General features: G+C 44.7%; 1 pseudogene; it reads left to right on the top strand.

Moving 5' to 3' along the window:
• The first annotated feature begins 29,020 nt into the window (after positions 1–29,020).
• LOC146531797 (uncharacterized) lies at positions 29,021–39,908 on the top strand (annotated as a pseudogene).
• The last annotated feature ends 32,181 nt before the right edge of the window (positions 39,909–72,089 follow it).

Here is a 72,089-nt window from a genome sequence, read left to right as displayed (position 1 = left end):
GCAGCCTCCTGGCTACAACACGCTCGAAGAGCTTGGCGATCTCGCTCAAGAGCACGATGGGCCTATAGGCGGAGGCTGAATCCGCCGGGCGACCCTCCTTCTTGATGAGGACTAGCCTGCCTGTCTTCCACCGCTGTGGAATTATGGCTTGAGCCAGACAGGCAGAGAATAGCCCTCGCACTCTGGGCCCAAGGATGTTAAGGGCCAGAGTTAGCGCCCGGCCGGGAACGCCATCCAAGCCCGGGGCGGTGCTCTTGAGCCGAGATCGGCATATAGCTTCTTCGAGCTCCTTCTCATCCACCAGTGGTGCGACACTATCGACTTCCTCCTCCTGCACTACAGGGCGGGCCATGGTTGGTGGTGTAAAACTGGCCCGCTGCGGGAACAATGACGTCAGCACTCCTCGGAGGACGTCCGGTTGGAGCGACAGCGTCAAGGGCGGAGCCCACGTCCGGAGTTTACCGCACACCATGCGATACGGCGTTCCGAACGGATCCCCGTCTATCCCCGCGATCAATCGGTCGTTAGATTCTGCCTTCGAACGACCGATTGCTTCCTGTAGCGCCTTCCTCGCCTCAACATACGTGCGGTACCGCCGTTCCTCCTCCTCTTCCTCTCGGCGTACCCGCCTGCGATAGTGCGTGTACTGGCGTCTCGCCTCAATGCAGGTGACGCGCAATTGAGCGATCTCTCCCGACCACCAGTACACTTGTCGCCGCTGAGGGCGGTGCCTAGAACGGGGCATAGACGCGTCGCAGATACGCGTCATAGCCCTCTGCGCCCAGGTGGCAGCGTCTTCCACAGACGCCAAGCTCTGGGGCAGCCAGGCCTGCACTATCGCAGCCTCCTCCAGGAGTTCTCTGTCGAGACACCCAAGTCGCCACCGCGGTCCGAACTCTCCCGAAGTTGGACTGGGGGCTGACTGCGCCGCTGAATGTGTGGAGATCTCATATTGGATGTAGAGATGGTCCGAGAGAGTCTCCACATCATTCAGCACTCGCCAGCCCTGAACACGGCACGCTAGGACAGGACTCGCAAACGTAATGTCTACGACGGACCCGCCCTGCCTTCGCACACACGTGTTTGTAGTCCCTCGGTTGAGAACTGACAAACCGGTGGCGACAATCCACTCCTCCAATGTCGCACCACGTACGTCCGTCTTTGCGGAGCCCCACACGCTGGATTTAGCATTCAGGTCTCCTGCGACCAAGACCTCCGGCGCACGGTGTCTTTCCACCATTTCCCCCAAGCGGATTAGGAATTCCTCGAACTCTGCAAGAGTTCGATTGGGAGAAAAGTAGACGCCTATTACAACTAGATCGCCGACATGTGCCGCGACGCATCCCGCACCCTTCTCTACTCGTGAAAAGGGCGGAGAGCCCGCAGCGATCTGGGTGACCAGAGCTACCACTCCGGTGTTGTCTGCGACCCAGTTGTCACGCGCAGGAATACTATAAGGCTCCGCAACGACCGCCACCTGAATCGACCACTGCACCAGGCTTTGGACCAATAAGTCTTGGGCTCTGGCACAGTGGTTGATGTTCGCCTGGAGCACGTGGAGCGCCATTATTGATGCTCCATGTGCTGCAGCTCCTCGCCCTGCGTCGGGGCTTCAGGTCGGCTTCGGCTTGTTCGCCTCGCCGCACCTCTCCGCTTCTTCGATTGAGCGCACATCTTGGCGCACGCTGCTCCACCTGCCAGATGATCCGCGGGCCTTTTTGCGTCCTCACAAATAGGACAATGCGCCGAAGCGGAGCAGCTACTTTGTTTGTGCCCTGGCTTCCCGCACCTGTAACAGTGTGCACTCCGGTCTTTGTCACTCGTGCAATTAGCCGCGACATGCCCTACTTCGTGGCAGCGGAAGCAGCGCAGCACGCGAGGCTTCAGTAACTGCACGCGTGCCGACACAAAGCCGACCAACAGCCTTCCGCCGCTGACCTTCTTCGCCGCTGCCACTGGACAGCGGAGCCAGGCAGTACCGAGCCCATTTCGATCTTGGCGGATCTCCCCCACTTTAACGGCGCTAGCGTCGCAGCCACCTGCTCGACTCACAGCCGCCGCCACCTCCTCCGATGTCACAGAGTCATCGAGCCCACAAACTCTCAGCTCCGCACACCTGGTGGGCCTCGAGACCTGCACATCGCCAGCGTTAAGGACGCTCCGCAGATGTTGCGCGAGAACGTCCGCCTTCTCCCCGGTATTCAAACCCGGCAGTTCGAGTAGCCTCGCTTCCGTTGAGGCAACTCTGAACCTGACGTCCGTGATGCCCAGATCTTCCAGTACCACCTTCTCCTTGATCTGGGTCAGGACGTCCTTGTAAGTCACCTCCTTAGCACCCGGCTGCAGCTTCAGCGCAACCACAGACGACCTAGGAGGTCGCAGTCTGGGAGCTTTCGGCGCAGACTTTTGTCGCGTCTTCCCGCCCTTCGGCTGCTGCTGGACAGCCTTCTCCTTCTTCTTCTTGCCCTTCCTGGCGACGACGTTCCACCCCTCATTTAGGTCTGCCGGAGCAGGTGGTAGAGGCCGCGGCTCGGGAGCTTTCGCCACAGTGCTCTTCCCCTTACCCTTGCCTTTGCCCTTGCCCTTACCCTTGCCACTCTCCGGCATTGGGCCTCTTTTGGGAGCAGGGTTCGCAGGAGCCATGAGCGTGGTTGTCGTCTCTGCCCTCGCCGATGTTGTGGCAGTCGCTTTATTGGCACCCTTTGACGCCGCCAGCGGAGGGCGCATGCTCTTCTCCGGAAGAAGTCGGCTCTCAAGTCCCTCAATCCTTGCACTGACCATGGTTCCGACCTCCATCATAATGGAGCGCATCAGCTCGTCGGAACGCCCAGGCATAACCTTCTCAGGTGCCACTCCTTGGCCCTTTTGCTTTTGGAGGTCAGCCCGTAAAAGACTGACCTCGTTTCTCAACTCCGACATTTCGTAGCGCAGCTTGTTATTATGAACGCGCAGCTGCGCCACCTCCTCTGTCGCCGTCCGCTGTGCCAACTCGTCTACGGCCATGCCTATGGCTTTGGCAGCCTCCTTTAGGGCCCTGGTAAAGGTGCCCTTCAGGTTACCAGACTTGGTGGCAACCTTCCTTATAATTTCTAGGCTCCCAGCCACCTGATGCTGTAGGTCAGATGCGAGTCTGGCTTCGTCCTGCCGCGGGAGCAAACCTTTTTTTTTTTTTTTTTTTTTTTTTTATCGTGAGGAAATCCTTTTACGGATACCGGCCCGAGTGGGGACTCGAGCGGGTTATGTGGGACTCGTGGACCGGCTGAAGGCCAATCCCAATACCCACTAAAACCTCACGGTGCTCCTCCTCGACCGCCACTGGCCGCGAGACACGGGGACGTGAGTCTTCCGCGAAACGCGGCGGCGGGAGCCTGCAAGGCACGTCGCGGAGTCAAGGGTGTGTGGGCACCCTCGACGGCCTGCTCGGAGTAGCGCGTGGGAGCAACCTGCGCGCGCCTACTCGGGCCAGGTTGGTAGGCGGCCAGCTTCCCCAAGCTGACCGCCCTCTGGCACATTAGGGCGGAAGGCGGCGGTCGTGTGCCGCCCTCCGGCGACCCGGTCTGTTACGGCGGATGGCGACTTCGGCAAAAGCCTCCCTCGCCCGTTCCGCCGACTCCTTCTCGAGCACCACTGCCTCGCAGAAGGATGAGACCGCGTCCCACGACGTCTCGCTACCGGCCATGGCCTTGACCACGGCCGGCAGGGAAAGGTCGTCCCCGATGACGTCGCGCAAAGCGCGACGTTGAGACGCCCAGGCTGTGCACACCTCCAATGTGTGCTGGGCCGTCTCGTCGAGGCAGTCGTCGCAGTGGTGGCAGCGAGCGTCGGGCTCCCTCCCAGCGATCCGACACAGGTAACCCCCGAAGCAGCCATGCCCCGTGAGCACCTGTGTGGTGCGGAAGGTTAGGACGCCGTGACGCCGCGCTAACCACTGGCGGAAAACTGGACGAACCGCCTCGATCGTCAACCGGCCGGCAGATGGTGTCGCCAGCCGGGATTCCCACAATTCAACCGCGGCTTCCCGCGCCTCATCAGTGCGTGCTTGGCTTGCCGGTTCCCCGGACACAAGGCCTCGACGCCGGCAATAGACCGACGCCAGAGAACGAGCATCCAGATCCCACGGCATGACTCCAGCCAGCACGCACGCCACTTCACCGGAGATGGTCCGGTACCCCCGTATCGCCCGGATGGCCATCACCCTCTGCGCACGTCGCAGCAGGGTGATGTTGTGCCGGTCCAGGGCGTCCGCCCATACGGGAGCACCGTAGAGCGCCATCGATTGGACCACTCCGGTGTACAGCCGACGGCTAGAGGCGCTCGGCCCATCCACATTGGGCAAAAGGCGCGCCAGTGCCGCCGCTGTCTTCAATAGTTTCGGGGCCAAGGATGTAAAGTGGCCCCGAAAACTCTACCGACCATCCAGAACAAGTCCGAGGTACTTCATGCTCCGGGCAACGTCAATCTTGACGCCACCGACGATGATGTGGGCATCTGCCGGTGGGCCCTTTCGAGGAGCATGGAAGTAGATTGCCTCGGACTTGTTGAGGGAGACCTCCAAGCCCAGCCGCTTTATGCGGCCGACAACCTCCGCCACTCCAGCCGTCGCGAGGACCGCCGCCTCCCCATAGGTCCTCTGCTGCGCCAAGACCAGCGTGTCATCGGCGTAACAGAGGACCTTTACCCCCCTCAGGGTGCCGCCTCGCAGCACCCAGTCGTACCCGATGTTCCAGAGGATCGGACCCAGCACCGATCCTTGTGGAACACCGGCCGACACCACAAACTCCTCCCAACCTCCTCCAGGAGCCGGAAAGGTCACAGACCTCCCGGACAGGTAAGCCCCGATGACGCGGCGCAGGCATGGAGGCACACGGTGGTATAAAAGTGCCTCCTTAATGCAGGGCCAGGGCAGGGAGTTGAAAGCATTGGCGATGTCTAAAGACACCGCCAAGACTCCATCGCCCCGGGCCACCGCATCCTGCGCATAGGACTTAACCTCTAGTATGGCATCCACCGTCGAGCGCCCCCTGCGGAAGCCATACTGGTGGTCCGAGAGGTCCGGACCTGTCCCCTCCAAATGGTGTTGTAGCCTCCTGGCTACAACACGCTCGAAGAGCTTGGCGATCTCGCTCAAGAGCACGATGGGCCTGTAGGCGGAGGCTGAATCCGCCGGGCGACCCTCCTTCCTGATGAGGACTAACCTGCCTGTCTTCCACCGCTGTGGAATTATGGCTTGAGCCAGACAGGCAGTGAATAGTCCTCGCACTCTGGGCCCTAGGGTGTTGAGGGCCAGAGTTAGCGCCCGGCCGGGAATGCCATCCAAGCCCGGGGCGGTGCTCTTGAGCCGAGATCGGCGTACAGCTTCTTCGAGCTCCTCCTCCTCCACCGGTGGTGTGACGCTGTCCTCGTCGTCCTCCTCTACCTCCTCACGCGCTGCAGGGCGGGCCATACTGGGTGGTGCAAAACTGGCCCGCTGCGGGAATAGCGACGACAGAACCCCTCGGAGAATGTCCGGTTGGAGTGTCTGCGTCAGTGGTGGTGCCCAAGCCCGTAACCTACCGAGCACCATTCGGTAAGGTGTGCCGTACGGGTCTTGGTCTATCCCGCGGGAGCAAACCTTTTTTTTTTTTTTTTTTTTTTTTTTTTTTAACGTGAGGAAATCCTTTTACGGATACCGGCCCGAGTGGGGACTCGAGCGGGTTATGTGGGACTCGTGGACCGGCTGAAGGCCAATCCCAATACCCACTAAAACCTCACGGTGCTCCTCCTCGACCGCCACTGGCCGCGAGACGCGGGGACTAGAATCGTCCACGAAACGCGGCGGCGGGAGCCTGCTAGGCACGTCGCGGAGTCAAGGGTGTGTGGGCACCCTCGACGGCCTGCTCGGAGTAGCGCGCGGGAGCAACCTGCGCGCGCCTACTCGGGCCAGGTTGGTAGGCGGCCAGCTTCCCCAAGCTGACCGCCCTCTGGCACATTAGGGCGGAAGGCGGCGGTCGTGTGCCGCCCTCCGGCGACCCGGTCTCTTACGGCGGATGGCGACTTCGGCAAAAGCCTCCCTCGCCCGTTCCGCCGACTCCTTCTCGAGCACCACTGCCTCGCAGAAGGATGAGACCGCGTCCCACGACGTCTCGCTACCGGCCATGGCCTTGACCACGGCCGGCAGGGAAAGGTCGTCCCCGATGACGTCGCGCAAAGCGCGACGTTGAGACGCCCAGGCTGAGCACACCTCCAACGTGTGCTGGGCCGTCTCATCGAGGCAGTCGTCGCAGTGGTGGCAGCGAGCGTCGGGCTCCCTTCCGGCGATCCGACACAGGTAACCCCCGAAGCAGCCATGCCCCGTGAGCACCTGTGTCATGCGGAAGGTTAGGACGCCGTGACGCCGCGCTAACCACTGGCGGAACACTGGACGAACAGCCTCGATCGTCCTCAGGCCGGCAGATGGTGTTGCCAGCCGAGTTTCCCACATTTTAACCGCGGCTTCCCGCGCCTCCTCAGTGCGTGCTTGGCTTGCCGGTTCCCCGGACACTAGGCCTCGACGCCGGCAATAGACCGACGCCAGAGAACGAGCATCCAGATCCCACGGCATGACTCCAGCCAGCACGCACGCCACTTCACCGGAGATGGTCCGGTACCCCCGTATCGCCCGGATGGCCATCACCCTCTGCGCACGTCGCAGCAGGGTGATGTTGTGCCGATCCAGGGCGTCCGCCCATACGGGAGCACCGTAGAGCGCCATCGATCTGACCACTCCGGTGTACAGCCGACGGCTAGAGGCGCTCGGCCCATCCACATTGGGCAAAAGGCGCGCCAGTGCCGCCGCTGTCTTCAACAGTTTCGGGGCCAAAGATGTAAAGTGGCCCCGAAAACTCCACCGACCATCCAGAACAAGTCCGAGGTACTTCATGCTCCGGGCAACGTCAATCTTGACGCCACCGACGATGATGTGGGCATCTGCCGGTGGGCCCTTTCGAGGAGCATGGAAGTAGATTGCCTCGGACTTGTTGAGGGAGACCTCTAAGCCCAGCCGTTTTATGCGGCCGACAACCTCCGCCACTCCAGCCGTCGCGAGGACCGCCGCCTCCCGGTAGGTCCTCTGCTGTGCCAAGACCAGCGTGTCATCGGCGTAGCAGAGGACCTTTATCCCCCTCAGGGTACCGCCTCGCAGCACCCAGTCGTATCCGATGTTCCAGAGGATCGGACCCAGCACCGATCCTTGTGGAACACCGGCCGACACATCATACTCCTCCCAACCTCCTCCAGGAGCCGGAAAGGTCACAGACCTCCCGGACAGGTAAGCCCCGATGACGCGGCGCAGGTATGGAGGCACACGGTGGTATAAAAGTGCCTCCTTAATGCAGGGCCAGGGCAGGGAGTTGAAGGCGTTGGCGATGTCTAAAGACACCGCCAAAACTCCATCGCCCTTGGCCACCGCATCCTGCGCATGGGACTTCACCTCCAGTATGGCATCCACCGTCGATCGCCCCCTGCGGAAGCCATACTGCTGGTCCGAGAGGTCCGGACCTGTCTCCTCCAAGTGGTGTTGCAGCCTCCTGGCTACAACACGCTCGAAGAGCTTGGCGATCTCGCTCAAGAGCACGATGGGCCTATAGGCGGAGGCTGAATCCGCCGGGCGACCCTCCTTCTTGATGAGGACTAGCCTGCCTGTCTTCCACCGCTGTGGAATTATGGCTTGAGCCAGACAGGCAGAGAATAGCCCTCGCACTCTGGGCCCAAGGATGTTAAGGGCCAGAGTTAGCGCCCGGCCGGGAACGCCATCCAAGCCCGGGGCGGTGCTCTTGAGCCGAGATCGGCGTACAGCTTCTTCGAGCTCCTCCTCCTCCACCGGTGGTGTGACGCTGTCCTCGTCGTCCTCCTCGTCCTCCTCACGCGCTGCAGGGCGGGCCATACTGGGTGGTGCAAAACTGGCCCGCTGCGGGAATAGCGACGACAGAACCCCTCGGAGTATGTCCGGTCGGAGTGTCTGCGTCAGTGGTGGTGCCCAAGCCCGTAACCTACCGAGCACCATTCGGTAAGGTGTGCCGTACGGGTCTTGGTCTATCCCCGCGATCAACCGGTCGTGCGACTCGCCTTTCACACGACCGATCTCCTCCTGCAGCAGCGTTCTCGCCTCGACATAGACGCGGTACAGTCGGTCTTCCTCCTCCTGCACCTTCTGTACCCGTCTGCGATAGTGGCTGTACTGGCGTCTCGCCGCAACGCAGGTGTTACGCAGTTGCGCGATCTCCCACGACCACCAGTACACTTGCCGCCGCTGAGGGCGGCGCCCGGAACGGGGCATTGACGCGTCACAGATACGCGTCAGCGCCCCCTGCGCCCAGGATGCGGCGTCTTCTGCAGACGCCAAGCTCTGGGGCAGCCAGGACTCCACTATCGCGGCCTCCTCCAACAACTGCCTGTCGAGACGACCCAGTTGCCACCGCGGTCCGTACTCTCGCGAGTTTGGACAGGGGGCTGGTTGCACCGCTGAATGTGTGGAGATCTCGTATAAGATGTAAAGGTGATCCGAGAGAGTCTCCACATCATCCAGCACTCGCCAGCCCCGAGCACGACGCGCTAGGGCCGGGCTCGCGAACGAAACGTCCACGACGGATCCGCCCAGCCTTCGCACACACGTGTTCTTGGTCCCTCGGTTGAGCACAGACAAACCGGTGGCAACAACCCACTCCGACAGCGTCACACCACGCACATCCGTCGTTGCGGAGCCCCACACGCTGGACTTCGCGTTGAGATCGCCGGCCACCAACACATCCGCCGGACGAAATCGCTCTACCATTTCCCCCAATCGTATAAGGAACTCTTCAAACTCCGCAAGAGTTCGATTGGGGGAAAAGTAGACCCCAACGACAACTAGGTCGCCGACAAGTGCAGCAACGCATCCCGCACCCCTCTCTACTCGTGAGAAGGGCGGAGAGCCCGCCGCGACCTGGGTGATAATAGTCACCACCCCGGTGTTGTCGGCTACCCAGTTATCTCTGTCGGGAACGCTGTAGGGCTCCGAAACAACCGCCACCTGGATAGACCACTGCGCCAGGCTTTGGACCAATAAGTCCTGGGCCCGGGCACAGTGGTTTATGTTCGCCTGCAACACACGGAGGGCCATTATTGGTCCTCCATGTGTTGCACCTCCCCTTCCCTGGCTAGGTGACTCGTACTAGCCGGCGCTTCCGGCCTCGTACGTCTTCTCATCATTCCCCCCTTTTTATTGGCGCTGGATCTAGCGCAGGTGGCACTGCCCGCCTTGTGGTTTGCCGGCTTGTGTGCCGCCTCGCAAACCGGGCAATGAGCGTCAGCCGAGCACCCACGCTGTTGGTGCCCGGGTTGGCCACACCGGAAGCACTGATTGCTCCGGTCGACATCGCTCCTACAATTTGCCGCCATGTGGCCAACTTCATGGCAGCGGTAGCATCGCTGGATGCGAGGCTGCAGCAACTTGACTCTCGCAGAGACGAAGCCAACGAGTAGCCTTCCTTGGCTAACCTTTTGCGCAGCGCCGACTGGGCAGCGAACCCATGCCGTGCCAAGACCGGCCTGGTCTTGTCGGATTTCGCCGACTTTGACGTCAGCCGTAGCACAGCCACCGACTCGGCTTATTGCAGCCATGACCTCTTCTGAAGTTGCAGAGTCGTCGAGGCCACTTACCCTCAACTCCGCACACTTTACTGGCCTCGACACCTGCACTTCTTCCGGGCGAAGAACCCCGCGCAGCTTCTCTGCTAATGCGTCCGCCTTTTCGCCACTATTAGCCCCGGGCAACTCCAACATTCTAGCACCAGTGGATGCTACCCGGAACCTCACGTCGCTTATACCCAGGTCCTCGAGTTTGATATTCTCTTTGACCTGGGTTAGGACGTCGGTGTAGCTGAGCTTGTCAGCGACAGCTGGCTGCACCTTGAGCACAACGACCTGCGACCTAGGTCGCCGCAACTTCACCTTTTGCGACTTTGGCTTTACGGTTTGCGCCGCCGACTTCGCCTTAGGAGCGGCCTTCTTCTTGGCTCCCTTTCTCGCCACGATGTTCCACCCCTCCGTCATGTCTATTGGAGCTGGGGGAAGTGGGCGAGGCTCAACTGTAGTGGCAGTCTTAGAAGCTGCCTTCGCCGCACCCTTCTTCTTCTTGCCCTTCGGGCCCTTGGGCGCAGGGTTTGCCGGCGCCATCAGCGTGGTCACGACTGGCTCAGCTCTCGCCTGTGTCTGACCCGCCTCTTTCCTCCTGTCGGCCGCTAATGGTGGCCGCAATCTCTCTTCCGGAGGAAGTCTCTCCTTGAAGGCCTCCAGCCTCGTGCTGACCATAGTGCCCACTTCCACCATTACAGTGCGCACTATGTCATCGACTGATAGAGCCTTCGCCGTGGCCTTAGGCGTCTCCACCGGCCTTGAGCGCTCCACGTCCGCTCTTAGTCGGGCAAACTCTCCCCTCAAGTCCGCCAATTCCGCCTGCAGCCGCGTGTTCGTGGCTCTGAGGAGATGTACTTCCTCGGATGCGGTCCTGTTGGCCAGGGTGTTTACGGCCTTGGATATCGCACCGGCAGCCTCCTTCAGGGCCTTCGTAAAGGTACCCTTCAGGTTTCCCGACTTGCTGGCAACCCGGTTTATGACTGCCAGGCTGTCTGACACCTGACAATGCAAGTCCGAGACAAGAGGCTCGTCGAGGCGATATCCAATCGACACGTCCGAGAGCCTGGAACTCGCGCGGCTCTGGATTGTTGCGGTGATAGTTGCAACCTCCTCCTCCGCCCTCAGCCGACTATCCTCGCGATTGGCCTCACTGAGCGACTTATTAGCAACAGCCAACTCGATGTTCTTGCCAGGAATAGATGTTGGGCCCTGGCTTCTTTTGGCTTGCTTTTCCTTCTCTTCATCCTCGTTTGATGACACAGAGTTGCCCTCTTTGTTACGGCGCCTCTTTCTGTCCTTCCGGAATAAGGACCTACTCCCCTCCACCGCGTTGGCACTGGTCGAGCCGACGGACATGACACTGTCCGCGTCCGACTCCGAGCCCGCCCAGAACCGACCCCGCGACGAAATCGACGACCTGGACCTTCCACTAATAATTGACGCAATCTCGTCCAGGTCCAGTCGTTCTACAACGACTTGCGCCTTCTTTAGCGCACCTCCTATCGGCACAGGTGCCGGACTGTCGCCCCTCCTGGGCCTCAATCTTCCCACAATCCTCTCCTCAGGTTCCACACCCAAAACACCGCCCCTATCGGGCACTCCCGCACCCTCAGCGACCTCCTCGGACAACACGACCACTCCTCCCTTCTCATCGTCCACACCAACTCCGCCCAACCCAGGCACAACTCCGTCCTTCTCCTCCTCCACACTCACTCCGCCCATCTCGGGCCCCTCCCCAACAACACATCGGTATGACTGGCCCCCCCCAGATTCGAGGGGCTTGCGTGCCGTAGCACGGAGGGATTCCCCGGCCTCGTAGAGACCGGAACCCTCCTGGGGTAGAGAATTAGAATTCTGCAGTACCGACATGTTTATACTGTTCCACAGTTGGGCTTTTCTGTCGGGGTGTGCTCCCCTAGGCCGTGTCCATAACAATGGACTAAAGACACGCCCATGCCTAGCTGGTTTTGGTCCGCGCCGGGAATAAATTCCCGGTCCACTCGCCCGCAAGTGCGAGTGGTTTCCCCTATCCGCCACCTGGGGACGCGCCCAGTAGGAGACCAGCAACTCCCTTGGGCGCGGGAGCAAACCTTTTTTTTTTTTTTTTTTTTTTTTTTTTTTTTTTTTTTTTTTTTTTTTTTTTTTTTTTTAAACGTGAGGAAATCCTTTTACGGATACCGGCCCGAGTGGGGACTCGAGCGGGTTATGTGGGACTCGTGGACCGGCTGAAGGCCAATCCCAATACCCACTAAAACCTCACGGTGCTCCTCCTCGACCGCCACTGGCCGCGAGACGCGGGGACTAGAATCGTCCACGAATCGCGGCGGCGGGAGCCTGCTAGGCACGTCGCGGAGTCAAGGGTGTGTGGGCACCCTCGACGGCCTGCTCTGAGTAGCGCGCGGGAGCAACCTGCGCGCGCCTACTCGGGCCAGGTTGGTAGGCGGCCAGCTTCCCCAAGCTGACCGCCCTCTGGCACATTAGGGCGGAAGGCGGCGGTCGTGTGCCGCCCTCCGGCGACCCGGCCTCCTACGGCGGATGGCGACTTCGGCAAAAGCCTCCCTCGCCCGTTCCGCCGACTCCTTCTCGAGCACCACTGCCTCGCAGAAGGATGAGACCGCGTCCCACGACGTCTCGCTGCCGGCCATGGCCTTGACCACGGCCGGCAGGGAAAGGTCGTCCCCGATGACGTCGCGCAAAGCGCGACGTTGAGACGCCCAGGCTGTGCACACCTCCAACGTGTGCTGGGCCGTCTCGTCGAGGCAGTCGTCGCAGTGGTGGCAGCGAGCGTCGGGCTCCCTCCCAGCGATCCGACACAGGTAACCCCCGAAGCAACCATGCCCCGTGAGCACCTGTGTGGTGCGGAAGGTTAGGACGCCGTGACGCCGCGCTAACCACTGGCGGAAAACTGGACGAACCGCCTCGATCGTCAACCGGCCGGCAGATGGTGTCGCCAGCCGGGATTCCCACATTCTCACCGCGGTTTCCCGCGCCTCCTCAGTGCGTGCCTGGCTTGCCGGTTCCCCGGACGCTAAGCCTCGACGCCGGCAATAGACCGACGCCAGAGACAGAGCATCCAGATCCCACGGCATGACTCCAGCCAGCACGCACGCCACCTCACCGGAGATGGTCCGGTACCCCCGTATCGCCCGGATGGCCATCACCCTCTGCGCACGTCGCAGCAGAGTGATGTTGTGCCGATCCAGAGCGTCCGCCCATACGGGAGCACCATAGAGCGCCATCGATCGGACCACTCCGGTGTACAGCCGACGGCTAGAGGCGCTCGGCCCATCGACGTTGGGCAAAAGGCGCGCCAATGCCGCCGCTGTCTTCAACAGCTTCGGGGCCAAAGATGTAAAGTGGCCCCGAAAACTCCACCGACCGTCTAGAACAAGTCCGAGGTACTTCATACTCCTCTTGACGTCGATTCGGACGCCACCGACGACGATGTGGGCATCTGCCGGTGGGCCCTTTCGAGGAGCATGGAAGTATAACGCCTCGGACTTGTTCAGGGCAACCTCCAATCCCAACCTTCTAATTCGGCCGACGACTTCGGCCACTCCGGCCGTCGCGAGCAATGCTGCCTCGCGATAAGTCCTCTGCTGCGCCAAGACCAGCGTGTCGTCGGCGTAGCAGAGGACTCCAACTCCTTGTAGGGTGTCGCCTCTCAACACCCAGTCGTACCCGATGTTCCACAGGAGCGGCCCGAGAACCGAGCCCTGTGGAACACCGCACGACACTTCATATTCTTCCCACCCTCCTCCAGGAGCCGGAAACGTCACGGACCTCCCGGACAGGTAAGCCCCGATGACGCGGCGCAGGTATGGAGGCACCCGGTGATAGATAAGTGCCTCCTCAATGCAGGGCCAGGGCAGGGAGTTGAAGGCGTTGGCGATGTCTAAAGACACCGCCAAGACTCCATCGCCCAGGGCCACCGCATCCTGCGCATGGGACTTCACCCTTAGTATGGCCAGACAGGCAGAGAATAGTCCTCTCACTCTGGGCCCGAGGATGTTAAGGGCCAGAGTTAACGCCCTCCCGGGAACGCCATCTAGGCCGGGTGCGGTGCTCCTGCCGCGAGATCGGCGAACTGCTTCCTCCAGCTCCTCCTCCTCCACCTGTGGTGCGACGCTGTCCTCCTCCTCTTGCGGTGCAGGGCGGGCCATTAAAGGTGGTGAAAAATTGGCCCGCTGCGGGAACAGTGACGACAGAACCCCTCGGAGAATGTCCGGTCGGAGTGTCTGCGTCAGTGGCGGAGCCCAAGCCCGTAGCTTGCCAAGTACCATACGGTAAGGCGTGCCAAACGGGTCTTGGTCTATTCCCGCGAGCATCTGGTCGTGTGACTCGCCTTTCACACGACCGATCTCCTCCTGCAACCGCGTTCTCGCCTCGACATACAATTGGTACAGTCGGTCCTCCTCCTCCTGTACCTTCTGTACCCGCCTGCGATAGTGGCTGTACTGGCGTCTCGCCGCAACGCAGATGGTACGCAGTTGCGCGATCTCCCACGACCACCAGTACACCTGCCGCCGATGAGGGCGGCGCCCGGAACGGGGCATTGACGCGTCACAAATACGCGTCAGCGCCCCCTGCGCCCAGGATGCGGCGTCTTCTGCAGACGCCAAGCTCTGGGGCAGCCAGGATTCCACTATCGCGGCCTCCTCCAGCAATTGCCTGTCGAGGCGACCCAATTGCCACCGCGGTCCGCACTCTCGCGAGTTTGGACTGGGGGTTGGTTGCACCGCCGAATGTGTGGAGATCTCGTAAGAGATGTAAAGGTGATCCGAGAGAGTCTCCACATCATCCAGCACTCGCCAACCCCGAACACGACGCGCTAGGGCCGGGCTCGCGAACGAAACGTCCACGACGGATCCGCCCAGCCTTCGCACGCACGTGTTTGTCGTCCCCCGGTTGAGTACTGACAAACCGGTGGCAATCACCCACTCGGACAGCGTCACACCACGCACGTCCGTCGTTGCGGAGCCCCACACGCTGGACTTCGCGTTGAGATCGCCGGCCACCAACACCTCCGCCGGACGAAATCGCTCTACCATTTCCCCCAATCGTATAAGGAACTCTTCAAACTCCGCAAGAGTTCGATTGGGGGAAAAGTAGACCCCTACGACAACTAGGTCGCCGACAAGTGCAGCAACGCATCCCGCACCCCTCTCTACTCGTGAGAAGGGCGGAGAGCCCGCCGCGACCTGGGTGATAATAGTCACCACCCCGGTGTTGTCAGCTACCCAGTTATCTCTGTCGGGAACGCTGTAGGGCTCCGAAACAACCGCCACCTGGATAGACCACTGCGCCAGGCTTTGGACCAATAAGTCCTGGGCCCTGGCACAGTGGTTTATGTTCGCCTGCAGAACTCGCTTAGCCATTATTAATCGAGCATAGGCTCCTCCTCCGCGGCCCTAGATTGGGCGTCAGGTTGGGCTTGACTTGTGGGTCTCGCCGCCTCTCCTCTCGCGCCTTTTCTGCGCTTATGCTGTGCACAGACTTTTGCGCAGGTTGCACTGCCAGCTAAATGGCCCGCAGGTCTCTGTGCATCCTCGCACGCCGGGCAGTGTGGAGCATCCGAGCACGTGGCTTGTTTATGCCCGGTACGTCCACATCTGAAGCAGTTAGAGCTCCGATCTACACCGCTACACTTCGCTGCTACATGTCCTGTTTCGAGGCATCGGTAGCACCGCAGGACTCGCTGTTGCAGCAGTGTCACCTTCGCCGACACAAACCCAACCAAAAGTCGCCCTGCGCTGACCTTCTTGGCAGCTACCACCGGACAGCGGACCCAGGCAGTGCCAAGGCCAGCACGATCACGTCGCACTTCCCCCACCTTGATGGCGTCGATATTACAGCCACCGACTCTGCTGACAGCTGCCGCTACCTCATCTGATGTCACAGAATCATCAAGCCCACTCACACGCAGCTCCGCGCATTTTGTGGGTCTTGTGACCTGGACCTCGCTCTCGTTCAGCACGCTTCGCAGTCTTTGGGCAAGAGCATCGGCTCTCTCACCCGAGTTCACCCCCGGAAGCTCCAGTAACCTCGCGCCAGTCGAGGCCACCCTAAATCTCATATCACTTATACCCATCTCACCGAGGTCCACTTTTTCTTTGAGCTGAGTGAGCACTTGGCTGTAAGTGATGTTACCCTCCACTGCGCACGGTTGGAGCTTTAGCGCCACAACAGCCGACCGTGGCTGTCTAAGCCTTGGCACTTTAGTTGCCTTTGACGGCTTGTCATCCTTCTTTCCCTTGGCCTGCTGAGCAACAGCAACCTTCTTCCTACTGCCCTTTCTGGCAACCACGTTCCATCCCTCCGCCATGTCAGCCGGCGCCGCTGGTAAAGGACGTGGCTGTGGCACCTCTAGGGTCTTTTTGCCCTTCCCCTTTCCCTTACCCTTACTTTTGCCATTCTCCGGCATAGGGCCTCTTTTGGGAGCAGGGTTCGCGGGAGCCATGAGCGTGGTTGTCGTCATGGCCTCTGCCCTCGCCGATGTTGTGGCAACCGCTTTATTGGCACCCTTTGATGCAGCCAAAGGAGGGCGCATGCTCTTCTCCGGAAGAAGTCGGCTCTCAAGACCCTCTATCCTGGCGCTGACCATGGTTCCGACCTCCATCATAATCGAGCGCATCAGCTCGTCGGAACGCCCAGGCACGACCTTCTCAGGTACTTGGCCCTTTTGCTTTTGAAGGTCAGCCCGTAAAAGACTGACCTCATTCCTCAACTCCGTCATTTCGTAGCGCAGCTTGTTATTATGAGCGCGCAGCTGCGCTACCTCCTCTGTCGCCGTGCGCTGCGCCAACTCGTCCACGGCCATGCCTATGGCTTTTGCAGCCTCCTTTAGGGCCCTCGTAAAGGTGCCCTTTAAGTTACCGGACTTGGTGGCAACTTTCCTTATAACTTCTAGGCTATCAGCCACCTGATAACGTAGATCAGATGCGAGTCTGGCTTCGTCCTGCCGCGGGAGCAAACCTTTTTTTTTTTTTTTTTTTTAACGTGAGGAAATCCTTTTACGGATACCGGCCCGAGTGGGGACTCGAGCGGGTTATGTGGGACTCGCGGACTTGGCAGATGTAGGCCGTCCGCATACCCACTAAAACCTCACGGTGCTCCTCCTCGACCGCCACTGGCCGCGAGACGCGGGGACTAGAATCGTCCACGAAACGCGGCGGCGGGAGCCTGCTAGGCACGTCGCGGAGTCAAGGGTGTGTGGGCACCCTCGACGGCCTGCTCGGAGTAGCGCGCGGGAGCAACCTGCGCGCGCCTACTCGGGCCAGGTTGGTAGGCGGCCAGCTTCCCCAAGCTGACCGCCCTCTGGCACATTAGGGCGGAAGGCGGCGATCGTAAGCCGCCCTCCGGCGACCCGGTCTCTTACGGCGGATGGCGACTTCGGCAAAAGCCTCCCTCGCCCGTTCCGCCGACTCCTTCTCGAGCACCACTGCCTCGCAGAAGGACGAAACCGCGTCCCACGACATCTCGCTGCCGGCCATGGCCTTGACCACGGCCGGCAGGGAAAGGTCGTCCCCGATGACGTCGCGCAAAGCGCGACGTTGAGACGCCCAGGCTGTGCACACCTCCAACGTGTGCTGGGCCGTCTCGTCGAGGCAGTCGTCGCAGTGGTGGCAGCGAGCGTCGGGCTCCCTCCCAGCGATCCGACACAGGTAACCCCCGAAGCAACCATGCCCCGTGAGCACCTGTGTGGTGCGGAAGGTTAGGACGCCGTGACGCCGCGCTAACCACTGGCGGAAAACTGGACGAACCGCCTCGATCGTCAACCGGCCGGCAGATGGTGTCGCCAGCCGGGATTCCCACACTTCTAATGCGGCTTCCCGCTCCTCCTCGGCGCGTGCTGGACTGGCCGGTTCCCCGGACGCTAGGCCCCGACGCCGGCAATAGACCGACGCCAGAGACAGAGCATCCAGATCCCACGGCATGACTCCAGCCAGCACGCACGCCACCTCACCGGAGATGGTCCGGTACCCCCGTATCGCCCGGATGGCCATCACCCTCTGCGCACGTCGCAGCAGGGTGATGTTGTGCCGGTCCAGGGCGTCCGCCCATACGGGAGCACCGTAGAGCGCCATCGATCGGACCACTCCGGTGTACAGCCGACGGCTAGAGGCGCTCGGCCCACCAACATTGGGCAAAAGGCGCGCCAGTGCCGCCGCTGTCTTCAATAGTTTCGGGGCCAAGGATGTAAAGTGGCCCCGAAAACTCCACCGACCATCCAGAACAAGTCCGAGGTACTTCATGCTCCGGGCGACGTCAATCTTGACGCCACCGACGACGATGTGGGCATCTGCCGGTGGGCCCTTTCGAGGAGCATGGAAGTAGATTGCCTCGGACTTGTTGAGGGAGACCTCCAAACCCAGCCGCTTTATGCGGCCGACGACCTCCGCCACTCCAGCCGTCGCGAGGACCGCCGCCTCCCGATAGGTCCTCTGCTGCGCCAAGACCAGCGTGTCATCGGCGTAACAGAGGACCTTTATCCCCCTCAGGGTGCCGCCCCGCAGCACCCAGTCGTACCCGATGTTCCAGAGGATCGGACCCAGCACCGATCCTTGTGGAACACCGGCCGACACAACAAACTCCCTCCAACCTCCTCCAGGAGCCGGAAAGGTCACAGACCTCCCGGACAGGTAAGCCCCGATGACGCGGCGCAGGTATGGAGGCACACGATGGTATAACAGTGCCTCCTTTATGCAGGGCCATGGCAGGGAGTTGAAGGCGTTGGCGATGTCTAAAGACACCGCCAAGACTCCATCGCCTCGGGCCACCGCATCCTGCGCATAGGACTTTACCTCCAGTATGGCATCCACCGTCGATCGCCCCCTACGGAAGCCATACTGGTGGTCCGAGAGGTCCGGACCTGTCCCCTCCAAATGGTGTTGTAGCCTCCTGGCTACAACACGCTCGAAGAGCTTGGCGATCTCGCTCAAGAGCACGATGGGCCTGTAGGCGGAGGCTGAATCCGCCGGGCGACCCTCCTTCTTGATGAGGACTAACCTGCCTGTCTTCCACCGCTGTGGAATTATGGCTTGAGCCAGACAGGCAGTGAATAGTCCTCGCACTCTGGGCCCTAAGGTGTTGAGGGCCAGAGTTAGCGCCCGGCCGGGAATGCCATCCAAGCCCGGGGCGGTGCTCTTGAGCCGAGATCGGCGTACAGCTTCTTCGAGCTCCTCCTCCTCCACCGGTGGTGTGACGCTGTCCTCGTCGTCCTCCTCTACCTCCTCACGCGCTGCAGGGCGGGCCATACTGGGTGGTGCAAAACTGGCCCGCTGCGGGAATAGCGACGACAGAACCCCTCGGAGTATGTCCGGTCGGAGTGTCTGCGTCAGTGGCGGTGCCCAGGCCCGTAACCTACCGAGCACCATTCGGTAAGGTGTGCCGTACGGGTCTTGGTCTATCCCCGCGATCAACCGGTCGTGCGACTCGTCTTTCACACGACCGATCTCCTCCTGCAGCTGCGTTCTCGCCTCGACATAGACGCGGTACAGTCGGTCTTCCTCCTCCTGCACCTTCTGTACCCGTCTGCGATAGTGGCTGTACTGGCGTCTCGCCGCAACGCAGGTGTTACGCAGTTGCGCGATCTCCCACGACCACCAGTACACTTGCCGCCGTTGAGGGCGGCGCCCGGAACGAGGCATTGACGCGTCACAGATACGCGTCAGCGCCCCCTGCGCCCAGGATGCGGCGTCTTCTGCAGACGCCAAGCTCTGGGGCAGCCAGGATTCCACTATCGCGGCCTCCTCCAACAACTCCCTGTCGAGACGACCCAGTTGCCACCGCGGTCCGTACTCTCGCGAGTTTGGACTGGGGGCTGGTTGCACCGCTGAATGTGTGGAGATCTCGTACAAGATGTAGAGGTGATCCGAGAGAGTCTCCACATCATCCAGCACTCGCCAGCCCCGAACACGACACGCTAGGGCCGGGCTCGCGAACGAAACGTCCACGACGGATCCGCCCAGCCTTCGCACACACGTGTTCTTGGTCCCTCGGTTGAGCACAGACAAACCGGTGGCAACAACCCACTCCGACAGCGTCACACCACGCACATCCGTCGTTGCGGAGCCCCACACGCTGGACTTCGCGTTGAAATCGCCCGCGACCACCACTTCCGCCGGACGAAATCGCTCTACCATTTCCCCCAATCGTATAAGGAACTCTTCAAACTCCGCAAGAGTTCGATTGGGGGAAAAGTAGACCCCTACGACAACTAGGTCGCCGACAAGTGCTGCGACGCATCCCGCACCCCTCTCTACTCGTGAGAAGGGTGGAGAGCCCGCTGCGACCTGGGTGATAATAGTCACCACCCCGGTGTTGTCGGCTACCCAGTTATCTCTGTCGGGAACGCTGTAGGGCTCCGAAACAACCGCTACCTGGATAGACCACTGCGCCAGGCTTTGGACCAATAAGTCCTGGGCCCGGGCACAGTGGTTAATATTCGCCTGCAGCACACGGAGAGCCATTATTGGTCTTCCATGTGCTGCGCCTCCTCTCGCCCAACTGGGGCGTCTGGCTTGCCCGCTGGTGGCCCATTGTCTCCCTTCCTGCCGCTCCTCCTCTTCCTCGAGGAGCTGGCTTTCGCACATATGGCGCTTCCCACTGTATGGTCTGCGGGATGTTCTGCCGCCACGCAAACCGGGCAGTGAGGTGCCGCCGAGCACTGATTTTGTTTGTGCCCAGCTTGTCCGCACCTGAAACACTGCTGGCTCCTATCATGTGCACTGCTGCACTTCGCCGCCATGTGACCAATTTCGTGGCAGCGATAGCAGCGCAGGGCTCGCTGTTGCAGCAGTTGCACACGCGCCGAAACGAAGCCCACTAGGAGCCTCGACCCGCTGACCTTCTTCGCTGCCATAACAGGGCAGCGAACCCACACTGTGCCCAGACCATTTCTGTCCTGCCGGATCTCCCCTGCCTTCACCGACCCTTCGTCACATCCGCCAACTCGACTTATAGCCTGCACCACCTCCTCCGAAGTGGCAGAGTCATCCAGGCCACTGACCCGCAACTCTGCGCACTTCACTGGTCTTGCGACCAAAACCTCGCTGGAGTCCAGCACCCCACGCAGCCGCTGAGCTAGGGTATCCGCCTTTTCGCTGCTATTGGCGCCAGGTAGCTCCAGAACCCTGGCACCAGTAGAGGCGACTCTAAGACGCAAGTCAGAGATGCCCAGGTCTTCTAACTTTATCGCCTGCTTTACTTGTGACAGCACGTCTTTGTATGTCAACTCCTTGTTGACGGCTGCCGGCTGCAGAGTCAGCGTCACCGCCGCCGATCGCGGGGGGCGCAACTTGGGCTGCTTGGCAGACTTCTTCGCCTTCGTCTGCTTCCCACTAGGGACTACAGCCGCCTTCTTTTTGCCCTTGCGCACCACCACGCTCCAGCCCTCATTCAAATCGGCAGGAGTGGGAGGCAGCGGACGAGGCTCCACAGACGCCGCTTTCTTTCCTCCTGTTTTGCCTTTCCCTTTCTTTGGGCCCTGTTTTTGTTTTGGGCCTGGATTGGCAGGCGCGACTAGGGTCGTCACAGTGGGCTCAGCCACCACCACTGAGACGGCCGCCTGTCGCCTTCTGTCCGCCGCTAAAGGAGGACGAACTGGCTTTGCCGGTAGGAGCCTGTCCTCCAGCGCCGCCAGCCGCGTATTAAGCAATGTGCCCACCTGCACCATTACCGTACGCGCCACGTCGTCCTCCTTTTTCTTCTCTTCGTGTCCCTGTCGCTGTGTCCTTGATCGTTCTAATTCCTCTCTCATCAAGGACATCTCTTTGCGCAGCTCCGACAGCTCATTAGTTAGACGGCTATTGGCCGCCCGCAACTGCGTCACCTCCTCGTTTGCCGTCTTATTGGCCAAAACTTCCACGGCCATACTAATGGCGCCGGCGGCCTGCTTAAGGGCTTTTGTAAAAGTGCCCTTAAGATTGCCGGATCTGCAGGCGACTTTGTTGATAATGGACAAGCTGTCCTTGACCTGGTGCTGCAGATCTTGCACCAGTTGGCCACTTACACTAGGTCTCGCCGAGTCGGAGAAATCCGAGAGCCTGGAGCTTGCCCTGGACTGCACCGACTCCATCATCCCCTCGACCTCTTCCTCCGCTTGTAGCCGAAGCTCCTCTCGCCGAACCGAACTTAACTTGGCCTTCGGCTTTTCTCTCTCTCCGCCACTTTCCGAAGAGCCGGAGCGGGTCTTCTTGCTCCTCGGCCTCTTCCGATACTTGCGGTCTCTCCGCATCTCCTCAGTTTGTGGCTCTATGGAGACACAACTATCTGCCCCCGACTCAGTGGCCGCCCAGAAACGGCCACGTGAGGATGTTGAGCCCGACCTGGACCTTCCGCTGACAATGGAGGCGATTTCCGCCACGTCCAGCCGCTCTATCACCACTCTCGCGTCTTTTACGCCACTAGCTCCACTTACAGGCGCAGAAGCCAGTTTACCGCCGCCTATGAAAGGCACAACGCCTTCTACTCCGCCCATCTCGGGCACTATCACACCACCGCCCTCCTCGGGCCCCACCACATCATCAATTTGGTTTTTAGGTTTTAAATTTTCCATATTGTTCCCACGAGCGAGGGGGAAAAACGGTCCATCCGAGCAGTGCCCCCTGTACTCGGATAAGCCTATTACGCCAGGGTGTCGGCCGGTACCCTGGCGGGACCAGCAGTAGCGACTGATCTCCCCATCAGCCATGAACCCCTCGCGCTGCTTCGCCGCTTGGGTTGGGGTAATTTTTTATAGAGGTTTTCTTCCTCGCAGCCCGGCCGGTAAAGGCAAGGCCCTCGGTTCCACTCCTGATTACGAGACATGACCGCAAACAAGAGTGGAGTTCCGATATATTCGGCGCAGGCACATCACTGCACCTGCGTGGCGGTAGGGTGAGTACACACCACGCGCGCCCTCCGGTTCCTCACACTGTGTACTCTGCATGACAGAGGACACGCGGAGAACCACGTCGGATTATTAGCCAGCTAGCAATCATTACCCAAGGACGAATCCTGTGGGCACCAATTACTAGCCGCCCAGGGTGCACCGGCCCGCAACACTGTTCGTCCCCCCCGAATGACAAGCATTCGAGAAAGGGCCAACAGCGAGCGAACACACGAGGAGGTTATCCGACCAAGCACCCCCGCGGGAGCAAACCTTTTTTTTTTTTTTTTTTTTTTTTTTTTTTTTTTTTTTTTTTTTTTTTTTTTTTAACGTGAGGAAATCCTTTTACGGATACCGGCCCGAGTGGGGACTCGAGCAGGTTATGTGGGACTCGTGGACCGGCTGAAGGCCGATCCCAATACCCACTAAAACCTCACGGTGCTCCTCCTCGACCGCCACTGGCCGCGAGACGCGGGGACTATAATCGTCCACGAAACGCGGCGGCGGGAGCCTGCTAGGCACGTCGCGGAGTCAAGGGTGTGTGGGCACCCTCGACGGCCTGCTCTGAGTAGCGCGCGGGAGCAACCTGCGCGCGCCTACTCGGGCCAGGTTGGTAGGCGGCCAGCTTCCCCAAGCTGACCGCCCTCTGGCACATAAGGGCGGAAGGCGGCGGTCGTGTGCCGCCCTCCGGCGACCCGGTCTCCTACGGCGGATGGCGACTTCGGCAAAAGCCTCCCTCGCCCGTTCCGCCGACTCCTTCTCGAGCACCACTGCCTCGCAGAAGGATGAGACCGCGTCCCACGACGTCTCGCTGCCGGCCATAGCCTTGACCACGGCCGGCAGGGAAAGGTCGTCCCCTATGACGTCGCGCAAAGCGCGACGTTGAGACGCCCAGGCTGAGCACACCTCCAACGTGTGCTGGGCCGTCTCATCGAGGCAGTCGTCGCAGTGGTGGCAGCGAGCGTCGGGCTCCCTTCCGGCGATCCGACACAGGTAACCCCCGAAGCAGCCATGCCCCGTGAGCACCTGTGTCATGCGGAAGGTTAGGACGCCGTGACGCCGCGCTAACCACTGGCGGAACACTGGACGAACAGCCTCGATCGTCCTCAGGCCGGCAGATGGTGTTGCCAGCCGAGTTTCCCACATTTCAACAGCGGCTACCCGCGCCTCCTCAGTGCGTGCTTGGCTTGCCGGTTCCCCGGACACAAGGCCCCGACGCCGGCAATAGACCGACGCCAGAGAACGAGCATCCAGATCCCACGGCATGACTCCAGCCAGCACGCACGCCACTTCACCGGAGATGGTCCGGTACCCCCGTATCGCCCGGATGGCCATCACCCTCTGCGCACGTCGCAACAGGGTGATGTTGTGCCGATCCAGGGCGTCCGCCCATACGGGAGCACCGTAGAGCGCCATCGATCTGACCACTCGCGGGAGCAAACCTTTTTTTTTTTTTTTTTTTTTTTTTTTTTAACGTGAGGAAATCCTTTTACGGATACCGGCCCGAGTGGGGACTCGAGCGGGTTATGTGGGACTCGTGGACCGGCTGAAGGCCAATCCCAATACCCACTAAAACCTCACGGTGCTCCTCCTCGACCGCCACTGGCCGCGAGACACGGGGACGTGAGTCTTCCGCGAAACGCGGCGGCGGGAGCCTGCAAGGCACGTCGCGGAGTCAAGGGTGTGTGGGCACCCTCGACGGCCTGCTCGGAGTAGCGCGCGGGAGCAACCTGCGCGCGCCTACTCGGGCCAGGTTGGTAGGCGGTCAGCTTCCCCAAGCTGACCGCCCTCTGGCACATTAGGGCGGAAGGCGGCGATCGTGTGCCGCCCTCCGGCGACCCGGTCTCTTACGGCGGATGGCGACTTCGGCAATAGCCTCCCTCGCCCGTTCCGCCGACTCCTTCTCGAGCACCACTGCCTCGCAGAAGGATGAGACCGCATCCCACGACGTCTCGCTGCCGGCCATAGCCTTGACCACGGCCGGCAGGGAAAGGTCGTCCCCTATGACGTCGCGCAAAGCACGACGTTGAGACGCCCAGGCTGAGCACACCTCCAACGTGTGCTGGGCCGTCTCATCGAGGCAGTCGTCGCAGTGGTGGCAGCGAGCGTCGGGCTCCCTCCCGGCGATCCGACACAGGTAACCCCCGAAGCAGCCATGCCCCGTGAGCACCTGTGTCATGCGGAAGGTTAGGACGCCGTGACGCCGCGCTAACCACTGGCGGAACACTGGACGAACAGCCTCGATCGTCCTCAGGCCGGCAGTTGGTGTTGCCAGCCGAGATTCCCACAACTCCATTGCGGCTACCCGCACCTCCTCAGTGCGTGCCTGGCTTGCCGGTTCCCCGGACACCAGGCCTCGACGCCGGCAATAGACCGACGCCAGAGACAGAGCATCCAGATCCCACGGCATGACTCCAGCCAGCACGCACGCCACCTCACCGGAGATGGTCCGGTACCCCCGTATCGCCCGGATGGCCATCACCCTCTGCGCACGTCGCAGCAGGGTGACGTTGTGCCGATCCAGGGCGTCCGCCCAGACGGGAGCACCGTAGAGGGCCATCGACCTGACCACTCCGGTGTACAGCCGACGGCTAGAGGCGCTCGGCCCATCGACATTGGGCAAAAGGCGCGCCAGTGCCGCCGCTGTCTTCATCAGTTTCGGGGCCAAGGATGTAAAATGGCCCCGGAAACTCCACCGACCGTCCAGAACAAGTCCGAGGTACTTCATGCTCCTTTTGACGTCTATGTTGACGCCACCGACGACGATGTGGGCATCAGGTGGTGGGCCCTTTCGAGGAGCATGGAAGTATAACGCCTCGGACTTGTTCAAGGCGACTTCCAGACCAAGCCGCTTTATGCGGCCGACAATCTCCGCTACTCCAGCGGTCGCGAGGACCGCCGCCTCCCGATAGGTCCTCTGCTGTGCCAAGACCAGCGTGTCGTCGGCGTAGCAGAGGACCTTTATCCCCCTCAGGGTACCGCCTCGCAGCACCCAGTCGTATCCGATGTTCCAGAGGATCGGACCCAGCACCGATCCTTGTGGAACACCGGCCGACACCTCATACTCCTCCCAACCTCCTCCAGGAGCCGGAAAGGTCACAGACCTCCCGGACAGGTAAGCCCCGATGACGCGGCGCAGGTATGGAGGCACACGGTGGTATAAAAGTGCCTCCTTAATGCAGGGCCAGGGCAGGGAGTTGAAAGCGTTGGCGATGTCTAAAGACACCGCCAAAACTCCATCGCCCAGGGCCACCGCATCCTGCGCATGGGACTTCACCTCCAGTATGGCATCCACCGTCGATCGCCCCCTGCGGAAGCCATACTGGTGGTCCGAGAGGTCCGGACCTGACCCCTCCAAGTGGTGTTGTAGCCTCCTGGCTACAACACGCTCGAAGAGCTTGGCGATCTCGCTCAAGAGCACGATGGGCCTGTAGGCGGTGGCTGAATCCGCCGGGCGACCCTCCTTCTTGATGAGGACTAGCCTGCCTGTCTTCCACCGCTGTGGAATTATGGCTTGAGCCAGACAGGCAGAGAATAGCCCTCGCACTCTGGGCCCAAGGATGGTAAGGGCCAGAGTCAGCGCCCGGCCGGGAACGCCATCCAAGCCTGGGGCGGTGCTCTTGAGCCGAGATCGGCGTAAAGCTTCTTCGAGCTCCGTCTCATCCACCGGTGGTGCGACACTGTCCACTTCCTCCTCCTGCGCTACAGGGCGGGCCATGGTTGGTGGTGTAAAATTGGCCGCGGGAGCAAACCTTTTTTTTTTTTTTTTTGTGAGGAAATCCTTTTACGGATACCGGCCCGAGTGGGGACTCGAGCGGGTTATGTGGGACTCGCGGACTTGGCAGATTTAGGCCGTCCGCATACCCACTAAAACCTCACGGTGCTCCTCCTCGACCGCCACTGGCCGCGAGACGCGGGGACTATAATCGTCCACGAAACGCGGCGGCGGGAGCCTGCTAGGCACGTCGCGGAGTCAAGGGTGTGTGGGCACCCTCGACGGCCTGCTCTGAGTGGCGCGCGGGAGCAACCTGCGCGCGCCTACTCGGGCCAGGTTGGTAGGCGGCCAGCTTCCCCAAGCTGACCGCCCTCTGGCACATTAGGGCGGAAGGCGGCGGTCGTGTGCCGCCCTCCGGCGACCCGCGCGGGAGCAAACCTAACCTAACCTAACCTAACCTAACCTAACCCCGGATTATCGCCGATATTGTATCGCCGGAACACGTGATCGGCACTTTTGTTTTGTCGGCTACTATAATGATCTGACCTTCCTTTTTATAGGAAATATTTTTCGGCCATTGTTTATTTGGCGTCAAGTGCACACTGGCTCCAGAATCAACATACCAATCTTGATTGTTGAAGTTTCCACTTAGAAAGATCTCACTGAACGCATTTGTTTGCTTACGTTCATTTCCTTTGTTATTCGACACTTCAACCGTACATTGTGATTTATAATGACCTATTTGTTTGCATCGACAACATTTAATTTAATTTTTCTTAGCTTTTGTTGTCAATGTCATTCCATGTTGACCGCCATGATTGTTATTTTTGTTTACCATAGACTTCCTGGCCGTCGATAAATGCTGCCAACCTTTATAACTAATAGCCAAAGCGCCATTCGATTCATCGTTCATTCCATTCGTTCCGGTCCCGGTTTCCATGTCGAGTAACTTACTTTTAATGGTGTCTGTTGTTATCTGAATACCGGAATGTTCGATGGCCATTATCATGGCATATTTTTCAGGTAGCCCTGCCAATAGCAACGAACCAATCCACTCGTCGTTTAACTGGAATCCTGTATTACACAACTTTTGCCCTGTTTTTATTATTTGTGTCACATAAGCAATCATGGAACCACAATTTTGCAATCTAATAGAAATTAAATTTCGTAGTAAGCTAATTCTTCTCGTAAATCCGGAATCATCAAATAAAGTTTGTCCCATAATTCCTTTGTAGTAGAAACATTTCTAATATGCACATATAATGAAGTGTCAATCGTAAGAATCAGTTTCGCTCTAGTTTTTTTTTCATCTTCCTGGGCAAACAATCTCACATCTTCCTTTTGTGTGGAATCGATTCACGAGCACTGCAAACGCTTAGCGAAGCGCTACTTTGAGCGCGCAGGCTCGCACGCGAATCCCCTCATCGTTAATGCGTGTGATTACATCCCTAACGCACTCCCTAGACGTAGACGCTCGCGCAGCGTCCTTTTAGACTCCGATGACGCCATTACTATAGCGAATGCCCCGTATGTAGGTAGGAAACACACTACTCGCACACGACACAAACAACGTACACAAGTCCAGCTTATTCAACGGCTCGGTCGCGTCTCGGCGCGGTCGGGCGCAGCGGTTAGGGACCGTTAGCTCCCTTAGAGTAGTCTAATTTTTCCCCGGTCGCGACTTCATGCCGCGGCTGGTTTGCTTAGCATAGGTGAAATCCCAGTCCGCTCGACGGCCGCAAGCCGAGGTTCGAGTCCCGCAGGGGGCGCCCTTACAGTCGTCGACTTCCTCACAGGCAGCCACTTAGTGCTTGCATTTCTTTAGGGACAGAGTACCCTCTTCCCTACCCAACCGGTGTCGCTGTAAAAGCCAATAGGGCTAACAGCATTATCCACATGTTCGAAAAAAAAAAAAAATCTTCCTTTGGTTTGATGCATTTCATCATCCCTTCAAGGATTAATAAATTTTGCGCTGCAAATGCCCATTCACTGTAATTTTCTCTGCCTCTTAACTTCGGCACATTTACAATGTAAGTAATTGACAACCATTTTTAGCTTGATGTAAAATAAATAAATTTGTATACCTAATCTAGCTAATCTAAATATCCTACTGCGAAATTTATTATCACACCAATAACTTGATAAGTTTTCAACACTTTCGCGATACTTCGCAAGAAAAACTTTAAAGAGCCCTACATCTGGGCTGGAGTCTGGGCCCATAACCTACTAAAACAACGTTCTTTTACTTCCGTGTCTCGGAACAAACAGGAATGATTTATTTGAATTTGAAGTAACACAAAAGACATGACAACAAAAGCTAAGAAAAATTAAATTAAATGTTGTCGATGCAAACAAATAGGTCATTATAAATCACAATGTACGGTTGAAGTGTCGAATAACAAAGGAAATGAACGTAAGCAAACAAATGCGTTCAGTGAGATCTTTCTAAGTGGAAACTTCAACAATCAAGATTGGTATGTTGATTCTGGAGCCAGTGTGCACTTGACGCCAAATAAACAATGGCTGAAAAATATTTCCTATAAAAAGGAAGGTCAGATCATTATAGTAGCCGACAAAACAAAAGTGCCGATCACGTGTTCCGTCGATACAAAGATTTCTACCATAGTTAATGATTGCAGTTGACAACTAATTTAATTTCGGTAAGTCAATTAATTCACAAAGGGAATAATGTTGTATTTACTACTAATGCCTGTGAAATATATAATCAGAAAGGGTACACTGGTGGCAAGTAAGTATTATTAAAAAATAAGTATTATTAAAGTAGAGTAAAGTATTATTAAAAAATGGAGTTTACAAGCTACAACTTGAAGAAAATATATCAGCAGCAGCGATCATATCCGGTGAGCTCTGGCATCTTAGGCTGGGACATATAAACAGTGTATGTCTGAATAAAATGAAAAATACAGTTGATGGGTTAACCTTAAAAGAGAAAATTGACTAACTACGAGTAAGAAAGGAGGACTAAGAAAGGAGACGAAAGTGGGATACAAAAGCTTAAAAAGTTATTCTAGTAGGTTATGCTGATGTAAGCAAAGGCTATAGAGTATATGATCCAATTAAAAAGGTCATAACAACTAGTCGAGATGTGATAGCTGTTGAGAAAGAAAACACTACCATAGCAGTGACAGAAAAGGAAAATGTAAATGAAACAATACAAAATTTAGACAAGCCATCTTCAGTGGGGGATATGAAAGAAAATGATTCTCTCACATCCCATGAGAAATCTACAAATGACTCTGATTCTGAGTAATACACCCAGTGAGTATGAAAATGTAGAAGAAAGTTTACAAGAACCTGTGATAACTAGAAAGGGTGTTAGAAACAGAAAACAACCTAGATAGATAGATTTGGTTTCAGTAGTCAACAAAGTGTCTATTTTCAAGAAGTTGGAGACTTAACATTGCAAGAGGCATTGACTGGATATGAAAAAGAGTATTGGCAAAAAGCATTAAAAGAAGAACTTCAATGTTTCGAAGAGAATCAAACTTGGGAGTTGGTTGATGCTCCAAATAGTGGTTGTGTGGTTAAGTGTAAATGAGTTTTAAAGAAAAGGTGTGATGTGAATGGTACAGTTCTATACCGTGCACGCTTAGTGGCAAAAGGTTTCACTTAGAGACCTGGTGTGGACTACAATGAAACATTCTCTCCAGTGATTAGATATTTCACCTCAAGATTATTATTTGCCTTAACTGTAAAATTAGATTTTAAAACAATACACTTAAATGTAAGAACGGCTTTTTTAAATGGACGTCTTGAAGGAGATATATGCAAAAACCAGATTGTTTTAGTGATTTAAATGATGGTAGTCTTAAAGTTAGGCCATTTATGGGTTAAAAGTATACCGTATCAGTGCCTGATACTAGTTGTTCTACTAAACAACATTGGCAACATTCTAAAAGGAACAGTCGCGTCGCGAGCGCCGTCGCAGGCGCATGCCGCATGCGTTCGCGCAGGTGTAGCTTCAATAAGTACCTGTGTCGCTTTACTGTGCAACAATGGATATCGTGAAATGTACAAATTGTAACATTGTGATTAACGAAGTACTCTGTTTCGTTCAAAATAAAATAGATGTAATGAATAATGTAAGTCTGTCCCTTTTATGCAGACAGTCTTTTGATGAAGATGAGATTTTGAAGGCAAAGCGGTTGTTATTTGAATCGATCCCTCAACGACTTGTTAAGCGCAAGGGTGAAGATCGTAAAAGCAAAAATATGGAAGACATAATGGGAATAATGAGGGGTTCCGATCCTGAGAACATTCCAATATTCGTGGCAAGGGACCTGCAGAAACTACCGCCCGTAACATTTGATCATGTCGACGTAACGCGTCTTTTAAAAGATATTACTTTACTTCAAAGTCAAGTTATGTCGTTACAAAATAAGCAAGAGGATTATATTACAAAAACGGATTTTGAGAAACATATCTTGTGTAAAGAGACTGATTTTTATGTGAATACTCGAAGAGGCGGTGCTTGCCTACAGGATGACGCAATAAGTGAGCAAAGAGAATCAGCATGTGAGTCACAAAGCGTCGAGTCCGTAGCGTCGAGTCAAAGCGTGACTAAGCAAAAACAGGTTATTGATAATCAATATCCGTTATATGCAAAGGTTGCAGCGACGCAAAATGATAACGCGGCTTCTGCCACTTCTTCTTTTATATCAGTACAGCATACGCAACGTGCTGGAGAACAACTGAGTAATAATTTGCGTAAATCTAATTTAACTGCTGTGGCACCCTCTGAAGTAACGGGGAAACAAAATGGCGAAGGTGACTGGATTCGTGTTAACAAAAAAAGGAAAAGATTTAAGGGTATGCGAGGTACAGCCAGTGTAAACTCGGGAACGAAGTTAAAAGCGGCGGATATACAGATTCCTTTGTATATTTATAATATTTCTAAGGAAAATACTGAACGTGATGTGGCAGAATATATTTATGAGAAGACACAGATAAATATAGTACCGGAAAAAATTAATATGAAATCTTCTAGGGATTACAACTCGTTTAAATTTTTTGTACTCCGAAGTAAGCTGTCATTATTTTTGGACAATAGCTTGTGGCCAGAAGGGATATATTTTAGAAAATATTTTTTGTTTGCAAATAGAAATAAGACTTCAGTAGTTCAAAATAAGCAATTGAATGGGTATGAGCCAAGACAGGAAGCACACGAATAATTCACTGAAACTTGTTAGCTTCAATTGCAAATCTGTGAAGCGTTCTGTGGATAATGTGAGGAGCTTGTGCATAACTGCGGATGTTGTGGCACTGCAAGAGACATGGCTGCTGCCTCATGACCTTACCTACCTCAGCACTGTACATGATGACTTCGAGTGGTCAGGTACTTCGGCAGTGGACACTAGCGCTGGTATTCTCCATGGTCGACCTTACGGAGGAGTTGCGCTTTTGTGGCGTAGGAATGTGTTCTCGTCGGTTTGTGTGGTGAATTGTGTAAGTACGAGGCTATGTGCGATTAAGTGTCAAGTACGTGATTATACTGTGCTATTTTTCTCTGTTTATATGCCAGTTGACTGTCCGGAGAATATAACGGAATTCACTGAATGTTTGAGTGAAATGAATGCAATTATTGAAGACTGTAATGTTAATATAGTTTTTATGTTAGGTGATTTTAATGCCCATCCCAACGAATTATTTTTAATGAATTAACACATTTTTGTAAGGAGCAGTATTGGGATTGTGTCGATTATGAGATGTTATCAAGTAGTAATCCCAATACTTATACCTATACTAGTGATATTAACGGGTCATCGCGTTGGCTAGACCACTGCCTTGTCACAAAATTTGCTAAAAACTATATTATAAGTATTAATATTTTGAACGAGGTATCGTGGTCTGATCATTACCCTTTGGAGGTTATTTGTAGTTTAAACATACCTACTTTGTTTGATAAGTCTTTGCAGTTAAAGGCAGAGAATAATAAAATTATATGGGGTCATAGGGATAACAATCAGATTAAACTTTTTACAGAACTATGTAATAAGAAATTAAGGTTAATAGAATTACCGGAAGAAATGAGGGAGTGTTGTGATAATATTTGTAATGATTCTAACCATAACATAGTGATTAATAAATTATATAGAGATATAATTAGTATATTGCAGGAGGCAGCTATAGCCAGTTACAAAAAAGTTTCAAGCAATAAAAAAAAATATGTTACGGGGTGGAATAAACATGTAAGGCCATTTCATGTAGCGGCTCGGCAATGCTTTCAGTCTTGGGTATGGGCGGGTAAGCCAACTTATGGAATGTTTTATGAGGAAATGCTAAACGCTCGTAAGGCCTTTAAAAATAAACTTAAATGGTGTCAGGATAAAGAACAGTAAATTAAAATGGATATACTGGCAACAGCATATCAAACTAAGAACTTCGGTAAATTTTGGCGATCTACTAATGAACTGAACGCACGGCCGAGTCGACCCGTCGAGATGGGGGGAGTTAATGGCTATGAAAATATAGCGAATATGTTTAGGAATGAATTTTCAATGAAGCCAAATAATGTCTTATGTAAGAGTGACACTAAAGACATCGTGAACAGTGATAAAGACTTGTTTATTTTTAAACGGTTTTATTTAGCTCACCCCGTTTGTTTGTTTGGGTCAAATTTAGTAATTCAAATTTAACCCTCTTCCCGTTAACCGATTGATCTGAAATTTGGTATACGCCTTTGATTCTGGTGACAATACAATCATCCATATTCAATATTATTGTGAATCCAAGATGGCCGCCGCTACAAGATGGCGGACAACTTAGTTTTTTTCAATCCCATCCATATGGATATCAAATGAAAGGGCTTGTCAAGTAGAATTCAGTGGACTATACAAAATCAAAATCCAAGATGGCCGCCACTATAAGATGGCGGACAAGTTAGTTTTTTTCAATCCTATCAATACGGGTATCAAATGAAAGGGCTTGTCAAGCAGAATTCAGTGGAAAAGTTACTTAAAGTATGTGGTGGGTGTTGCATACCCCAATATAAATTATTAGGTATTTTAAATAGTTTTTTTAATTAAATTAAATGAAGTAAGTGGTATATATTATATAAGCTATATATTTACGTGTAAAGAAAATAAAATATATAGTAAATTATATTTATTTTTATTAATTCCCATAATGAGATCTAAGTCACTTGTTTTTGGTAACAAAAATATTAACCTCTATTTAAAAAATAAAAAAAAATAACAAGTCTTATTTAAACAAAAAAAAAACTCTTAAAAATTAAAAGAACATGAGATCTTTGACAAAATATGAGCATAAAACATTATGAAATATTTTGGAACAGTTTATAAATTTAATTCAAAATCAGTACATTTTTTGCAAGAAAAAAATTGCATGATGTAGGCATATGGTTTTTCCACACCCAGTACAAGCGTATTTTATTTTGTGATCTCCCTTGCATGGACAATCTACACATCAAGTATATCGTCCGGGTTCATTTTGGGCTACTGGAGACAGCGGTACACACCCCGCCACAATCCCACCGGGTTAAAAATATTTCATTGAACACATGTTTCATGGTTTATTAGAATTCACCCCCAAATACGTAAGCGAAGCTGCGCGCGTCCGCTAGTCTATATATATAAAATCGAAAGGTCTTTTTTTTTTTTTAATGGAAAAAAGGACAAGGCAAACGAGCGTTCGGTTCACCTGATGATGATCACCGCCGCCCACGACCCCGTGCAGCACCAGAGGAGCTACAGGTGGGGTGAGTGAGGTCACTCACTCATCACGAAATCTCAAACTACAAGTGCTAGGAATCTGAAATTTTGTATAGGAGTTACTTATAGGACGTAGGTGCTCGCTAAGGCGGGAATTTGCAATATTTGACTTCTAAGAGGTTGTTTTTGGGGTTGTTATTTGGTTACTATAAATGCTAGGAGTTTCAAATTTTGCAAGGACATCACTTATAGGACGTAGGTACTCATGGAGACAGAAATTAACAATAACAGTTCACGCAGGCGAAGCCGCGGGCGGGCCGCTAGTTAGCAATAATGACATCAGATTATTGTTTGTTGTTTTATAGTCCGTTTACATTTCAAGTGATGTTTCTGGAAAGATTGTAGATATTAACGTCCACAATTATATGCTATAATAGTGCACACATATTTACTGTATCAGGCGAAACTTATTAAATTATTTAACTTATAGAAAATAATATCAGTTATATAAAAGGTGTTGTATAACACTATTAGATTTTAAATAAAATGAGAAGAAAATGAAGGAAGGTGATCATTCATATTTTAGTCACTTGTTAGTTGTTATTTTTTAGAAATCATTTCTCATGCGAGAGAAGGCGATACTGGTCCATCGCCAATATTATGGGAAGACGGTGCTCACGACTTGGGGGCTCTGTGTGCCGTGGCGTGCGCAAGGGACGCGGCCACGGGCGGGCACGACGGGCGTGTGCGGCTGTGGCGCGTGGAGGGCGAGGGGGGCGCGCGCCGCGTGGCCCCGGGGGCCGCGGTGCTGGGGCACAGCGCCGCCATCACGGCGCTGAGCTTGCGCCGCGGCGTGCTCGCCTCTGCCTCGCTGGACCGCACGGCGCGCCTCTGGAGCCCCGTCACCGCCTCGTGTCTGCGCGTGCTGCACGCGCACGAGCGCTAACTCACCTGTGTTGAACTTGCACATGACTTACGATTTATGATCACAGGTAGCTATTCGTTTATTCTATTTCTATTGTTGTTACGTATCTCGTTCTTGCTTAAATTTTGCAGATTGGTCGGAATACATAGGTACGTACAGTTAGGACATTTAGTTCTTAATTTTTGCTTCTTTTAGACACATTGTGTAAGGTGGCAAATCAATGCCCCGTTTTCCCCGCCTCTTGCTATCCGATTTCATAAATTTTTGAAATGTTCGGATTTCAATACAATTTTTTACTAATACGAATATGAGTTTATGCCTCGCCAGAAAGATCACCCTGGTCCTCCATTAGAAAAAATATTTTCACATAATTTCCTAAATTGTGCTTTTTGATTTTTAAGCTATGCTGTAGGTACTTGCTTATTTTTTATTCCCAATTTCACTACATATATATGTAGATAACATTTCTTTGTGTATTTTCAGCCTCTAATGATAAATCGATCCGGACGTGGTCGTTAGGAAATTTTTTTACAAGTGATGACATAGAACTTAATTGTAATCCTCTCGTCCATTTTGGGCTCGGTGATTTAGAGGTTGGTATAAGGTCTAAGTGCTTCAATATATTTAAATAGCCTTAATTGTTAAATTAAAACAATTTTTTTAGGGAATTGGCCCTGTTAGCGAAATGGATTCAGATATGGAAAACTTAGAAGGCTTACTATGTACAAGTACTGAGACACATCGATTGGCGCGCGTGTCTCATGTCGCTGCCATCAACTCTGTTGCAATTTCTAAGAAACATATAGCTACCGCATGCAGGTAATAAACGAAGTCTTTATATTATTTAAATATAATGCATATTCAAGACTAAACGATACTTTTTAGTTTAAATTAAGTAGATAATTTTGTTTAATATTTTAATTTAAGTGTTTGCCTTAACATAACCATCTCGTGAAGTGAAATTTAAAATTAAATCAGCTTCACGCTGTATCCCGCTCAAGGTAGGCATAGTTACTAGCAAGAGGGAAATCTAGTATTAAAACACTCCGTTCCCCACTTTCTGCCGAATTTTGGAGGCGTTGCGTGTTGTGTGGTTGAACTCTACACAGTACAGTACAGTTAGAGTCACACCCCTGTCCTTGCGCCGCTACGCCAGGGTAGCCACCTGCATTTGCGGCAATGTATATTGCTAATATTGCTAATGTTAATGTATGTAATTATATCGGTCGCACCTACTCTACATGTTTTAGTGACGGTTATGTACGAGTGTTTAAATGGCTACGGCAAGATGAAATCGTACTTGAGCTGGAACTGGAGCTAGCGGCGCATTCGTATCCTGTACTGTCTGTTGATTTTGGTGCTGATGGCGCGTTACTTCTAAGCGGAGGGCTTGACGGCTGCGCGCGCCTCTGGGACGTGCAGGTTGGTAGAATGTGCTTGACAAATATATACTCGTATTTAGTGCGGCCCTTGATAGATAATAGTCTTTTTCCACTAGTCAGGTTGTGAGCTGGTAGTGTTTTCAGCGGAAAGCGTAAATGCCTGCGGAGGAGAAGGAGGCGGCGGAGTTCGCGACACACGTCTGTCCACACATCGTCCACCTTTACTTCTGATTGCTTGCGACGACGGACATGCAGCTATTTGGGGGATCGATCCGCCAAGTCCAGACCCATTACAGCTTAGTAACGTTTTTTAAAATTACTTCTACAATATAAACAAATAAAAAACCGGACAAGCACGAGTCGGGCACACCCACCGAGGGTTCCGTACAAAAATTGGAGATATCGAACTTTTTCTGAAATTAAGGCTTAGCTTAGCTAAAGCTCTTTTATCTGATACCTCACTTGAATTAGCGGCTTTAATATCAATTTTTTTCCCCTCTTTTAAGGATATTACTTTTTAGGATTTAACTACAAATGTATAGTTTTCAGATTTTTTCCTGATACTACTTATACATGCTAGCTGCCTAATCAAAATTGTAAGTTAACCGGAAGTGTCCTATTAATTTTGATTCCTTTTATTGCGTAAAAATACACGTTTTTTGCTATTTATCCCGACTGCTAAGGAAGGGTTATGTTTTTATTACCTAGAGATAAGGGGTCTTGACAGACAGACAGACGGACAACAGAGTGATCTTATAAGGGTTCCTCTTTTCTTTAAAAAGTACGGAACCCTAAAAATGGGTATTTTATAATTTTTTCTTAATACTTATAGAAAAATAATTATAATATTATTATAATTTCCTATATTAGAAAGGTAAAAATATTATAGTTTACTAGTAATTAAAGACTTGTTCGGTTTCAATTGTTTTAGTGCATATACGGGCCTGGCTGAAGCGGCCATGTGCTGCGCATGGTCGGCGGACGGGCGAGCACTCGTGACGGGGGGTGAAGCGGGCGAGCTGCACTTGTTACTTCCACCACATTGCCCCGGGACACTGCATCAAGAAGCAGATGCACACGATCTCGGTGACTCTTTTTAGCTGCACGCTGTATCCCGCACATAACAGAAGAAATTTAGTGTTCAAATACCCCGTTCCCTACTTTCTGTCGAATTCTGGAGCATTGCGTGCTTAGTTACCAGAGCGTGGAAATGAAAATAGTAAATATTTCGTTTCAACGACCTGGGCTGGTGATTTTATTTATAATTAAGTATGAACTATATGATTCTTTATTTTAAAATTTAAATAAACGAAAACGGCTAATTTTATTTCATAAACATTCAGGAGTTCTAAGTTGTGATTTTGCTCCAAATTTTGAAGTCGAAGATTCTGATGAAAATATCAAAACATATTTGCTCGCGACGGGAGGAAGAGACACTCTGGTGAAACTATGGTGGGTGGAGCTGGAGGGAGTCACCGACATTAGCGTAGAGAGAGGCTCGTTGAAATTAGCCAAGTCTCTACAGGCGCACGGCGGCGTAGTCCAGTGCGTGCGCTGGGGCCGCGCGGAGGCGGGCGCAGGCGCGGGGGTAGGCGCGGAGCTGTGGCTGGCGACGGGCGGCGTGGACCGCTGGGCGCGCGTGTGGCGCGTGCGGGCCCGCGCGGGCGGGGAGGTGTGTGCGCGCGCCCTGGCCGCGTTGCCGGCCGCGGCGGGAGGCGCGCCCGCCGTGCGCCTGCTACCAGCGCCCGCGCCCGCGCCCGTGCTGGCCGTGGGCGAGCTGAGCGGGACGCTGACGCTGTGGAGACTGCCCAACTCCCACCTACTCGACGAGGAGGAGGGCGCTGACGTACGCGCTTGGGGGCCTGTGGGAGTTGCGAGATGGCTACGAGAATATGTGACGAGACCGCCAGGTGAATACACTATGGTTTGTGTTTTAAAACATATAGATACTTAACTTTTCTTAATACATAAACTTGTCCTCTCTGGTTCAGGATCATCAGTATCTGATTTGGAAGAGTCTCGTTTATTAGAAGCAATACGAGAGACTGCACTCAGCGGGCCACAACTCCTTGATAAGTCGATTGAAGATTTGATGACTATTTTTGGATATGGTAAAAATGAAATATTTTACACGTCCCAGTGGCACGCGCACATGTGTACAGACACATGTACACATGCACACACACACACACACACACACATACATACATGCACACACTGACATACGCACAAATACACACATGATATAAGATATTTTTTAATTTTTGTCAAAAAGTTGAGAAAATTATAATATTTAAAATAATTTACTATTTATGTGACGTACACGTATGTTTAACATAAATTATAGTAAGTATAGTCTGGCAAACATGTTATTGATAATGGGAAGCATGCGCGGCAAATTGCGCAGTCGATTGCGAGTGCGATCAGTGTTACCCTGTTATGTTGTTTTACCCCACGCTTAGTAAATCACATTTACCTATACGATAATTAATATATCTGATCATGTTTATGTTGTAGTAAATTATACAAAACGAAAATTTTATGAGGATATGTAAATATCGAAAAATAATTAGCTGTTCCATCCATTGTTGTAGGGAATAAAATCAAGACTAGCCCGAAAAGTATAATAATTTTTTTTTGTCAATAAATAATTAATCAATTCTAAGCTTCTGCTTATATAACTAATGGCACATGATATTTATATATATATGTATATACTATATACACACTTATGTACAACATAAACATTCAGTATGCGTAATACAAGCTTATATACTATGCAATATCGATAAAGAAATATCTGGCAATATTTAAACTTCTTAAAGATTATATAAAAAAAAATATTAGGTAAATTATTTCAATAAATTTTGAGGTACAAAAAATGAGAGTGCGGTATCCCTTTGCCATACAAGTTACTGTGCGTCAGTGTGAGCGCTACGTCCTTACAGGAAATTCGCACCCACACATCTTTATAGGTACAATCGAGCTCACACTATAATTAATTGTAAACAAAAATGCCTTTTACCGTTTTGATTGTTCCCTTTATTATTTGTCAATTATTATTTTTTACTTATTTTTTATTGAATTTGGATTGAGAATATTTGTATGTGGGCCCATTATAATAATTTCAAATCAGTTTTTTATTAAATTTTTCAATAACGCCATATATCAAGAATTCAATTCAATTAATTTTTCAATTTGATTATCCATAACTTGATTTTGCTTGTTGCTTAAGCTAATACACTAATTCTTATAATATTACTAGATAAATATGCTCTATTACGCCATTCCGTATATATGATGCTATCATATGATATTATATTCATATTTCATGGTAATGAACTGATAGCGTTGCGCTCGACTGTACCGTAGCCCGGTTACACCCCGCACCGATTCCCCGCGAGCCCTTACGGGGAATCGGTCCGGCGTGAGGGGGTGTCTATGTGCAGACATCAAAATACGCTTTCTGCGCAATTTGCCGCGCGTGCTTCCCATTATCAATAACATGTTTGCCAGACTATACTTGTAGGTTTGTGTACTATTTCCTTTTAGGAGAAAACGAAAGTGAATCCAGCTCAGAAGATGAATGTGGGGAAGTACGGGCGCGGTTACTTGATGAATTGCTGTGGCTGCGTCGAGATGATCTCCCAAGCGATATGGTTTATTTTTATTTATTTTTGCACTAACGGCCCCACGGGGGTAGGGTTCCGTACTTTTAAGAGTACGTATTTCGATATCCTATATCTTATAAAACAAAGTCGCTTTTCGTGTCTGTCTGTTGTTTCTAACTCTTCTTCTTCTAAACCACCCAACGGATTTTGATGCGGTCTTCACCATTAAGTCGAGTGTTTTTCGTAGAAGGTTTATATATAGTTTATTATTTGTACATTCTTATGTAAATATACATAAATACGATAAATGTGTATAAAGTCCTACCCGTTGAGACACTTTCGCGCATGCGCTGCTCTAATGGTAAGTACTACATGAAAAAAATATACTGGAGTATTGTTCTTCTTAATAAGATCTACAAAAAAGTCCGCGAGAGCATATTCGTATCTTTTAAGAATAACGTGTAGTGATCATTTTTCTGTCTGAAAATAATAATTTCAATATATTTTTTATTGTGAGGGATATTTTTCCATAATGGTATTAATCCTTATCCTTTAAAATACTTTATTAATTTTCTACGTTAAACGAATATAAAATTGGTTTTTACAATATTTCGAAATTGCGAATAGTTTTACAGAAAAACGCATTTAATTGTTGACACATCCCGCCGTTGACACATCAGCTGTATGTTACTCAAGTTTCACTTATCCCTTACTCTCAGCATATAAATAAGTACATTTGTTACGTTGGCCATTTAATGTAGACCAAAACTGTCTTTTACTGTTTTTCATTTTAATAAGTACTTTAGAAGTTGTTACAATATCAAAAAAATCCTTGCTGCGAAACGGCTCGCCACTTGCCTTACATCGGTGGTTCAGTGGTAGAATGCTCGCCTGCCACGCGGGCGGCCCGGGTACGATTCTCGGCCCATGCATTCTATTTAATTTTCCTCACAGGCAGCCACGTCGTGCTTGCTTTCCATCAGGCACAGAATAACCCCTTCAGCATTAACCACAAGGACAGAATAACCCCTTCAGCATTAACCACAAGCTCGAAAAAAAAAAACCCGGCTGCCTTTATAGCAACGAAGATTTAGTTAGATGCGTTTGCACGTATTGGATAATTGGAGTTGAATGTATTATTTAAGCGCGATATATTTGGTTTCACATTTTTTGTAGTAGTTATTAGTAGGTAGGTTTTTGTTTATAATTTCTTCCGTTTAAAAATAGTCATTTAACTATCTAAAAATAGTCATTTAAATATATTTTAATAAGTACTTGAAAAGATTAGTAGCACAGATTCAAAATTACGGTACCTACTAAAAAATCCTTGCTGTGTAAAACAATTGGAAAATTCTTATTGAAACTACAAAAATGCGGGTTGCATTAGGGTTTAATTAATTTTCACATTATTTTAAGTGCTTTGCAAACATATATTACACGAATAATCCAGTAGTTAAAGCGGGCGAAGCCGCAAGAGGGTCGCTAGTTATAAATAAAATCAAAATTAATAGAGTATTTCCAGATAACCTAGAATTATGAAATTTGCAACTAGTTATTTACTGGTAGTACTATTTCAGGGAAAAATCTGATAACTATACGTATGTGGTTTAATCCTAAAAAATAATAACCTTAAAAGGGGGCCAAGATATGGTATTAAAGCTAGTTTAAGTGAAGTATCAAATGAAAGGGTTCTGGCTAAGCTAAGCCTGAATTTCAGAAAAAGCGCGTGACCTCCAATTTTTGTACTGAACCCTCGGCGGGCAAGCCCGACTCGCGCTTGTCCGGTTTTTTATTTACTATTCTTTAATATGATTCGGTATATTTTAATATCTTGTTATACACTTGATAAATTGTTATTTAATTCTAGGTCGTATCCTATCCTATCTATATATATAAAATCGAAAGGTCACTCACTCATCACGAAATCTCAGAAACTACAAGTGCTAGGAATCTCAAATTTTGCATAGGAGTTACTTATAGGACGTAGGTGCTCGCTAAGACTGGAATTTGCAATATTCGACTTCTAAGGGGTTGTTTTTGGGGTCGAAAGTTTGTATGAAACTTCGTTACTACAAATGCTACGAGTCTCAAATTTTGCATAGACGTCACTAGGACGTAGTCATGGAGACAGAAATTAATAATAACATAGTTCACGCGGGTGTAACCGCGAGCGGGCCGCTAGTATCTTATAAAACAAAGTCGCTTTTCGTGTCTGTCTGTTGTTTCTAACTCTTCTTCTTCTAAACCACCCAACGGATTTTGTTGCGGTTATTAGGTCGAGTATTTTTCGTAGAAGGTTTATATATAGTTTATTATTTGTACATTCTTATGTAAATTAACATAAATTCGATAAATATAAATAAAGTCCTACCCGTTGAGACACTTTCGCGCATGCGCTGCTTTAATGGTAAGTACTACATGAAAAAAATGTACTGGAGTATTGTTCCTCTCAATGAGATCTACAAAAAAGTCAGCGACGGCATATTCGTATCTTTTAAGGATAACGTGTAGTGATCATTTTTCTGTCTAAAAATAATAATTTCAATATATTTTTTATTGTGAGGGATATTTTTCCATAATGGTATTAATCCTTATCCTTTTAAATACTTTATTAATTTTCTACGTTAAACGAAGATAAAATTCGCTTTTTACACAATTTCGAAATTGCGAATAGTTTTAGAGAAAAACGCATTTAATTGTTGACACATCACGCCGTTGACTCATCAGCTGTGCCGACTCAAGTTTTACTTATCCCTTACTCTCAGCATATAAATAAGTATATTAGTTACGTTGGCCATTTAATGTATATCAAAACTGTCTTTTACTGTTTTTCATTTTAATAAGTACTTAGAAGTTGTTAAAATACTAAAACATCCTTGCTGCGAAACGCGCCTCGCGACGTTTTGCTTATTTATACAAGCGCGTCATGAGCAGTCATCGGTGGTTCAGTGGTAGAATCCTCGCCTGCCACGCGGGCGGCCCGGGTTCGATTCCCGGCCGATGCATTCTATTTAATTTTCCTCACAGGCAGCCACGTAGCGCCTACCCAACCGGTGTCGCTGTTTTAACAGCATTAACCACAAGCTCGAAAAAAAACCCGCCTGCCTCTATAGCAGAGAAGATTTAGATTCGTTTCACATATTGGATAATTTCAGTTAAATGTATTATTTCAGCGCGATATTGGTTTCATATTTTTTGTATTTGTTATTAGTAGGTAGGTTTTTGTTTATAATTTCTTCCGTTTAAAAATAGTCATTTAAATATCTAAAAATAGTCATTTAAATATATTTTAATAAGTACTTGAAAAGATTAGTAGCACAGATTTAAAATTACAGTACTAAAAAATCCTTGCTGATTAACGGTTCGCCGCCCACCACGCGTCCGTCGTGCCCCGCAACATTTTGCTTATAATAGTGGATCCGCCGCACCCGCCTGGCTTCTTTCTCCCGGGCATGGAAAAAAGGCCTGCTCATTATGCTGTTGAGGGATACCGATCTATAATCCTTCTTAGTACGGTCGCCAAGCTGTTCGAGAAGTTACTCCTCTCACTTCTTCAGTCACACATCCACCCAAAAAGCGAGCAGTTTGGCGAGCGGGTATACCACTCTGGGTAAACTACGCAACAGTGATCAACCGAGAGAGAGTGTGAGTGTGCAATAGCAGTCTTCCTTGACGTAGCACGCGTATTCAACCGCGTCTGGCACCCGAGCTTACTCCATAAAGTGCTCAGAGCGGGCACCCACCAGCACGTCGGTTATTATTATTCTTGATTTGGATGCATTTGATGCACGACTTGACGATGGCGTTTGGAGAATATCATGAATGCGTTCATTGGACGACGGATCCTGCGTTCCTTCTGGGAAAACAAATTAAATAAATAAATCAACTTCACGTTGTAACCCGCACACAGCAGGGTAGGCAAAGGGAACTACGTGTTAAGACACTCGGTTCCACTTTTCGCCGAAATCTGGAGGCAATGCTGTTGAGTGGCGGAACCCAACACCGCGCTTTGCCTCGACACCAGAGCGAAGAAATGAAAATATAAATTTAAATAAATATTTCCTTTCCTCGAGTGCGGATCGAACCCACAACCAGTCGATTTTACAGCACACTATGTGCCCCTGTGCTATGACTGGCCTCCTCAGGGTTATGAAAAAATAAATTCAAATATATCAAAAATTAAACTTAAACCACTATAATATAATCTATATAGATACCCTAAAAATTGGGTTAAAATATAAGTGTGAGCTTGTTTACAATAAATGTTTGTGTTATGAATCTAAGCAAGTGTTAATAGTTTTTAGCGAATTTTGTAGTATAATAATAATTGTACAGGATCTACGTCATCATGAAATCAGTATGTATTATAAAAAAACAATCTACCTTTTCTTGGCCCACAGCTGGTTGGTCCCCATTGCTGGTGTGTTCACATTCAAACACTTCGTCATCTTCATCTGTACACATTGGTGTGACGCCATCTATATATATTTAAAATAAGACATTATATTTATAATATTATTAGTAGTAAATATAGTGAATAATTGGGATAAGACAAGACAACCTAGAACATGGGTATGCATTGAAGTAGGCCTTCACTCGAAGAGAGGCTCTTGGAAACTAACTAATGTCTGAAAAATTAAATGACTCTTTTTTGGAAATTCATTTTAGCTGATTTTTTAAAAATTCACGCTGTATATCGCCCTTAGCAGGAGAGGCAGAAGGAACTTGGGAACCTATTGTTACGAAACTCCGTTCTTCGTTTAGCGTATGTGTATGGGAGCGCGAGCAGATGAGCGGCACTAGTAATGTCCAGTAATACCCTTGGCATGCCACTTACCCATCCTAAAGTGAAAAAACTAATAGAATCTAAGGAACTCACCGGGTCCCTCCACTTTGATCTGATCCTCGGTTTTCACGACCGGCGTGTGCGGTGTGTGAGGGGTGTGAGGAGTGTGGGGAGTGTGAGGTGTGCGGGGAGTGCGCGGGGAGGCGGGGGGCGAGGGCGCGCGGATTAGGGGCACCAGCGACGTCCAGGGGAACACCGTGGGGACGCCGCTTGTCGATACTGGAACAATTATGTAGTGTTAGAATAAAATGGGAAGTAACTCTCAAATTATTAATATAATACATAATATAAATACCACGACTAACGTATTAAAATACTTTACCTACTTGAACTATTACAAGCTTTTTACTTGTATAACATTTTATGTAATTACATAATTTATATTATATATAATATTATAATATTTCTTTAAAATATTTACCGATAATAGTAGCATGTGATGGCGCAGGCAACACTGGCAGAAGTTTATTCGGCGTTACTATCACTGCACTGTTAACATTGTTTACCTGTAAATATACACTTTATTTATAAAATAGATAGAGAACAGTTTTAATATGCCTTGATAATCAATTTCGACTGAAAACGTTGCGTCGGCCAGACCCTAATAATAAATAAAATAAGTAAATCATACTAATAAAATGCAATGCAATAGGTGATTATCTGTGTAACAATATGAACAGAATTATTACAAGACATATTACACTGAAGCATAGATTAAGAATAGACATCGTGTTCTTCAACTTTTAACCATTACATTCACATAGCCTGGTAGTTAAAATGTGCAAATGATTGTTTTTTTTTTTGTTTTTAAATATCTAGAAACTTTAACGTTTACATAGTAGATTATATAACGGAAGATATCAATCCTATTATAAAAATAAAGATTTCTTTAGTTGAACGCGATTATCTCAGGATAGGATTAGTTTTTTTGGTTAGTCAATCGAGAAGGGCTATTATATATTACATTATCTTTATTCAAATAAACTATTATAAGCACTTTTGAATCGTCGAATATACATATAAACAAAAAGCTACCACTGCTTCGGAAGGCAGTTCTGCTGAGAAGAGCCGGCAAGAAACTCAACAGTTGCTCTTTTCAAAGTCAATGGTATACTCGTATTTTCCTATTACATTAGCTGGCAGCTGTCCTGCCTGACATTCAATAGACATTAATTGTATACATCACGTATGTTCATCCTTCAAATATTCTTGTTTAAAATACACTGTGATTCTCTTCTTATTTTATTTGATATTGTCCGCTAAAATTATCCTACTTAATAGAGAGAAATGTTTAGTTATTTCGTAGAGTCGATATCTATGTACGCACGTACGGAAAACTTTAGGTACTTTTTCTAATATTAAGAATACCTGTCCTTTAGTTACTTTTAATCCTTTTGTTAGTTCATTTCAATAACTCAGATATTTTTTTCTAATAATGTGTATCTACTTATTATTCCTTTTGATTATTTGAGCTTATATTTTCTTACTAATTCTATTGTGAATTGAAAATAATTTCATGAATATATTTAATAAATATTCTTATAGTTGAAGCAGGCGTAGCCGCGTCCGGGTCCACTAGTCTATACTAATATAATAAAGCGGAAGAGTTTGTTTGTTTGTTTGTTTGTTTGTTTGTTTGTTTGTTTGTTTGTTTGAACGCTAAGATCTCTGGATCTACTGGTCTGATTTACTTTGTTTTTGTTTTGTATGAAAGCTGCATTCTTCAGAAGTGCTACAGGCTATATAACATTACATTACACATATATACTAATAAATTAAAATACTTTATAATTTGACATGCAATTTATTCTGCCATGTTCGCGATTGTATTCGTGACAGATTGTGGGTTCGATTCCCACTGGAGGAAATGAAACATTTAATTTTTTAATTTCCCAGCTCTTGTTACGAGGCAAAACGAGGCTTTAAGTTCCCTCACTCAACACGCAATGATTCGGTGGAAAGTGGAGAGCGCAGTCTTAACACTAGGCTTCCTCAGGGAAAAAAATATTATAAAGTTATTTAAGGTTAGATAAAACCTTGTAAAAAGTAATCAATTTTGAAGCTACTAACTTATGCTAAGAATATAACTATAAACAAGAAATATATTCTTATTTGTATACAGGGTGGAAGAGGCCTTCCTTTTACTGAATCTGCATATAGGGTAAAATATTTCAAACCCAGAATTTAAAAAATAATCAAGGTACCTCAACAGTTTGGACGTAGGATTTTTTTTTCATTTCACGATTTTTATCCATAAATCCGTGCCTATGTTATACTTTACAAATAGCGTTTTATTATAAAACGATAATTTTATTATTTATTTTGTTTGAAAAAATTACTTTTTCATTTTTGGGAATTAATTTTTTCTGAATTATATTAGGCTTTTATAGAGTAGTCAAAACTGTGGTTTCATTTAAAATGGTGCTGACAATTCCATCCTGTATAATCGCTGTTACAAATGACGGATGAACTGATGAGAGCAAATAACTTGAAAGCTTTATATAATTGACATTACCACAAAGTACAATAGCAACCGATTCCTTCTAAAGTATTTTGACTTACTTTGTTTTCGTTGATAAATTTTATATTCAAAGTTTTTAGAATCAGATAATAAAACATTTATAAGTCTTCTCAAAATCACAACTTTTCAATTTTCATTACAATAAACATTTTAAATAAATCTTTGTAATATTTGTTACGTAAATTGACCACGTTATCTCCAATGCATATTGCCTATCTCCTATAAACTTATTCTTTTATATATACTTCTCCAAGATTTTTTTTGAAATTGAGTTAAAATATTAATATTAAAGTAGATAAAGGCCTGGTTGTGGGCCTTCCACCGCCCCCCTAATTACTCTCAGTTAGTTAGTGCTGCTAAACATTTGTACTTCTTTTCTGAAATGTCTTTTTTATAGTCGTTGGAAATTGTGGTTAAATATTGAATATTTTAATTTGTTCGCTCTGCTGTGTTGCGGCGTTGAGTTCCGCCACTCGACACGCAATGCCTCGAAAAATTTGGGGGAAAGTAAGGAACGGATGTCTTATTATGTCCTGTCTCTCTACCCAGCTGTCTATGAAACTGATTTAGTTTAATTTATTTTTTTACGATCTTATTATTTCTTATTGAACGATATACAATATATCTATTTGAACTTACGTAGATATCTAGTCCAGTTCGTACTTGTACTTATTAAAACCTAAGCTCAATAAGTGACTGGGAATAAATCGTCTAGAACTCGTAAATAATTCTCAAAGGAGTTTCGGACCAAATTTACGAGGATTTATTGTAACAACTAAATATGTTGTTAGTTCTTTCACCATAATTTAAGTTTTATTGATAAATATTTGATGAATATACTTTTAGTAGAGTTTTAAGTTATTTTTAACTAAAGTATTAAAAAGTCACACGATGATGTAGGACTTATTTACTTTGTAATATTTTAATGCTTATATTAATAACATATTCGTATTTTCTTGTGTGAATACTACTAACACGTTATCGCGGCGTAATTGGCTGTGGTCTGGTTGAACGTTATAGTTGCTAACTTAATTTCTATTTGTAGGTAATAGTTATATTTAGAATATAATGTTTTGCGAAATTAGATTTAGCCATAAAGTAAATGTCATATTGCCTTTTATAAATGGAAAGTTCGAATCGGAGTTATATATATTGTAAGAAACTATTGGAAATATTAAATAAAGTGGGAAAGGTAATGAATTAAAACAAGGCTTCAAATAATTATTAAACAACCAAAGGGAATTATCTAGCAGTCTAATAACAATATCTGGTTCTAAAGAATCCATCGGGCAGAGTGACGTTCGCGATCTTCCTCTTTCGGTCGCCGTTGACAGCCCATAAAAGTGCCAGCCAGTAATTAGAGTCGTCCTTATATAACCTCTATGGTCATTATTTGATTATTTCTAACAATATAGATAAATGTACATATATTATGTAAAACATTATTCTTTTTATAAACGTCTCTATAAAAATCCTGCACGTAGTTATGCATGAGTTTAAGTTTGTTATTCAGATGGAAATTGAAATGTGAAAAGAGTAAAATTGAAATTTTTTAGTACTGTTTGCGAACGCGACATGACAGTGTTTCCTAAACTTTAAGAGCACACTCTGACAAGAATATTTATTCTACAGTAGAATATTTGTACTTTTGCCAATTTTAGTCAAGCGATTTTACTATAAACTACTAAGAGTTCGGCACCCAGTACTTTGTCAAAGAGCGAAATAGATTTTTATAATATACTAGTGGACCCGGACGCGGCTACGCCTGCTTGAACTATAAGAATATTTTCGCGTCGGTCATATTCATACTATTCCGCCCGTAGGCTAAGTCATTTCAAATCAGTGACATCTCCTTAATTATTAATTAGAATGTTATACAGTAAACTATAATTTCAATCTAGATGAAATGCTAAAAGTGACTATTATATTTATATCCATAAGGATGAATATCAAAATGTCGCGGTAACGGTTGCGTAGCAACGCGACGGTTGTAATTAACATGGCAGAATAAATCGCATGTCAAATTAGAAAGTACTTTAAAATATATAAGTATATATGTGTAATGTAATGTTATATAGCCTATAGCACTTCTGAAGAATGCAGCTTTCATACAAAACAAAAACATAGTAAATCGGACCAGTAGATCCAGAGATCTTAGCGTTCAAACAAACAAATAAACAAACAAACAAACTCTTCCGCTTTATTATATTAGTATAGATATTTTTGTAGCTTTTTAGAAATATAGAGAGGTTTATATTTGAATATTTTGACAGAATTTTAAACAGGCAAACATTACTAGAACTGTATAAAAATTAAAAAATCAACTAATTGTAAGATAAGATTCAACTCATATTATTATTTTTTATTGAATGTACACATAATAAAATATTACGCGCATCTAAATACATATTTTTTTCTATCTCAAATAAACCAGTATTGTATGTCTGTGCATATTTAATGTATGTATTCACGATAAATAATGAAATTACATATCGCTCATATATATCATAAAAATATTAATTGTTTACAGAATGTAGAAATATTGAAAGCAATATATGAAAATCCCGAAGACGTTGACCTAGTAGTAGGAGGCTCTATAGAAAGGAACGCGCCTGGGACACAAGTGGGAACAACGTTCTTGTGTATTCTCACCGAACAGTTTTACAGAACAAGAACTGGAGATAGATTCTTCTTTGAAAATGGCGATCCAGAAATAGCTTTCTCATTACGTAAGTTTAATATTGAAATTTACTCCATATCGTTATATTTTTAGAACATTGTTATTAATAAAAAATACAGTTGTTTATTAAAATATTAAAGAAAATAGTTATTAATATAATATTTGTTTTTCAATTAGCACAACTGGATTCTATTCGACAAGGCGCATCATCAACAGCGATGGTATCCGTCGCATGCAGCCCAAAGCGTTCCAGCAGATTTCATCTGGGTAAGCATCTATATACTAATTTTGATGTAAGGATTTAAATAAAAGGTTTTTTTATAACTTCAGTTGTTGTAGCAGGGTAGGCAAAGGGTAGGATAGTGTTAAGACACTCCATTCTTAATTTTCGACCGAATTGTGGAGGCATTGCGTGTTGAGTAGCGGAACTTAACGCCGCGCTTTACGTCGACACTAGAGCTCAGACATAAAAATATGAAAGAATTAATTTCTTTAAGTAGGAATCGGCCACACAACTTGTCGCATTTACCGTCTCATTTTCCACAAAATCATTTTCATAATACAAAATATATCTTATTCTCTCTCTTCTGAACCACCAGCGAGGCTCTATCTCAATTTTCATTAACTTTTGTTTATCTCATACAGGATGCCCGTGCCTTGTGAAAAATTATCTTCAATCGACTTATCTCTGTGGCAGGATTTTAAGTACCAATGATGCGTTTTTATATTTATTATTTGTACATATTATAACGACTTATATTCTATTGAAAAATAAAGAGTTCTCGCGTCTGAGTATCATTTTATTAATTTTAAAAATTACTTTACCTTTCGAACTATTTTCGAAACGAACGTTCTTTTTTTTTGTTTAAAAATTTTTTTCTTCGTGAAATTAACAGAACTATTGCTAAAAATTATCAGGAACTATTTTATTCATCCCTATGAGTGCAGATCTCGCTCCGATTTTTATTTGCAAAAAAATGATCTGCTAAGGGAAGTTAGCAGATCATTTTTTACATAACTTTTTCAGGGGTAAAAAACGACAGAACTATTTATAAAACCTATCAGGAACTATAGAACTCAGGTGCATGCGAAGAGAACTCCATTTTTTTTTTGATCTGCTGGACAATGCTCTGCTAAGTTCACAGACATGCACACACCAGGGTAGGAAGAGGGAACATAGTATTAAAACACACTGGAATCCTCGAGGTACCACTTACATCACAATACCTCCTTCCAGTCCATCAAAGTGGTTTTCTTTTAGCCCCCCTTCTCCTTTCTTTTTCATATCCTCCCCTTCTACCTATTCCTCTCCTTTTTCTATTTATTCCTATTCCTCTCTCATTGTGTGTTGTGTGGCGGAACTCTACGTCGGCTTTTTCGTCGGCCAGAGCGAAGAAATTAAAAAATAATTAATAATAATTAATTCTATCGAATGGAAATCGAACCCACAACCTGTCGTGTTTACAGTAACACTTCGTGCGCCTGCACCACAACTGGTTGTCAGTATAAAGTCATAGCAAATTCATTATTTATTGCTTTAAGCACTGAAAAGACTTTGTTTAATTTACATGTTGTTTTGTACAGAGATTTTTGTTCTAACAAAAGGCTTAGAATTCCTTTAGATTAAAGTAATCACGTGTGAGTATCGATCCTCCTTAACAAATGAAATCAAGATACTCTCTCTTGTTTATTGAAACAAAAAAATAATCAAAAAATAGGTATATATGAAAAATAAAACCTCGGAAAGTTGGGCATGGTAGTGTCTTAATAGGAACGGAGTGTCTTAACACTGTTCCTAGCTTTCCTCTGCCTACACCGCTATGTGTGGGATTGTGGGCAGTTTAAAGCTATAAGTATATAAATTTGTTCTACGAATGTAATATATATATGAGCATAGTTAAAAGCACTGAAATAACCATATATATATATTTTATTGGGGCAGGCCTATGTTCATCAGTGGACCTTAAAAGACTTATGGATGGATATATTTTATTTATTTCTAACAGATATTTAGTCACAAACGTATTTTTCATTTTGAATAACATATTAAACTGTTACAATAAATTTCGATCCCAAAACCCTTGATCCTTCGAGAATTATTTACGAGTTCTAGACGATTTATCCCCAGTCACTTATTGAGCTTAGGTTTTAATAGTTTAATATATAACTTTAACTCCAGTTAAAAACTTGGACTTGAAAGTTTTTAGTATAATTACGATCTGGACTACATGTTCACGTAAGTATAGATATATCGTCCAACAAGATGTAGAGAATTTATTATGTGCATTAATATCATAACAATGTTATAGGTTCCCTCTGCCCACCCCGCTGTATGCGGGATACAGCGTGAAAATGATTTTAACAATGTTCTAATATAATCTTATTATCGTAAACACTCTAAGTACATTATTTTCAAATAATTAGTTTAAATAAGTATGTTTTAGCAAAATATAGACAAAACTTGAATTATTGTACAGTTATTAATATTAATTCGGAAATCTTGTGACACCTATTAAAGCCTAAGATGGCAGAGAATTTGGAACTTTCACTTGTACTTGGAAAATATTCGGTACGCCTCTTCGAAAATATTTGGTTAAATGTTTGCGAACATTCGAGACAGAACACCTAATTACTCTCTGTTAATTACTGTTGTTTTTTTAAAGTGGTTTGAAATTAAAATAAATGAATGAGGCAGTCGTGGCGCAAACAAGCGGTTGAGTTTGCCAATTAACACGAAATGTCTCCAGGATTGGCAAAAAAATGGGGAGCGGAGTGTAGCTAAAGCTCTAGGCTTCTCTGCCTACATTGCTACATGGGGGATACAGTGTCAAGCACAAAAGAAAAAAAATGGTATACAATTCTGTTATCAAAAACTATTCTTATTAAACACCATTCAATTTTTTTATACGTTTTCCTAATAAGTATTTATTTTTAAAATGTTAAAAAAGAACTAAGTTTGTTTACGTCCATATGGAATTAAACCCATAACCTATCGCTTACAGTCACGGAATATAGCAATTATGTATTTTTCTTTTTCAAAGCGCGTCAAAGGCCAACTTCAGCTTCAGCTTCCTTCAATTAATTTGTTAAATACTTATTTATTCACACAAATGTGCAAAGCAGTACGTTTGTCTATAAAAAACACTCTATAAATATATGGTACTATGGGTACATCCACCACCCACCCAAAGATGTAATAAAGAATCCCTTCTAAAATCTTATATGGGGCTCTTATGTGTTTTATGCTATAATATAAACTCTTGCCTATCATAAAGTAAAAAGGAAACGAATTTGAGTATCCGTTTCGTTTTTCTATTGATTTCTATTAATAAGTTAGTATTAAATGCTATGTTTTGCGTTCTTTTGATAAATAGTATTCATGTAAAAAAATACTAGATGTACTTTAGAAAGATCTTTAAGTATATAAAATAGAAAAAATAGAAAACATAAAACATGAGAAGTATAACTTATGTAAAATTTTAATTAAATTATTTAATTTAATATCTTTTTTACCTAATATTATCACATTTTTTTTAGAAAAGAGTGAAAGAAAAATGAGTAAAAAACAATAAATATGAAAATACTTAACATTTCGTCTAAAATTTACAAGCAAATGTCTAAGAGTGAGCGTTCAATTTAAAAATAATTTAGCCCTTGTCAGAGAGGGAGCAATCAAATGCGAGTAAAACACGAATAAAGACGAGGCCCCGAGGTCGTGAACCCCGCACACAGGATGGTAGGCAGAGGGAACCTAGTGTTAATACACTCGGTACCCCCACTTTCCATCGAATTCTGGAGGCATTGCGTGTTGAGTCGCGGAACTCTCCGCCGCGCCTTGCCTCGACACGAGAGCGAAGAAATGGAAATATAAGTTTAAATAAATATTTCATTTCCTCGAGTGGGAATCGAACTCACTACCAGTCGGTTTAACAGTCACACTTTGTGCCCCTGTGCCACGACTGACCTTACAGATAGTATATTATTCTTAAATTTTATATATATTTCTATTAATATAATTATTTTTTTTTAATTTATTTTTTAGTGTATTTTTTTCTGTTTTAGGGTTCTGTACCTCGAAAGCAATAAAACAGAACCCTTATAGGATCTTATATAGGACTTAGTATTTAAATATTGTAATAATAATTTAATATCAAATACGTAAATCGACTATGGAAATACTCTTAGTATAATAAGTACTAAAACATATGTTTAAATTATAATAAATAATAATGAAGGATGTTAATCCATTTATTATATTTTTATATTTTTACGTGAAGCCCTTGAAGTCCACATGATGGCAGGCTTTGTCAGGACATAAATTAGAGGCATTTTCAGCTACAAATGGAGACATATCTTATCTTATATTATAAAATATACTTGAAAGCATCGTGTTGTTTTAGATGGCTTACGTAAGTAATAGTGAAGTTAGTCTACAAAACAAATAAAATATTTACTAACGCGTGACATAAATTAAAGCAACATATATAAATAATGCATTGCTCTTATTTTTTTGTCAGGCGCTAAGCCTAAAAATCAATTATCATGAACTTTGATTGCTATGCTTTCATTACAGGCGCTATAAGTAAATGTTCCTAATTGAATCTATTTATTGAAAAATTATAAGAAAATTTAAAATATACTAGTTTCGGATTTTTCCCTTGACATACACCCAATTACTTAACCGGATGCTAAATTTCACCATTCTAGGTCATCTGGAACTTGGTTAACATTAAGGTCTATAGGTCAGTCACCCCCCTAAAAAATTACGATTTTTGGACGTCATTATCTAAATAACTGTTTGAGCTGTGTTTATGAAATTTAATGCACGTATACAGGTAGGGGGTCTAAATATTTGAGCCAAATATGACAGCTTTAGATGGAATAGTTTTTGAGTTACGAATAGGTAAAAAGTGGCTTTAAATGGTTCGTGTAAAATAACACACGGTGCTGCTCGCCAGTTTTGTTTGTAAAAATACTTGGCTACGCGCTCCGAAAAACAAAAATTATAAAAAATAAAAAAATATCATATTATATTATTATTTATTATTTCTGTTTCGCTTCCGTTTTCTAATTAATTTAAAAATTAAACTTAAAATTCTCTTCAAAATTAATATTTTCCAATACACCTCGAGTAATAAAATACCAAGCCCATGAATTCATACTTCAATTTCACCTAATACGAATAACAATATTATATAGGGATTCACGTGATAAAACCAATCACCTATACTGCGTGAACAATAAAACGTGAGGTATCGACACCCAAATATTCATTGCTTATATAATATAAACACTAGTATTTACCTGCGGCTTTGCCATCATTGGAGAAAAAGAAAGAACTAATAGTTTTATTGGTTTTATATAGAAAACATTGTTAGTACGGGAAGTATCTCTAACCTTAGGTACAATGGACTCAATAGAAACGATTAACATTACATATGAGTGTACCTTTAACATTCTTTGATAAATCATCATCATCATCAGCCTGTCGTCGTCCACAGCTGGACATAGGCCTCTCCAATGGTACGCCAATGAGCTCAATCTTCAGCTCTTCGCATCCAGCCGTTACCAAATAAATAGACTATCTAAAATAAAGAAGTTTTTGACGTTAGCGCGATCAACCAAACAAACTCTTCTGCTTTATAATATTAGCATAGAAGTATAGATATGTTTTTAGTTATGTATATATATTATGACATAATACATTTTTATATACAGAGGAAGTAAATCAACAGTATTCCAACCACGTTTGATTCTTGAATCGCCCGGCTATATTGAATCTTTCCGTCAGATCCTTCGTATTTATTACGTGTTTGAAATTGTGGTATCGGGACAATATGATGTGGAATATATGTGTACATTATCAATGCAATATTCATTTTTTAATGGAAGTAGAATAAAGTTTCGTATTTGTTAGCTTTTGTTTTTTTTTGCTTCACACTGTATCACGGCACAGCAGGGTAGGCAGAGGGAACCACTGTTAAGTTCCGTTGTTCATATTCCGCTGACTTCTGGACGCATTGATTCTGCCACTCAACACGCAATTCCTCAATAATTCAAAGGAAAATGGAGAACGGAAGTATATATGTGGGAATTGTATATTGAATTTAATGGCATTATCAACATTAATTTTTAGATTAAAAGTTCATAAATAAGATATGATTATATTTAAATGAATTTTGTATGAAAAAATTCCGACAGAACAAAATATTGTTAAAACTATTGTAGAAATACTGAAACTATTCTTTTGTTCATATTATTTTATGGAATCTTTATATGATATCAAAAACAATTATTGCTATGAAATTGAGGCACCAAAGGCAACTGATTCATTTATAAATACACTGAAAGAATAAAATTTGTATTTACTATAATGGTTGGTAGATAGTAAACATAAGGTAAATTTTAACAAAGAACGATAAAACGAATAAAAGCCCAAACTATAGAACACTATTTAACAAAAGATCTAAAATACTAAATATCCAAACAAGTCTGATTTCAGCCCGAGTAATCTAGTCCGTCTCGCTATCACGCTGTATCCTAATTCAATACGGGTCAGTTTCAATCGGCAGACGCGACGTGACGGGAATGGCTCGGGATAATGGAGTGCCTAAAACCATAGTATGGCGGGCTGAGCTACGTGTGTGCCGTGACACTTTTGCCAGGCTTAGTCGGTGATGCAGGGTAGATAAGTTTGGGTTATTTGGTCTTTAAAATTGTGTTTTTTAATAAAATATTTGTTTTCGTGGTACAGTAGGTTATATTTGGTTGTGTTTTACTTGTAGATTAAAATCTTAACCAGTTTTAAGAATATATTTTTTTGTATGTATCCCGCATAAGTATAGCAGTAATGTAGGCGTAAAAACTACGTTCGATTTTGAGTGCGGAGCTCAACGCCGCACTTTATCTTCTTAACAAAGCGAATGGTAGTCGAATTCACATCCGTTGCCACCAACGTGGCAGCGTGAAGAAATTACGAGTATAGTCTACAATGTATTTTTTTTTTATTTTTCAGATTTTTCCGTTATTTGTAATGTTAGTTTTCACTTCTTGTTCCTTCTTGATTTAAGGCATTATCTTTATATTATTATTCTCGCATAAAATGAAAACTGAGGCAATGTAATACACAATTTCATCACTATCTATTACTAAGCCTATTAGTAATTGTACCCAAATTAGGTAGATCTATTAAAGTAATTTCCACTGAAATATACCTAACTTGTAATTTTACAACGAGCAGACTGAAAAGCTTATTAGTATATTATATTTGTATACCACTAGTAGCCGCCCGTGACTTCGTTTGTATGAAATTTATGACCACTCCCATACTACTCGTTATCGTTGATATTTAGAGCTAAAATTTAAATACTATATTAGTAATGAGTGGCGCAACTCAACGACGCAGTGTGTTTTTAATTATATTACTTGATTTGTGTGACTGTAAACGCGACGGGATGTGTGTTCGATTCCCACCCGAGGAAATGAAATAATAAATATTTTCATTTCTTGCTCTAGTGTCGAGATAAAGCGCGGCATTAAGCTTCGCCATTCAACATGAGATGCCTCCAGAATTCGGCAGAAAGTGAGGAAAGAGAAGAAAGTGAGCCTAGTATCTTAACAGTGCTGCCTACCATGCTACATGCGGAATGGTGTATCCCGCAGAAGATTCCGTTGATTTTTCATATAAAAATCGATATTTCGAACAATACGTGGTCTAATTTCGTACAATTATTTATAAGTTACGAATAATTGATGCAAATATCTCGACGATATGGGAACTGCACTCCAATTCCGATTCCGAATCACTACCAAAATATAAACCGACCTAATTTACATTAATTTCAACTAATGACTAAAGTGGATCTATTCGATACCAACATTTGTATTAGTACCTACGTATACGTGAAAATGTCCAATTTAGATATGCTTATATAGAATACGCATATTCCAGCAATGCCTCCAGAATAAGGCGGAAAATTATGATTTATAGTGTCTCAATGGGAACGGAGAGTTTTAAAACTATGTTTCTAGTTCTATAGTTAACTGCTACATCAAATTCAGCCGTACTCACCTGCAATGTCTCGAATTCAGATGGAAAGCGAAGAACGAAGTCCCTGTATGTGAAAAAAAAACGAGTTAAAAAAAGAATTTTAAAATAAAAACTGTATAGTAACGTTTAAAATATATCTAAATTTTAAGTTAGTCACAAATAATTAAGCGATTTTAACTCCTAGTATTAAATCGAGCCAACTCGCCCCGTTCACCTGTAAATTTACTGAAAGCAATGATTGCCTCGGCTATAACGCTGACTTCGAACGTGGTTTATAAATATTTAGTTTTGTTATTTTATTACTATGTAGTGATATTTTTTGTACGCAAATGGAATATTAAAAGAGGCAAAGAGAATTAAATTAAATGGTGGTTCTACATTATATAGGTAGTGGGTGGCGAAGCACTGGCGCCTGTATATAGCCTAACTCTCCCTACTCTGAGGCGGAGACACTTCGTTCTCCACTTTACACTCTATATATTGGGTGGCGGTAATCAACATATATATATATATATATATATATACTAGTGGACCCGAACGCGGCGACGCCCGCTTGAACTATACGAATATTTAGTAAATATATTTATGAAATTATTTTCAGTTTTCAATAGAGAGATGCGTTGAGCGAGCTCATTTTGGGTGACGTTTTATAACAACAAACTTTGCAAATCGTTGCTTAGCAACGCGACGGTTGTTATTAACATGGCGGAATAAATTGTCAAATTAATAAGTATTTTAATATCCTATCCTATATCTTATAAACCAAAGTCGCTTTTCGTGTCTGTCTGTTGTTTCTAACTCTTCTTCTTCTAAACCACCCAACGGATTTTATTGCGGTTTTCACCATTAGGTCGAGTATTTTTCGTAGAAGGTTTATATATAGTTTATTATTTGTACATTTGTAGTATTTTCGAGATAATATAAGAATAAAATGCCAACTGATTGTACACGTTTAATGTCCGATCACAACTGAGTAAGCCAACGCTTTATTTAGACTTACCCTCAACTTATAATAATCACTACATCCCTCCACCAATAATATAAAAATATACAAATAAAAACAATTATCCAATTGACAAGTAATCGAAACTATTTTTTACAACTTTACAATATTACTAGTTTATTACAATTATACATTTTTTTTATTCCGTGTCTTACGAATAGGATACCTTCGACCACTCTCGGCCGTGACGGGCACTGGAGTAGTGTCCTCACCAGGTAACATGTTAACATTGTTTTTATCAACAACAGGCAGTGCCTGTTTAGTGCCCATCCTAGAATTTGAATCTACATTGGATTTATTACTCTGGTCTACATTAATTAGAACATCAGGATCCGATGACTCTGTTGCCTCCGATAACTTCTCTCTCTCTCCCACTTGATCCAATGTAGTTTCAGAATTCGCTACTGGACCGACATCATCTGTTTTTGGAACACAAGTTACACCAGTATACTTTAACAATTGATCAAAATGTTTCTTAATTAATAAATTTAGCACTGGAATGTATACCATAAAAAGTCTAGAACCAATCTTACTTCTAATTATTCCTAAATGCCATGTACATTTATTTCCATTATAATAAAAATATTTAACTAAAACCTGGTCACCTATGTTAAAACAAACATTGCGTACACCGCCATATTGTTTACTTTGTAAATCTTGTTTATAGTTAACTGTTGCTTTAGCAGCAGATGCTAACGACATCGAATTAGGTGACGTTCGAGTATCTTTTAAAAAATCTAATGTGGAAAACAACTTCCTTCCGAGCATTAGTTCTGCGGGTGAATATCCCGTAGTGCAATGTGTTGAATTTCTGTAATCAAACAGAAATTTTAATAATTTTACATTTATATTTCTTTGGTTAGACTCAGTTTTTAAAATAATTTTTAGTGCCTTTTTAACAGTTTTAACCGTGTTTTCCGCTTGGCCATTTGATGCCGGATGATAAGGTGCAATCGTGACATGTTTTATATTATTACTTATACAAAAATTATTAAACTGACTCGAAGTAAAATTCGTTGCGTTATCTGTAACAAGAGTATGAACTAAACCAAATCTACTAAATAATTCGTACAACTTCATAATCACAGCGTCGCTATTTGTGGAAGACATAGGATAACATTCTATCCACTTGGAATGTGCGTCAACTACAATAAGAAAATTTTTCTCGTGCAACGCAAAAAAATCTAGATGTACTCTTTCCCATGGACGTTCAGGATACGGCCAGGGAGCCAGTGGAGCTCGAGGCGGGGAACTGCGGAAAGATGCACACAAGCTGCATGAACCTACCTTTTCTTCAATCTGTTTATCTATATTAGGCCACCACATACGACTCCTGGCTTCCGTTTTAATTTTTACTATTCCGAAATGAGAGGAATGTAATTCATTTAATAACCTATCTCGAAAAACTGCTGGAATTATAATCTTATGTCCCCGTAACAAGCAACCATTTTCTAAAGACAATTCTAAACGACACAAAAAATAAGGTCTCAGTTTCGTGTCATTCACGTTACGCGGCCACCCATTTTTTAAGTGATTAATCACTATTTTTAGAATTTCATCTCTCTCAGTCTCCTTCTTAATTTCATTAACAGTTACAGGTTTTAAAAGAATATCAGATACAAAATTTACAATACTAGACTTATCAATTTCCTTATCGTTTATCTCAATGTCATATCCAATGGGCACAGACCGCGATAAAAAATCAGCTGTATTATTTTCACCCTTAACAAATTCTATATTATAATTATACGCGGATAGGAATAACGCATAACGCTGCAAACGGTTCGCGGCTAGTTCAGGAATGCCTTTTTTTGTTCCGATAATTGATAACAACGGCTTATGATCAGTGCGTAACGTAAATGGAACCGTACGCCCGTATAAATAGTGGTGAAATTTCTTTACCGCAAATACTATCGCCGTCGCTTCTTTCTGTATTTGTGCATAATTACGTTCCGCCTTAGACAAAGACCGCGACGCGTACGCCACCACGCGCTCCGAGCCGTCCGCCTGCCGCTGCGCGAGCACAGCGCCCAGCCCCGCGGGCCCCGCGTCCGCCCTCACTATCGTCGTCGACTCGGGGTTATAGTGTGCTAAAACTCGATCCGATATCAATTCCTGCTTAATTTTTGTAAATGCATCATTTTGTAACTTCCCCCAAATCCACGGCTCGCCTTTTTTTAATAATGAATGCAACGGATTCAATATGCTCGACGTGTTTGGAACGAAACACCTGTAATAGTTAACCATGCCGAGAAAAGATTTCAATTCACTGACGTTTTTTGGACACTGAGCATCGAGTATTGCTTTTATTTTTTGGTTTGACTTATGCAACCCGTTTTTGTCAATTATAAAACCTAAATATTCCACTGAAGACTTAAAAAATTCACATTTATCCCGCTTTAATCGTAGCCCCGCATCTTGTAACCTACTTAAGACTAATTCTAATCTTTCCAAATGTATAGCTTTTGTGGGCCCCGTTATTAATATGTCATCTAAAAAGATACACGTTCCCTCTATGTCAGACAATAACTGCTCCATTGCCCGTTGAAATATAAAAGGCGCATTAGCTAATCCAAAAACTAATCTATTAAAACGGAATAACCCCTTATGAGTATTAATGCACGTTAAATTTTTAGACTCGTCTAGAACTAACTGGTTATAAGTCTTAGATAGATCGATTTTTGAAAACTCGACCCCACCATGTAGTTTAGAAAATAGCTCTTCTATTCTCGGTAATGGGTAATTGTCCGTGTATAAAACTTTATTTAACGTAACTGAAAAATCTCCGCAAATCCGTACATTTCCGTCTGCCTTTAAAACCGGTACTATAGGAGTAGCAAAATCTGAATGGTCAATTTTATCTAAAATACCTAAACTCACTAACCTTTTTAGTTCTGACTCCACTTTTGGCTTTAAAGCGAAAGGAACCGGTCGGGGCTTAAAAAACTTAAGTTGCGAATTGGGCTTAATTTTTAGTGTAATTTTATATTTATTAAAACGGCCTAATTCATCCACAAATAGCTTCTTAAATGTTTCTGTCAAACCGATACATACTTTATCATCCGTTATACTATGACATGTCATCCTGCATAACTGCAAGTTAAACGCACTTATAAAATCTCGACCTAAAAGTACCGGCTGATGAACAGAACAATTTAAAACATATATTTTCAACATTTGTGTGTGACTTTCATATTCAACAGGCACCACTATAAATCCTAAAGGGTGCATTTTACTGCCATTATAACAATTTAAAACTACACGACACGATTGCAACTCGGCCCGCCCCGCGAAACATCGCTCGTACACGTGTTGGGGCAACACGGAGACGGCACTGCCGCTGTCTAACTCACACAACAATCGCTCGCTACCGATTAGAACTGTCTCTGTCATCGGCGCTCCGTTTATACACTTAATATTAAAACTATTTAAATCACCTTTTTCAACGTCGTCCTCATCTTTACTTAAAAAATTATTATATTTAGGAATTTGTTTCCCGCACATGCGTTGCAGATGTCCTTTCGTATTACACTTGCGACACGTATAATTAGCAAAACGACATTCATTTTTGCTATGATTGCTGTAGCCGCACACTGCACAAACCGGTTTCCCGTTATTCAACTTCGTCGTCGCCGATGCTCGTGCTCGCACCGCGAACACCTCGGTGGCGCCGGATGCGTCCGTCGCGTGGCCATGCGAAGTCGCAGGTTCGATGCTCGCGCTATGCAATGCTAACCGTGCACATCGAATATTTGTAGCTAACTCCAGAGCTTTATTAAATGTCAACGTTTCAATATTTTCTGCGAACAATTTCTCTTTTTCCTTATTATTTTCTAGTCCCAACACAAATCTATCCCTTAAAGCGGTGTCAAGATCTGATTTGAACTCACAATGCTGCGCTAGGCTGCGAACTCGAGCCGCCCAATCCGTTAGGTCTTCCCCAGGATGCTGTTCCGCTTTATAAAATACGTATCGTTCCGCAAACGTACTTTTCTTTACGACGAAATGACTGTTGAGCTTTTGCAATAACGTACTGTATTCTATATTTTCCAAGTCCGTAGGGTAGGCCAAGTCTTTCGCTATCCGGTACGTGTCCTCAGCAAAAGATGTCAATAACAGGGCTCGACGTTTCACTCCTGCTTTATCGTTTTCCTCGCTAATATTGTTAGCTGTACAATATTGCTTAAACCGACTGATATAAATATCCCATTGTTGCGAGTGGTGATCGTAACCGAGTGTACTCCCAAAAAATGCCATTTTCGTATTATCCTCGAAAATTTATAATGAAATGCACTTTATACACGTTGTTGCAAACGTCGGTAAGTCCCTCGTCGCCAATTTGTAGTATTTTCGAGATAATAGTAGAATAAAATGCCAACTGATTTGTACACGTTTAATGTCCGATCACAACTGAGTAAGCCAACGCTTTATTTAGATATTTAACTAATCTATTTATCTTGATATTTGACCATACTTTTACATGTTACGATTCTTTAAAACTATTTTACTGTTCCTTTTTGTTGTCTACAAAATACTTTTATCTGATTTCTATAAGTTTGTCTGAACATTTCTCTATAATTTTAGATTTATTTTTTATACTACAAGACATAACATTGTTAAATATTATACTAAAGTGTATTCTCACGTAACTCTAGCATACCGAAACAAGAACTAAGTTCACAGAATGTGAACAAAATACATATATCACAGTAATGTGACGGCGCACTGCAACGACTCTTGAATCGAGCAGTAAATATGTTTTAACATCTGGTTGCCATTTTTCTTATATAAAACTGATATGTATATATGTTATATTTCACGATTGCGCATACATATAAAGTGGGGGTGAATATGGAGCTCGTGTTGCATCGTGTTTAAGGTACTTATAAAACACTATGTTATTAAGAACTAGTGGCTGTCCTCGACCTTCCTTGCATGGACTATAGCCCTTGGTATACTTTCATATACCGCTCATTGTGATTGAAACTGTCAGCAAGTCACAAGCAATACGACCCAGTGCCAAGTTATTCAAATTAAATAATTAAAACTGTTTTAAGTTTTATTATATTTAAAAAACGAAAAATTATTAAAATATTTTATTCTGATAACTAATAAATATGGCAGTTAGAATGTGAAGTGGCTTTGACATCTAGTAGTGGTATAATATCTATAACTTAAATATAAAGTAACTAAGTAAGTATAAACAGTGGTCCCAATAAATATCTAGTACCAATAGCAGCAGAAATTATTTATTTAATTCATTAACTAATAAGCTATTATTGAAACAAATAATGTTATAGACCTAAAATATTATACAACTCCTTTAGAATATTTAATAAATTATTCCGCATAAAATCAACGTACATTCCGTTCCACAATTAATTTAAATTAAACGCATTCTGCATTATGCTGTGTTGGGCTTCAGCGTTTAATATTACCTTTAGAATGAACTTAATTCGTAATTAACGTATCAAATACGGACTAACTATTGTTGTGTACACGCGCTCTTACACTCGCTACAATATTCAGTTCATTGTATGGCAATCTGTGACAGCTGGTGCTTGTAGGGATGTCGCTTTTATTGCTAAGAATTATATTAAAATGTTATTCTTACTATTCGTCAACTATATACAAGTTAGTATATAAAAGTATGGCAACTAAATAACTTTTCATTGTCTAAACGTGAAGGTTGTAGATTCGAATCCAACTTTGAGGAATAAACTATTTAAAATTTTCATATCCTTGATCTAGTAACAAGACAAAGCGTGAACTCCGCAACTCGATACCTTCAGAATTCGGCGTAAAATGGGGAACGGAAGCTTTTTTAGGAAGGGAGTGTCTTAACACTAGTATTGTGGGCGCGCTGTTCCTGTTCTGAAATGTGCGGGAAAACAACGGGAAACTAAAAACAAAATATAATTCACAACCCTAACTGTAGACTTAGAAGCGCAAAATTTGCTTTAGATAATTTATGATTCCATATTGTCAATGTTACGAATGTGGATATTTGACTCTGGTGTAGCGACGTTGAGAGACGAGAATCAGAATAAATAAGTAGGTATTTAATTATTTACTTGGTAGTGTCGATATTTTTAAGATTAAATTATGCTATTGAAATTAATTTACAGGTGAATTTTTCTTCTTTACTGTAGGTATAAGAGAGAAATTGTGGCTTATAGTTTTATTGACAACTAAAATAGTCCGATCTAAAAAGTTATGAATAGTATAATTACTATAAAAGAGCTAGTCTTTCAGAATCTTCAAACCGCGGGACTTTCTTGAATCAAGTTAAAACCTTAAATTAAGTCACCTTTAATAAAAGCGCTAATTAGAATTATACTAGGTTTGTAAGTCTCTATAATTTAAACATGTCGACAATTTTATCTTTTCCCTTGATCCCGCCAGTCTGCCAACTCACTTACGAGTATAGGCAGACGTCGTTCGCTGAAATCTGGAAGAGGAAGGTATTTTTTATTTTTATTTTTATTTAATAGGAAGCCAACGTTGTATACAATAATAATTCAAACACTAAAAACAAAAACAATCTTACGCGAGTACGACATTAATTGTATACCCCACTTACAGGCTAACTTGACATGCATGAAATAAAAAAGAAAAACAACAGAAAACAAACACATACAAATCATTCTACACTAACATTACTTACACTTCAAAATATATATATATATATAAAATATAATAATTTATATAAAGTATAATAAAAATAAAAAACTTATAAGTACTATAAAAGAAACAGAACACAAAAATTTTACAATGATTTTACCTATTAAAAAACATAACTAATAATTTCAAGTTAATTGATAATTATTTTTTAAGAGAAAACATATTTTTTTTTGTTTGTAGTTTGAAAGATGATATAGATTGTTTAAATATATCTAAACCTGCTTTTTTGAATATGCTGTTATATAATATTAGATTTCTATTTAATGGAGCTGCTTTGCCTATGTTACTCCTACAGAAACGCACTTTAAAAGTGTGCTTATTTTTATTGTGGCTTCTAGAATTGTGCCTTGGTACTGCTAAACCTATTCTGTGTAACAAATTTGGACTATCGATACCCCCATTTATAACATCACAAGTTACAATAGTAAACTACAAAGAATAATTGAAAATAATTTGTAGGCTATTAAATTTATATGTATGTGTTAATCTTAATTATGTTAAAAGTAATATCTTACTCAAAAGTATAATTTTTGGAATATAATATGTCTGTGGAGTGCTCTGCATCCGCAATGAGGACAACAATGTGTCACCCGGATATTACCTGTCAAGTGCCGCGCGACCACCGCTAGTGACGGTGTACTTTACTATAACTTTAAATAGCTTTTACTTCGACGTACATAAATCACTCTTTTTTATACAATGTATAACGTAAAACATTTGTTTCACAATATAAGAGCGACACATCAATTTTAAATATAAAGATAATAAAACAAGATCAGTTTCCAGTGTCTTATCAATTTATTGTAGTCCAATAAATCGTTCTCATGCCTACGAAAAACTGGGAACCTGCCGCGCCGCTACAAGCGGTAGCGAGAGGAATGCGAAATAAAAATACATTGCTGAAATTACTTTATAATTTATTTCATAGCGCAATTAAAAATTGTTTAGTCTCTTCGTTTATTTAAAGCCCACTAAATGCATTATTCATATGTTCTATTGCAGAACACCACTTCCATTTAGACGATGCGGCGTAGATATTTCACAACAACGTACTTTTTGTATGATATAAATCTATACTATCTATACTAATATAATAAAGCGGAAGAGTTTGTTTGTTTGTTTGTTTGTTTGTTTGTTTGAACGCTAAGATCTCTGGATCTACTGGTCTGATTTACATTGTTTTTGTTTTGTATAAAAGCTACATTCTTCAGAAGTGCTATAGGCTATATAACATTACATTACACATATAAACTAATATATTTTGATTGATTGATTTCTCGATATATGGCGTTTCGAGCGTGCCAGTTGAGCACAATTCATTTCGCCAATGTCACGTTGTATCTAATATATTTTAAAGTACTTTCTAATTTGACATGCAATTTATTCTGCCATGTTAATAACAACCGTCGCGTCGCTACGCAACCGTTACCGCGACATTTTGATATTCATCCTTATGAAGTTTGATAAATAATTAAGGAGATGTCACTGATTCGAAATGACCTAGCCTTCGGGCGACATAGTATGAGTATGACCGACGCGAAAATATTCTTATAGTTCAAGCAGGCGTAGCCGCGTCCGGGTCCACTAGTCTATACTAATATAATAAAGAGGAAGAGTTTGTTTGTTTGTTTGTTTGTTTGAACGCTAAGATCTCTGGATCTACTGGTCCGATTTACTATGTTTTTGTTTTGTATGAAAGCTGCATTCTTCAGAAGTGCTATAGGCTATATAATTTAACATTACACATATATACTAACAAATTAAAATACTTTCTAATTTGACATGCAATTTATTCTGCCATGTTAATAACAACCGTCGTTGCTAAGCACCGGTTTGCAAATGTTTCTTTGTTGTTTTAAGAAAACGTCACCCAAAATGAACTTATATTTTGATATTCATCCTTATAAAAATAAATATATTATATAATATTTAATAAATATTCTTATAGTTCAAGCAGGCGTAGCCGCGTCCGGGTCCGCTAGTATTTTAATATAGCGCACGTCATTGTGTTGCTCTTATAAGACTGTAATGTCGATCACAGATAACTATTTAAAACGGACTAATTGTTAGCGATGTATATAAATATTTATAGGTGCTCTAGAAATCATTAATCACTAAAACGAATATTTGTATAATATTTTTACAAAATTTGAAACTGTTAATCGGTTATTTAAAGTAAATTTGAATAATATTAATTTACGAATTCATTCCGAGCTAGTGAAAGCCAATATTGCAACAACCGGATAAAATTCAATAGTGCATACGTTAACTCTTTCTTCATTACTCTTCGTAGAGTGGACTGAGCTACTCACTTTACATTTTTAGCACTTTTCAAGCACTTTATATGCTGATAGCAGTATCTACCTAACGACGTACTCGAATAATGCACTTTATAGGTGTATTTGTAGTTCTCGTTGCATATAATCATCTCATTGCTAAAACAAAGACCGCTAAAAAAATATATGTTTCAAGTTCCACCTCATGTCTCGAGATCTTGAAAGTAAAAGCTGCATAAGATGAATTAATAATAGCAACCGATCATTAAGCGTTGCATAATTGAGACCTTTTTAGATAAAATTAACTTTGCCTTAGTATTTACAGGGAATTCAATGAAAAGACAGAATATACAAGGTGAAAGAAAAGTTCCTACTTCTGACACTGCAAAAACCATAACTTTGTAATATAAATAATTTCATTCAACAAGATTCAAGATCGACCTACCCGTGGAAAATTTTTTTTGATTACAATTTTACCACTTAACCTGATATTTTTTGTTTTACTGTGAGAATAAATTAATTAAAAGTACTCTCTTTATTTTTTGATTATAAATTAATTTTTAATAAAAAGAAAACCGACTTCTAACAACGAACTAAAAAGTGAAAAATAATTATACAAAGATTTTATAATTTTGAAGTCGGTGCCAAGTAAAACAAACAGGCTTAGTAATTAGATATTGTAGTGAAGGTGTTGTAGCATTAGTTTGACACCGACTTCAAAATTATAAAATCTTTGTATAATTATTTTTCACTTTTTAGTTCGTTGTTAGAAGTCGGTTTTCTTTTTATTAAAAATTAATTTATTTTACGATTTTAAGTGATGGGTAGATCTTAAAATGATGCTTCTTAAACGAGTGGTGATGGTGGTGGTAGTGGTTGTCAACGAGTGGTTGTGGTTGTCCTATGTAAAACTTTATTTAATTAGGTATTATTTTTGTGCAAAGTTACACTTTGGTATATTGACAAGAACATACATAAAAAGTATTCGGGCGAATTGAGAATCTCCCTTTTATGAAGTTGGTTGAAAATGAGAACATCCCCTTTTTTGAGGTTGGTTGAAAAGAAATGCAACGATCAGGAATCTCACTTCTGACATCAATTTAAAAAATTTTTGTAACTATTATAGTATAATCAATTTTTTACCAACAAAAAAAACAAACTTTCTTAATTTTCACCGGATCCCATAATCGGAACCTAACCAAACTTTCACCAAATTATCCTTGAAATGTATCCTTTCAAATAAAAAAAGAATCATCAAAATCGGTTGGCGCGACATTGAGTTATACGTCTATTTGTCGCGCACACACCTAATGCAAATTTAAGACTTATGTGATTTTCTCATAGATACCATTGTCAGACATGGACCAAAAAAAAATGGGACCATTCGGGAAGCTTCACCTTTCAAACAAAAAAAAAAATTTCAAAATCGGTTCACCCAGTCAAAAGTTATGAGGTAACAAACATAAAAAAAAAAAATAAAAAAAAAAAAAAAATACAGTCGAATTGATAACCTCCTTTTCTTACAGAAGTCGGTTAAAAAATGTCATCTATACTAATATAATAAAGCGGAAGAGTTTGTTTGTTTGTTTGTTTGTTTGTTTGTTTGTTTGTTTGTTTGTTTGTTTGTTTGTTTGTTTGTTTGTTTGTTTGTTTGTTTGTTTGTTTGTTTGTTTGTTTGTTTGTTTGTTTGTTTGAACGCTAAGATCTCTGGATCTACTGGATCGATTTACTTTGTTTTTGTTTTGTATAAAAGCTGCATTCTTCAGAAGTGCTATAGGCTATATAAGATTACATTACACTTATATACTAATAAATAAAAATACTTTCTAATTTGACATGCAATTTATTCTGCCATGTTAATAACAACCGTCGTCGCTACGCGACCGCGTTCGTTACCGCGTCATTTTGATATTCATCCTTATGAAAATAAATATAATAGTCACTTTTAGCATTTTATCTAGATTGAAATTATATTTCTATAGAATTTATATTCTTATATTTCAAGCAGGCGTCACCGCGTCCGGGTCCGCTAGTAATCCTATATCTTATAAAACAAAGTCGCTTTTCGTGTCTGTCTGTTGTTTCTAACTCTTCTTCTTCTAAACCACCCAACGGATTTTGATGCGGTCTTCACCATTAAGTCGGGTGTTTTTCGTAGAAGGTTTATGTATAGTTTATTATTTGTACATTCTTATGTAAATTAACATAAATACGATAAATGTGTATAAAGTCCTACCCGTTGAGACACTTTCGCGCATGTGCTGCCCTAATGGTAAGTACTACATGAAAAAAATGTACTGGATTATTGTTCCTCTTAATAAGATCTACAAAAAAGTTCGCGACGGCATATTCGTATCTTTTAAGAATAACGTGTAGTGATCATTTTTCTGTCTAAAAATAATAATTTCAATATATATTTTATTGTGAGGGATATTTTTCCATAATAGTATTAATCCTTATCCTTTAAAATACTTTATTAATTTTCTACGTTAAACGAAGATAAAATTTGCTTTTTACAATATTTCGAAATTGCGAATAGTTGTACAGAAAAACGCATTTAATTGTTGACACATCCCGCCGTTGACACATCAGCTGTATGTTACTCAAGTTTCACTTATCCCTTACTCTCAGCATATAAATAAGTACATTAGTTACGTTGGCCATTTAATGTAGACCAAAATTGTCTTTTACTGTTTTTCATTTTAATAAGTACTTTAGAAGTTGTTACAATATCAAAAAAATCCTTGCTGCGAAACGGCTCGCCATTCGCCATGCGTCCGCCGCGCCCGCCTTCCTTACACGCATCGGTGGTTCAGTGGTAGAATGCTCGGCTGCCACGCGGGCGGCCCGGGTTCGATTCCCGGCCCATGCATTCTATTTAATTTTCCTCACAGGCAGCCACGTCGTGCTTGCTTTTCATCAGGGACAGAATACCCCCTTAACCACAAGCTCGAAAATAAAAACCCGGCTGCCTCTATAGCAACGAAGATTTAGTTAGATGCGTTTGCACGTATTGGATAATTGGAGTTGAATGTATTATTTAAGCGCGATATATTTGGTTTCACATTTTTTGTAGTAGTTATTAGTAGGTAGGTTTTTGGTTATAATTTCTTCCGTTTAAAAATAGTCATTTAACTATCTAAAAATAGCCATTTAAATATATTTTAATAAGTACTTGAAAAGATTAGTAGCACAGATTTAAAATTACGGTACCTACTAAAAAATCCAAGGATTTTGTATTCTTTTTCTGTTTCAAGGTTTCAAGGATTTTGTATTGTTTGTTTGTTTTTCTGTGTAAAACAATTGGAAAATCCTTATTGAAACTACAAAAATGCGGGTTGCATTAGGGTTTAATTAATTTTCACATTATCTTAAGTGCTTTGCAATCATACATTACATGAATAATCCAGTAGTTAAAGCGGGCGAAGCCGCAAGAGGGTCGCTAGTCTATATATATAAAAGGACTTGTCCTCACTGACTGAGGTAAGACGCACGCACAGCCGTAACCGCTGACGGTAGAAACGTGTAATTTGGACATATGTTTACTTTTGTAATCTGGACATCCACTAAGAAGGGATTTTGAAAAATTTTAACCCTAAACGTTTGTATGGAAAAAAAATTAAATCGGCACCGATTGTTATAAAATTTGAAATTTATATTTTTAAAAGTAATTAATTGAACACGTGTTTCATCGTTTTCTAGAATTATCCCTCTAAGGGTGCAAATAAGGGGTTGAAAGTTTGTATGGAAAAATTCTTAAATCGCCACCGATTTTTATAAAATTTGAAATTTAGACTCTTAAAAATATTTAATTGAACATGTGTTTCATGGTTTTCTAGAATTTACCCTCTAAGGGTGTAAATAAGGGGTTGAAATTTTGTATGGAAAAATGTTTAAAACCCTACCGTTTTTTATAAAATTTGAAATTTAGACTCTTAAAAATATTTCATTGAACACATGTTTCATGGTTTATTAGAATTCACCCCTAAATAAGCACGCGAAGCTGCGCGCGTCCGCTGGTATTAATATATATTTACTATATACTCTACAAATGCACTAGCACCTAACTATAAGGCTATTATAAGGGTGTTTCTCTTCTTAAAATTACATCAATTCTACAGAGAGATATGAAAATTGTCCGTATACCTAACGTCTTCTCTACGCGAAAATAAATGACATAAGTTTTGTTTAAATTAAACAAATA

Source organism: Heliconius melpomene, chromosome 15, assembly GCF_056956725.1.
Source record: "Heliconius melpomene rosina isolate 202511_hmr_F chromosome 15, ASM5695672v1, whole genome shotgun sequence".
In the NCBI taxonomy this organism is placed as follows: Eukaryota; Metazoa; Arthropoda; class Insecta; order Lepidoptera; family Nymphalidae; genus Heliconius; species Heliconius melpomene.
This window is presented reverse-complemented; position numbering and strand designations above follow the sequence as displayed.